The sequence below is a fragment of the Lolium perenne genome, chromosome 1 (genome assembly GCF_019359855.2).
Source record: "Lolium perenne isolate Kyuss_39 chromosome 1, Kyuss_2.0, whole genome shotgun sequence".
Taxonomy (NCBI): Eukaryota; Viridiplantae; Streptophyta; class Magnoliopsida; order Poales; family Poaceae; genus Lolium; species Lolium perenne.
The window spans coordinates 151,536,470-151,608,092 of NC_067244.2; the positions used below are offsets into that span (position 1 = coordinate 151,536,470).

Below are 71,623 nucleotides of genomic sequence, written 5' to 3' on the forward strand. Positions count from 1 at the left end.
GAACCCTAGACGGATTCTAGGCCTTTGTGGCGATTTGTTGGGAGCCTCCAATTAAGTTGTGGATGTGTGCCCCAATCTTTGTGTAAGGCCCGGTTTCCGCCTCGAAGGAAATCCCTTAGTGGAACCGTGACCTAGGCCTTTGTGGCGAGGGTCACCGGAGATTTAGGTGAGGCGCCTTCGTGGCGTTCGGTGTGTGGTGTGAGTACCGCATCTTGGGGTGAGGCCTTTGTGGCGTTGGTGTGCATCGAGCAACCACACCTCAAGGTGAGCCTCTTGTGGCGTTCGGGAGCACTAAGCAACCGCACCTCTCCACCGGAGATTAGCACTCGCAAGAGTGTGAACTCCGGGATAAATCATCGTCTCCCGCGTGCCTCGGTTATCTCTATTCCCGAGCTCTTTACTTATGCACCTTACCTTGTGATAGCCATCGTGCTTGAAGTTATATATATCTTGCTATCACATACTTGCTTGTATTGCTTAGCATAAGTTGTTGGTGCACATAGGTGAACTCTTGCCTAGAATAAGTTGTTGGTGCACATAGGTGAACCATAGTATATATGCTTTGGGCTTGACAAAGTAAACGCTAGTTTTATTCCGCATTAGTTAAGCCCATCTCGTAAAAGTTTTAAATCGCCTATTCACCCCCCCTCTAGGCGACATCCGTGTCCTTTCACCTACGACCACACCGTCACATATCCGGGTGCTTCTTCTAGCACATACCCGAAATACGACCCATCTTCATATTACGGAGACACTACCTCATGGGATCGATGGGATTAAACTCCACTTAGGCCAAAAGCCTAAGCTTGGGGGGAGGTATACCGGCATCACTCATTCTTTGCATATTATGGTTGCTGGATACTTGTACATACTTGTTTTGTTCGTTTGAGTGGTTTTCTAATGAGAGGAGGATGATATTTGGGGAAATGCTGCCTGAAAACAGATTCTGCAACGTTACTGTAAAAATCGTCAAAAATAGCCAGAGCGTCATTTTAAGCTGCAAATTTTTGTGCAGGTTCCCCAGGTTGTTATCTAACTTTTATTAGTTGAACACTTTTCGATCTGAGCAACGTAAGATTTTTGTTAAAATCGATTTCTGTACTGCTGTCAGGTTTTGGCAGATTTCTGCCATCTCGCTTTTCTGTGTTTCTTTTAGTTTGCTATTTCTTGTTTTGCTTTGTTTTCCTTCCCAAAACACAAAAAGACCAAAAATATTTCTGTTGTTTCTCTTCACCATTTGTTTGCTTTGGTTTCTTGCATTTGTTTCACTTTATTTGCTATTGCTAGTTTGCTATAAGAAAACCCAAAAAGATTTTGCTTTGTTTGTTTGTTTCTTTTTGTTCTTATTTGCAATTCGAAAACACCAAAAATATTTGCTGTTCTTCTCTGGTTTGTAAAGTTCTTTATGAATTCAATGGTCTTCGGTGGCTGGAGCGTGGTTTTCATTTCATATTATCCAAGCTGCACAAGTGAAAAGGCAATAATGACGATCTACGACAACCTGATTGTGGTGAGAGGCTGGTATGAACTCTATTTGCTTTCATTTTTGTACATATACTCATCCATGTGAGCATGCTTAGTTGGTTCATGTGAGGTATATGTTATTTGAGAAAGTCTAGTAGTTCATGATCTCTCATGTTTAGCTCCGATTTATTAATATGAGTAGCATGTCATGTATGTTTGTTTGCATTGTTTTATTCATAAGTAAGTATGGCATTGTGGTATCCTCCTCTGAATAATTCATTTATATCGACTTGGCACATGCTCACGCATGCATATGACTGAACAAAAAGTCAATTAAGCCTCGATGATTTATATTGCTTCAGAGTTCTTGTATCACTTTTATGCCCCCGTTAATTTATTTTGCCGCAAGCATGATTATGACAGTTACTGCTCTCTTGATTTGTCGCTCCCTAGTCTTTTGCTAGCCTTCACTTGTACTGAGCGGGAACGCTGCTCGTGCTTCCAAACACATGAAAACCAAGTTATTCCAGAGTGTCCACCATAAATACCTATGCATGGCATTTCAAACCATTCCAAGTAAATTCTCGTGCGCTACCTTTAAAACCTTCAAAATGCTTCTCAATTTGTGTTTATGTTTCATAGCTCATGAGGAAGTATGTGGTGTTTAGCTTTCAACCTTGTCATTTACTTTTGACGGACTCTCATATGGACTAGTGGCACATCCGCTTATCCAATAATTTTGCAAAAAGAGCTGGCAATGGGATCCCCAGTCCCAAATTAATTAACTTAAATAGACACTCCTCCATGGTTTGTGATTGTTGGACGGCACCCGAAGGATTCGGTTAGCCATGGCTTGTGTAAGCAAAGGTTGGGGGGAGTGTCATCATCATAATAAAACTAAAATAAAAGGGCACTCCTTCATGGTATGAGATTGTTGGCAGGCACCCGAGGATTCGGTTAGCCATGGTTTGTGCAAGAAAGATTGGAAGGAGTGCCAAATAAATATGCAATAATCCATGGGAGCCGCTCTTGAAAGTCCGGTTGGCAAGGTAGTTAGTGTACCCATTACCATTCGTTGACAACAACAAACACCTCTCAAAATAATTTTACTCCTGTCTTTATAAAAATGAAAAGCTCTAGCGCAAGTTAATCCTCGCTTCCCTCTGTGAAGGGTCAATCTTTTACTTTTATGTCGTGTCTCCATTATTTCTTTGAGCACTATCTTGAGAGCACAACTGTCATTCTTAGTACAATATGCTTGTCTCAAAATATGATTGATTGTGGTATAACTTTGATGCATTTATCTTTTGACAATCACTACTTCTAGTCTTTCTATGAACTCCAGAGGTGCCCGGGCATTTATGTTTTGCCAATCAAATACAGGCAAGCGAGATACCACTTTATCATACTCTCTTATGAACATTGCAATCTTGCTTATATACATGATTCATGATGCTTCTTATTAATTGTTGGTACCTCTCCATGATTGACATAGCTGTTAGATGATCTTATTTGCATGTATCTCATTATGAACTGCTTAAGTATTAGCTATTGCATGAGAATATATACATCATATGAGCAAATGTGTTCGTGAAAGTTCTTTTATCGCTCAGTTGTTAACTGAATTGCTTGAGGACAAGCAATAAGCTAAGCTTGGGGGGAGTTGATACGTCCAAAACGTATCTACTTTCCCGAACACTTTTGCTATTGTTTTGCCTCTAATTTGTGTATTTTGGATACAACTAACACGGACTAACGCTGTTTTCAGCAGAACTGCTCAGTGTCTCGTTTTTGTGCGAGAAATCCAACTTTCGGGAAAAACTTCGGAATTTATGCAGAAGGCCCTATTTTCCCAGGAAACTAACGGAGCCAGAAGGGCAATTGAAGTGGAGGCCCGAGGGCCCCACACCATAGGGCGGCGCGGCCCAGGGGGGCCGCGCGGCCCTATGGTGTGGCCCCCTCGGCCGGCCTCCGACGCCCTCCTTCGGACTACTTATTCGCCTCGACCTAAAAACACAAGGAGAAAAGTCGAAGTCGCCAGAAACCCTCCAGAACGCCGCCACATCGCGAAACTCCGTCGCGGGAGCCAGAAGTCTCCGTTCTGGCACTCCGCCGGGACGGGGAATCGGAGGAGATCATCGCCACCATCACCGCCAACGCCTCTACATCAACCAGCCATGTTTCCCCCATCCATGTGTGAGTAATTCCCCCGCTGTAGGCCGAAGGGGATGGTAGGGATTGGATGAGATTGGTCATGTAATAGCATAAGATTGTTAGGGCATAGTGCCTAGTGTCCGTTATTGGTACTTTGATGATATTGTTGCAACTTGTTATGCTTAATGCTTGTCACTAGGGCCCGAGTGCCATGATCTCAGATCTGAACATGTTATTGTTTCATGAAGATAATCATTGTTTATGGTCTTACCTATAAGTTGTATACACATGTCGCTGTCCGGAACCAATGGCCCCGAAGTGACAAGAATTGGAACAACCGGAGGGGATGGTAGCGATGTGAGGATCACATGTGTTCACGGAGTGTTAATGCTTTGCTCCGGTACTTTATTAAAAGGAGTACCTTAATATCCAGTAGTTTCCCTTGAGGCCCGGCTGCCACCGGCTGGTAGGACAAAAGATGTTGTGCAAGTTTCTCATTGCGAGCACGCACGACTATATATGGAACACATGCCTATTGATTGCTTTGTACTTGGACACCGTTTTATTATTATCTGCAAATGCCCTGCTATGATTGTTACATGAGTTTCTCTCATCCATGCAACGCCCGTCATCCGTCCCCGTGCCTACAGTATTTTAATCTTGCTGTTTACTATAATCACTACTGCTGTCTCTGTTACTCTGCTGCTGTTATTTCACTACTGCTACTGCTATAAAACTGTTACTACTGATAAACTCTTGCGAGCAAGTCTGTTTCCAGGTGCAACTGAATTGACAACTCCGTTGTTAAGGCTTCCAAGTGTTCTTTGTCTCCCCTTGTGTCGAATCAATAAATTGGGTTTTACTTCCCTCGAAGACTGTTGCGATCCCCTATACTTGTGGGTCATCAAGGTTCTCTCCACAATATCATGCAATTCACTAATAGCTTGAGAATTTTCCATTAGATGATTCTCCACTCTCATATTAAAGTTATCTTGCTTAACAACATAATTATCAAACTCATCTAAACATTGATCAGGAGGTTTTGAATAAGGAATGTCTCCTTTATCAAAGCGTTGAAGAGAATATACCTCAATCGTGGATGAAGGGGGAATTATCTTACATAAATCTTCTATGGGGGGTAAATTCTTCACATCTTCAGATTTAATACGTTTCTCTTTAAGAGATTTCTTGGCTTCCCTCATATCTTCATCATTTAATTCAATCATACCCCTCTTCTTCAATATTGGTGTTGGGGTTGGTTCAGGTGTAGTCCAATCATCATGATTTTGGCCTATATGTGCATTATCATTAAATTTATTACACAAAATTCAAGGATGATGTCACTTGTTTACCATCGAATGGACTATTCTACGGAGCTCTTGTTCGTGCCTCCTTAGGGTGGTACCGTTCGGTAGACCACCAACAACGTACCATCCTGTGGCAAGTAGGCTTCTCCTAATCGTTCAGCTCCAGGTTAAGATTCCTGCGATTACGTGCGCCGGCAGCACATTGCGCTGTTTAAGGACGTATTGCCACATAATAGTAAGAGTGGCAGCCAAAACCTACCGTCTTGCGGATTAATCTGTTGTAATTAAATGGAATTCAGCATGATTTGATGGTGCCAATGCCAATGGGAAAAAGTACGAAACCGAGGAAAAGCCAAGTTATATATCCTGAACTCGTCTCAATATACTTGCTTGGAGAAGTGCCCACATCAGACTTGCAGGTCGTTCTCTCTAGTACAACTGCATTCACGAGCATCAACACAGTTCGTTGTATAGTGAAGCATGAAACTTCTTGTTGCTTCACATAATCTATAGGAATAATTGATTTAACATAAATAACTTAGTGGCAGAGCTTTGGGGCTATGGAAGGGGGGGGGGGGGGGGGTAGCTGCCCCCACAACGGTAGCTGAAAGATTTTTTATATTCTACACAACTATTATGGGCCAAAAATACCAATGAGATGATGGGCCTTTTGATCATTCTTTTTTTCAGCATTTATAACTTCTCATGATTCAAATTTGGATAGCTAATTTCTCACATTTTCCTCGACGACGATGACCTACAGCAAGTGGTAATGTACTAAGCCATGGCTCACGGGAATAGCCTACCTCTTCATCAACACTCACTTGTTATGTCAATTGTTTGTGGGGGGTAGCTGCCCCCACAACGGTAGCTGAAAGATTTTTTATATTCTACACAACTATTATGGGCCAAAAATACCAATGAGATGATGGGCCTTTTGATCATTCTTTTTTTCAGCATTTATAACTTCTCATGATTCAAATTTGGATAGCTAATTTCTCACATTTTCCTCGACGACGATGACCTACAGCAAGTGGTAATGTACTAAGCCATGGCTCACGGGAATAGCCTACCTCTTCATCAACACTCACTTGTTATGTCAATTGTTTGTCCAAGCCGGCAACAAATACCATATTTCTTTCACCGCTATATTAGATTTGGTCTATCATTGAAATAGATTGAAGGCTGCAGCCAAGTAAGCATGTCTTGATAAACTATTCAAGTTTAATACATTTTTATTCATTCAGTGTATTATGTCATTTCGATTAGTTTAGGTCTGTGATAAACGAAAATTAAAAGCATGCAACCCAGACATCACACAAGAACCAAATTTCATTTTAATATCTAAATATTTCTCGCTCACTAGATCGCATGCCTTGTGTCCATCTTCTAGCAATGAGTTTTTTAGCTGCACAACAAGAGCATAATATTTACGACCTACACACAAAAATTATTAAGACCGCTCTTTGAAAACTAATGCACCTCTGTTGCGGCTAGTATTAACTAATTGAATAGCATAAAACTATTTGCATACATGTGGTACATTTGCATACATCCACTGATGTACCCTAACTTTACAAGTTATCACACTGTCCAAACTCCAAACACACAAAACACTTGCGCGGCCTCAAAAGATGGTCCAAGTCAGGAAACAGCCCTCACCACGAATAGTAACTTTTGGTCTACTATATGTGCCTATGTGTCGGTAGTGTAGCTAGGCAGAGTAGCTTCTCCCACAAGTTGGCTGGTTTTGCAAGCATGATTCTTCGGCATCAAGCCAACGAACTCTCTTCCTCGCGCGCGCAGTCAAGCTGTTCCACATCGGCATCACTTCATTGGCCAGCGCACACCACACCACCCGTGCGGGCTCCAGTCCACACTCACTCCACGTCACATCACTCCCCGTGCCGACGAGCTAGTATAAAACACCACCACCTCCCCCATCGCCAGCAGCACACCCACACCAAGTCGCCACCACCGCAGCATCAAGGCGATCAGCCCAACAGGGGACGACGACGACGCCGACGACGCCGACTCCGTGTAGCAGCGAGCAGAGGCGGCGAGGAGCGATAATGGCAGTAGGATTCCGCCGGACGCTGCACGCGCTCACGTCGCCCAAGCCCAAGGCGCCGTCGTTCCTCCTGGACTGCGCGCGCCCCAAGAAGCTCTCCTACGCGCGCGTCCGCTCCATCAGCCTCCCGGTGCGCCTCCACCCGCTGGTGGCGGAGCTGCACGACACGGCGCGCGCGCTGCTGCGGTGGGCGGACGAGCCCGCGCAGACGGGGCCCGCCTGGGTCGCCGACGGGTCCGGCCGCGCCGGGCGCGTCCTGGCCGGGCTGGCGGGCCTCCTCCACCACCCGCAGGCCCGGGACGCGCTGCGCCGGCCCTGGACGGAGCAGCTCCTCGACGACCTGCTCCTCCTCGCCGACCTCCACGGCTGCTTCCGCGAGTCCCTCGTCGCGCTCCGCCAGCTCCTCAACGAGACGCACTCGGCGCTGCGTCGCCGCGACGGCGTCCGCCTCGCCGCCGCGCTGCGCGCGCAGCGCCGCGCGGCGCGGGAGGTGTCCCGCCTGGCGTCCTCCGCGCGGGACCTCGCCCACCGCGCGTCCCCCGGGGACGACCTGGACGAGGTCACGCTCGCCGACGCCTTCGCGGCGGCCACGGCCGCAGTGGCCGCCGCCTCCGCCGCCATCTTCTCCGGCCTCTCGTCCGCGTCCGCCGAGTCCGCCGCCAGCGCCGCGCCGTCCCCGCGCACCCCGACGCCCTACTCCCCGTCCCCCGCCCGCGCCCCCACCAGCCCGATGTGGCTGGTCACGGACCTCCTCTGGCGGCGCCGGTCCGTGTCGTTCTCGTTCGAGGACTGCTGCAACGAGGAGGAGGAGGAGCGGAAGGCGGCCATGGGCCGCGTGCGCGCGCTGGACGAGTGCGTCGGCGCCGCCGAGGCCAGCGTCGAGCAGGTCTACCGCGCGCTCGTCAACGCCAGGGTGTCGCTGCTCAACCTGCTCACGCCCACATTCTGACGCCACGCCGCCTCTGATTTCTTTCTTTCTTTCCGGCGCGTCATCGTCTTCTTCGATCTCCGGCAGTTGAGCAGGGACCCTCAGACTGATCATTGTTTTTTTCTCCATCGAGAGCAAGGCTGCATGTGTGAAGCCTGTGAGATTGATTAGTGCTAGCGATTCCATTTTGATTCGTTTGTTGACTCCTGTAGTCTTGTGTGTACATGATTGTAGATACTCTCTGATGAGCTTGCAATGAAAAATAGTAGTTCAAATTAACCAATGGAAAATATTGTGATTCTTTTGCCTGCCTACTAATCTCTTCCCGCCAATAATACTCTCTGCATTCGATTCGATGCTTCTCTGTACTACTGATACATCTCTGAAGCAACTCTTTGCATTGCTGTGCATGACTACAGACTACACAGAGTATCCCAAGGCTGCAATCAACCGATTCAATAGATCATCTTGCTAACATGGATAATGCATGGATGCATGGAACATTGGCACATTGCCGTCAGAGCTGCATGCATTCATTGGCAGAGACATGCATCTTTCTGTTGCGTGGGCGCTTTCGATGGGTGGTCTGGCATGGGCTCTCGTGGTACTACTATCTTCTTCTACAGAGTTATTAATGTGCCAAGCTGGAGCGGCCGATCAGTGACCAAACCCTAGCTAGCTTTCCTGGCCAGGTCGGGGACGATTGATCGCTAGCTTCTCTCCGCAGCTAAGCTGAGGCTGACGTTCATCCGCACGCCACCATTAAAGGCCTAACTAACCAACTGGAGTAGCTTCGCATTCTGATTAACTAGCCAGGTTCGCGTTTCGGCACACCGTGTCAATGGCACCAGCCAGAATTGCCGTTTGAACTCGAGAATTTACAATGGCACCGGTAATGGCATATCATAATCATACCTATTGCAACTTCCCTTTGGAAATAAGTGACTCGTCTTTATTCCAGATACACATATGTATCTACATAATAAAATGCATGTAGATCGACAGAATCATCCGTATATTGACAAAATTCCCACTTCGAGTCGAGTGTATACGTCGAGAAGATTGCAGTAGGCCAAGCTAAAAGGCGAAAGCTGCCCGTCACCAGGCTCGATCGATCGCTCGTTCCATCGTCTGAACTCCAACGTACTTGACAAGAAAAGTGGCTGTTCACTTTTGGCACCGGCCAACCCTAAACCCTATGTTCCTACTAATCCAGTACAGTCACTATTAAATTAGCAGGTCGATCGATCGCGTCGGCGTGCTTTGTTTGTTTCGCTCGCATTGCATTGCATTGCATCGCATGCATGCATTCCCACAACACATGGCCGAAATGAATGTAGTCTGCAAATAATTGGGAGGGAGGCAGCGACCTAATAATCTGGATTGGAGGGGATCGATCCATGCATGATGCATGCTGCATGGACCCCTAGCGCGCGGGTTATGAAATATCTGAACCCGAATGGAGCCCGCGCGCCGTTAATAATGCTGAAACTAATCCGATTCGGCGACCTAATGCGTGGCATAATTTTTGGTGGTTGGATGGTAGACCATTGTTTGGCGTTTTGGCCATGTGGACGCGACCCGACGCCACATGCGTGCGTGGATGCGGCTTATCAGTTATCATCGATCACATGATGGATTAGAGAAGAGGCTTAATTAGTTTTATTCTTCTGCGTGCCCGAACGCTAGCTCGTGCGGATATAGGTATGGGCTCAGGGAAGTGAAAGTTTTGATTAAGATGCTCATGAGGAACGCACGAGGGGAAGATAACAGCGTCTGCAAAAGTTGGATAGAATCTTGCTCATTTGCCACGCACAATCTCGGTCACTTGTTTTCGAGTGCTTCGTGAGCTTTTCGAGGGGTGGAAGTGAAGCTTTTTTTTCGAGAACCCGTAGGAGATTTGCGCATCGTTATATTAAGCTTGAAAGAGTTTATGTTGCATAAGAGAACCACACCACGCCGATCTCAAACACCAAACGGGTTGAAACCAAGCTGAAAGGGGAGGACAAGCTAGTCTACTTCCCTCACCGTCCCACTTCTACAAGCGACCCAAGAAAGCCATTGGCAGTTGATAAACTCAAGGAGCGAGTACGTGGGAAGGACGTCGCCATCAAAAACCCTAACGTTCCACTCGAACTAGATGGAGTGCATGGTGAGGAGCGCCCAAAAGCTGAAAACACTGTGCGACGACGCCGGTATCCTGTCCACCGACTCGGGCAACCCCGTGCCCAGCGTGCTCCCCTCCGTTGAAGCGACGGTCACCCATCCCCGGCTCTAGGATACACTGGTGGAAAAACAGGCTTCGGGTGAGCCCCATAAGTCGCGATGCTGCAGGATCCGCGACAAATGGCACCTTTAGTCGCGGTTCGGGAGGAGAACCGCGACCAAAGGCTGGCCTGTGGCGCTCGGTGGCCGGCCGGTGCACGTGGGGGTCTTTAGTGGCGGTTGGCCAGGCCAACCGCGACTAAAGGTGCCCGAAGGCCTTTAGTCGCGGTTGGCCGAGCCAACCGGGACTAAAGCCCTCCCCTATATATACCCATCCAGCAGCCAACACTTAGCCATTTGGTGCCATTCTCTTCACAAGCTCACAAGTGGGTGTTAGGTTTGCTTTTGGTTCCTCTTATGCACATAAGGTGTTTGATGAAATGCCCCAAGAGCATGAAACAAACATGATATGAAGTGTTGGAGCCACACTTGAGCTTTCTCATTTATTTTTTCCTCCTCGATCGCGGTTAGCAACTTGAACCTTTGATGTGTCGTTGATAAAATGTGCATGTGTGTGTAGTTCATTGTTTAATTTATATTGTTTGTAGCTAGTTAGTTTAACAAATGCATGATGGTTAATTATATATTTTATATTATAATAATGCAGATGAATCGACAATGGATGTACGGTAACCGACTCTCCGGCGAGTTCAGTGCGGGTTTGAAAGATTTCCTCGTAGTGGCTAATGCGAACAAGCGGGGAGGGTTTTGTTATCTGTCCATGTGTTAAATGTAAGAATCGAAGGGTTACTCTTCCTCAAGAGATGTTCACATGCACCTGCTTCGGCACGGTTTCATGCCAAGCTATAATTGTTGGACCAAGCATGGAGAAAGAGGGGTTATAATGGAAGAAGATGAAGAAGGGGATGATTTCATCGATGAAAGCTATCTTGCTCATTTCGGTGATACTTTCATGGAGGATCTGAAGGTGAAGGGGAAGGTGAAGGGGAAGGTGAAGAAGAGGCACGTGATGATCCCGTTGATGATCTTGGTCGGACCATTGCCGATGCACGGAGACGACTGCGAAACCGAAAAAGAGAGGGAGAATTTGGATCGCATGTTAGAGGATCACGGGAAGGCGCCGTACCCCGGATGCGATGATGGTCCTGAAAAAGCTGGGCTGCACACGGATTTGCTGAGATGGAAGGCACAGGCGGTGTAGCCGACTCGGCATTTGAAAACTTGCTGAAAATGTTGAAGAATATGTTTCCAAAGAATAACGAGTTGCCCGCCACTACGTACGAAGCAAAGAAGGTTGTCTGCCCTCTAGGTTTAGAGGTTACGAAGATACATGCATGCATCAACGATCGCATCCTCTACCGCGGTGAATACGAGAATTTGAATGAATGCCCGGTATGCACCGCATTGCGTTATAAGATCGAGGCGATGACCCTGGTGACGATGTTGAGGGCCGTAAACCCAGAAGAGGGTTCCCGCCAAGGTGATGTGGTATGCTCCTATAATACCACGGTTGAAACGTCTGTTCAGGAACAAAGAGCATGCCAAGTTGTTGCGATGGCACAAAGAGGACCGTAAGTCGGACGGGGAGTTGAGACACCCGCAGATGGAACGCAATGGAGAAAGATCGACAGAGAGTTCAAAGATTTTGCAATTGACGCAAGGAACATAAGATTTGGTCTAAGTACGGATGGCATGAATCCTTTTGGCGAGCGAGCTCCAGCCATAGTACTGGCCCGTGACTCTATGCATCGACAACCTTCCTCCTTGGTTGTGCATGAAGCGGAAGTGCCTTATGCTGCCCGTGCACATCCAAGGTCCGAAGCAACCCGGCAACGACATCGATGTGTCCCTAAGGCCATTAGTTGATGAACTTTAACAGCTGTGGGGCAGACCTGGTGTCCGTGTGTGGGATGAGCACAAAGAAGAGGAATTTGACCTACGAGCGTTGCTTTTCGTAACCATCAACGATTGGCCTGCTCTTAGTAACCATTCGGGACTGTCAAATAAGGGATACAATGCATGCACGCACCGCTTACATGAGACCGAAAGTGTACATTTGCCAAATTGTAAGAAGAACGTGTACCTTGGGCATCGTCGATTTCTTCCGAAAGGTCATCCAAGAAGAAAGAAAGGCAAGCATTACAACGGCAAGGCAGATCACCGGCCGAAGCACTGCGAACACACCGGTGTTTGAGGTATTTGATATGGTCAAGGGTTTGAAAGTCATCTTTGGAAAGGGTCTGGCGGACAATCAGTTCCGAAGGAGGTGACGGGCACGTAGCCATGTGGAAGAAGAAATCTATATTGCGGGAGCTAGAATATTGGAAAGTCCTAGAAGTCCGCTCTGCAATCGACGTGATGCACGTTACGAAGAATATTTGCGTGAACATCCTAAGCTTCTTGGGCGTGTATGGGAAGTCAAATGATACAAAGGAAGCACGGCAGGACCAGCAAAGTTTGAAAGACCACGATGACCGGCATCGGAACGGTTTCAAGGTCGTGCCGCCTACGCTCCGACCAAAGAAGAGAAGGTCATCTTTTTTGAATGCCCGAGCGGTATGAAGGTCCCGTCGGGATTCTCGTCCAATATAAAGGGACTAATAAACCGGGCGGCGAACAAGTTCCAAACCCTGAAGTCTCACGCCTGCCCCGTGATTATGACGCAATTGCTTCCGATTGCTTTGAGGGGCTCTATAGGAAAATGTTCGATCGCCCATTGTGAAGCTATGTGCATTCCTCAATGCAATCTCTCGAAGGTAATCAATCCGGAAGTTCTACCACGATTCTGAACGATGTGATCCAATGTCTTGTCGGTTTCGAGTTGGTGTTCCCGCCATCCTTCTTCAATATTATGACGCACCTCCTGGTTCACCTAGTCGATGAGATTTCCATTCTCGGTCTGTATTTCTACACAATATGTTCCCCTTCGAGAGGTTCATGGGAGTATTAAAGAAATATGTTCGTAACCGTGCTAGGCCAGAAGGAAGCATCGCCAAGGGCTATGGAAATGAGGAGGTAATTGAGTTTTGTGTTGACTTTGTTCCTGACCTTAAGCCGATTGGTCTTCCTCAATCGCGGCACGAGGGGAGACTAAGTGGAAAAGGCACGATCGGAAGGAAATCAATGATATGTATGGACGGCCATTCTCTCGATCAAGCACACCACACGGTTCGACCAATTCCAGCTTGGTTGCTCCGTACTTTGAGAAACACAAGAATATTTTACGCTCGGACAACCACAGGGAAGCCCGAATCCTGGATTAGGAAGGCCCACATGGAGACTTTCGGCGGTTGGTTGAGAAAACATTTAATGAGTGACAATAAGGTTGTAGATCAGCTGTACATGTTGGCCAAGACACCATCTTCGACTATAACGACTTTCCAAGGGTACGAGATAAATGGGAATACATTTTACACGATCGCCCAAGATAAAAAGAGCACCAACCAAAACAGTGGTGTCCGCTTTGATGCAGCAACCGAGAATGGGCAAAAGGTCACATATTATGGTTACATAGAGGAGATATGGGAACTTGACTATGGACCCTCCTTTAGGGTCCCTTTGTTCCGGTGCAAATGGTTCAAGCTACCCGGAGGTGGGGTAAAGGTGGACCAGCAATACGGAATGACAATGGTGGATTTCAACAATCTTGGTTATCTTGACGAACCATTCGTCCTAGCGAAAGATGTCGCTCAGGTTTTCTATGTGAAGGACATGAGTAGCAAATCGAGGAAACGGAAAGATAAGAAAACGATCGGTACATCATGCGATGATCCAAAGCGCCACATTGTTCTTTCGGGGAAAAGAAACATCGTGGGAGTGGAGGACAAGACAGGACATGTCGAAGATTATAATATGTTTGCTGAAATTCCGCCCTTCAAAGTGAACACCGACCCAAGCATTAAGTTAAATGATGAGGATGCTCCATGGATACGGCACAATCGTAAGCAAGCAGGGACACAAGGGAAGAAATGATGTGTAATAATTTATTGTACCAAACTTTGTTGAATGAATCATGTGAATTATATTACCCGTGATGTGTTTGGTGTCCATTTTCGAATGATTCAATTGACTCGAGATAGCACTGATGATACATGAAATTTGGAGTGACTAAGTCATACTCCCCGCATACATGAAATTTGGAGTGACTAAGTCATACTCCCGCATACAGGAAATTTGGAGTGACTAAGTCATACTCACGCATACATGAAATTTGGAGTGATTTAGTCATACTCCTGCCTAGGCGTATAATATGCATACTCGTAGTCTTCATAGCCACCGCCGTTGTGCTGGTAGTCGTCGCCTTCTAAGTTGCGGCGTCGTCGTCATTCTTCTTTGTCGTCGGTTGTCGTCGGGCGGCGCTCGTGGCTCGAACTGAGGGTAGCGCAGGCGGGGGATATCGCCGGCCGTGATGTAGTCCATGACGCTCTGCAGAGTCCGGCCGTACCACCATAGCCGACGGCCGGCCTCGTGGAAGTTTCCAGGAGGCAGACCGTCCTCCTCATACCTGGCGAGCGCCCTCTCACGCCGATTGATGAAGAAGGCGTCCCAAGTATCCTGGTTATCGGGATGCCAGCGGGGATTCATCCGCTGCTCCGGCGTGAGGTCGAGGTAGTAGTGGTTCGTGATGGCCGCCCGGCGCGCAGTACCCTGAGGGACGGGAGGGACCGGCACGCCGCCGGCGCTTAGGCTCCAGCCGGCAGGGACGCGGTAGCCCGGAGGGCAAGGGTAGTTCGAGGCGCAAAGCTCCTCCACCTGCTGGTAGGTTAGAGTGGGTGCGGTGGAAGCCATGAGAGAGTGATGAGAGATTGTAGAGATGTGATAATGCTGGCCAAGCCGGGCTACCTATATGTAGTGACAAATGGCGGGAAAAATGGGAGCGGGAAGACAGGAGGCGGGAAGAAAGAGGCGGGAAGAAAGTGGCGGGAAGAAAGAGGCGGGAAGAAAGTGGCGGGAAGAAAGTGGCGGGAAGAAAGTGGCGCGAAGAAAGAGGCGGGAAGAAAGTGGCGGGAAGAAAGTGGCGGGAAGAAAGAGGCGGGAAGACAAGGAAGAAATGGCGGGAAGACGACGCGGGAAGAGGGGGTCGGCGGAAAGACAGAGGCGGGAAGAGGGATTTTTAAATGAATTAGTTTTTTTTCCTGAATTTATTGATATATTACTTGTATTTTTAAGATTTTTAAATGAATTAGTTTTTTTTTTCTGAATTTTTTGATATATTACTTGTATTTTTAAGATTTTTAAATGAATTAGTTTTTTTTTCTGAATTTATTGATATATTACTTGTATTTTTAAGATTTTTAAATGAATTAGTTATATTTTACTGAATTTTTTGATATATTACTTGTATTTTTAAGATTTTTAAATGAATTAGTTTTTTTTTCTGAATTTATTGATATATTACTTGTATTTTTAAGATTTTTAAATGAATTAGTTATATTTTACTGAATTTTTTAATATATTATTTGTATTTTTAAGATTTTTAAATGAATTAGTTTTATTTTTCTGAATTTTTTGATATATTATTTGTATTTTTAGGATTTTTAAATGAATTAGTTTTATTTTCTGAATTTATTGATATATTATATGTATTTTTCAGATTTTAAATGAAAACTAATTTGAAAAATAGCCTTTGGTCGCGGTTGGGGTCACCAACCGCGACTAAAGGGTATTTTCCGCGGGAAACGAAAAACCCGCCGAAAATACCCTTTGGTCGCGGTTGGGGTCACCAACCGCGACTAAAGGTACCCCTTTAGTCGCGGTTGGTGACCCTAACCGCGACCAAAGGTCGATTTCTATAAATAGGCGCGCGCCGCCTCGGCGGTTTCCACTTCATCTTCTTCGACTTCACCGCCGAGCTGCCTCGACGCCCGGCCGCTGCCGCGCCTCGACGCCGCCGCCGCGCAGCCCCTCCTCCTCTCGCTGACCGCGCCCGCGGGCTGCGCCGCGCCGACCGCCGCGCCGGCCTCCTCCTCTCCCCGACCGCCGCCGCGCGCAGACACGCCCGATCGACGCCGTCGCCGCCAACAAAGCCCGGCCGCCGCGGAGTACGTGTGCCGCCCCGCCCCCTACTCCTCGCCGCGCCGCGCCGCCGTTGTTTCCTCGCCGGCATGCGCCAGATACCGGCCGGCGGCCGCGCCGCGCGTGGGAGAGAGAGGCAGGGGTCGCGCCAGTACACGGCGCCCCTGCCTCGATCTCTCTTTTTTTTTGTTTTTTTTAACTTAGCAAAAAAATAACTTAGCAAAAAAATAACTTAACATGAATATATGATATAAACAAAAATTTAAACTTAACAAAAATTTAAACTTAACAAAAAATTTAACTTAGTTAACTGTTTAACAAAAACGGCAAAATAACTTAACATGAAAGGGGCGTCGGCCGCCGGAATTTTTTCTTTTTTTACTTTTTTTTGTTCTTTTTAATTTTAACTAGTTAATTAGTTTAACAAAAATGGCAAAATAACTTAAAACTTGATAATTTGACTTAAAATTTGAAAATTTGACTTAACAAAATTTAACAAATATGTAATATATATTGTATAATGTATATAATTTTGGATACTTAACAAAAAATTTACTTAACAAAATTTTGACTTAAGAAAATTTAACAAATATGTAATATATATAGTATATTAATGTATATAATATTGTATACTTAACAAAAATTTTACTTAACAAAATTTTGACTTAAGAAAATTTAACAAATATGTAATATATATAGTATATTAATGTATATAATATTGTATACTTAACAAAAAATTTACTTAACAAAATTTTGACTTAATGATCAAAATTTTAACTTAAGAAAAATTAGACTTAATGATCAAAATTTTACTTAACAAAATTTAGACTCTCGGTCACCGCCACCGCTCTCTCGGCACCGCCACCGCTCTCTCGGTCACCGCCACACCGGTCTCTCGGTCACGCGGTTGCGTCCCCGCTTTCAATTCGCCACCGCCACCGGTCTCTCGGTCCACGCGGTCAGCTGCGATCTAGGGGAGACGGAGGCGAAGGCCGGCCGGTGGCGCGCGCCACACACACGCATTAGGACGGCGTGCCACACACACGCACTAGGGCGCCGAGGACACATAACTTAACCACCGCGCGAGGGTTATGTGTCCTCGGCACCGCCACCGCCCTTTCGCCACCGCCCTTTCACCACCGCCACCGCGCGCGTATACTGAGGGGGGAGCGAGCCCCTCGTCGCCCCCTCCGCATACGCCTCCCTCTCCGTGACGCCGTCGTCTACCGCCCCGTCTCGCGCTCTTCCGCGACACCCTCTCCCAACCCCTTCCAGCTCGCCGGCCCCCTCCTTTTGCCACCGCCCTTTTGCCACCGCCACCACCCCTTCTTCACTTAATTAATTTGTTTTGACTACATGTTTTCAGGATCGACATATGGCGGACGATAGAGCTGACCCGATTCTCGGACAACTATGATCCGGACGCTGAAGACCATATGTTCGGCATCATAAAAGGCGATATTCCATATGTGCCGACCGGAGAAGAAGAAGATGATATCTCTTCTTATCTGAACCTTGAGTGTGAAGATGAAGGGCGCCGTCAGCAAGCAGATGATGCCGAAGAAACGTCGATAAACGACGATCTTCAATTGGAAGTAGCAACCACCTCCGGCGCCGAGGTAGATAGATATATATACATATTGAGCGTACGGTGATACAACTAATCGATTTGAATAAATGTGTGTGTACTAACGCGCGCGACTCTCTTTCTTATTTTAGCCCTCGGCCGGATCGTCAAAAAATCGAGTACGTCGTCAAAGCGTGGCGCAACCAAGACGATGAAAGCAGGAGAAACATGCACCATCGATGTTGTCGACGAAGAAACCGCAGGCCGCTGGAGCCCAGCAAGAACGCCACCAAGTTTGTCAGCCAATGCGGAGCCGTTGTTAGAGACAACGTCTCGATCACCCGCCAGGAGTGGAATGAGCCAAAGAAGGCACGTGTTGGTTTCACTTTTGTCGATAAGAGAGAAAAAAAAGATTGCTTCAACAAGCTTATGGAACATTTCGTTCTACCTCCGGAATACCGCAAATACGATGAGGAGGGTAACAAGATTGCGGAAAACAAGAAGAGGCGCAAGCTAGTCAAACAGTTCGCTCTTTCTAGGATGGCCAACGCATTCGGAAATACAAGCAAAATCTAGCCCATGACTTTGTCAACCAGGGCAAGACTCGGATTTCAAAGGACAATATGAGAAACTGCAACATGATTGGCCAGAATTTGTGAAGCAAAAGAAATCGGAGCAGTTCCTTGAACTATCGAAAAAAAATAAGGAAAATGCGGCCAAGAAGGAGTACAATCATAAAATGGGGCCAGGAGGGTATCGCTTTTGGCAGCCTAAGTGGGAGAAGATGGAGAACGAGCCGAGGGCGCGAGGAATCCGTCCGGAGTACGGAGGGATGGGACCCAAGGGCCAAAAGCTGGTGGTACGGGCATGGGGGATCGCTGAACCCGGAGACAGGGGAGTGTGTTTATCGGGGCAAAATAATTACACCCACCCAAAAGCTTATTGAGGCAATGAGGGAGGCTCAAGAGGGGAGGATCAGGTTCAACAGAGAGAACGACGCCCTGACAAAAGCCCTCGGGAATCCTGAACACGGAGGACGTATACGAGGCATGGGGCCCATTCCGTGGAAAATAGGGTTCCCCCGGAACGATGACCCGTACGGTTACAGAAGCCGTAAGAGAAAGATGGATCGGGATGCAGATGTTGTGGCGAAGTTGGTAACGGAAATGGATGTGATGAAGAAAACCGTGAGTGTACTAGTCGCCGAAAGAGATGCAGCTCGGGCGCAAGATGTCGAAGATCATCCAATGGATCTCGGAAGCCAGAGAGAAGAAGCAGCGTGGCTTCCACGGAGGCCTCACCGGCTGGTGCACCGACGATAGAAATTACGGCACCGGAGCCTCTGGTGGTCGAAATTACTGCACCGGAGCCTCCTCGCTACCCCGTGGACGATATAAAGGAGATGAAAGCATGTCATCTGTATTATCCTATCGGGAACATGTCCATGAAGGTAGCCATCGGCAGTGCTTTACCACTGGAGCACTCCACCACAACAACCCCATTCAAGATGGCTATGCTCGTGTGACGGTGGAGGAGATAGTCCAAGGGTTTGAGAACCCGGACATTGACATTGCTACACCTGAAGGGGTGAAAAGACTTGGAGATGTCAAGCGCCGGTTCATTCTATGGCGAAGAAATTTATCAAGTTTCCAGGGCGAGGCGCCAACAAGTCCACCCCCGTACGGTGGTGGTGGTGGCGGTGGCGGTGACGGTGGCGGTGGCGGTGGCGGTGACGGTGGCGGTGGCGGTGACGGTGGCGGTGGTGCTTCACCTAATACACCTCATTCACGTCAGCCCACGCCGCCGCCCCCGGTCCTCGTCCGGCGGGTGATCAGACACCGTACCGCCCCCAATCCACCTCCGGCGAAGAAGCGAAGCAGTCTGGGTTATTAACCCGACCCTTACGTACCTAAGAAAACAAAGGTACCGGAGGTATCATCGAAGCCTCTCCCCACGAGGCCTTGGGAAAGTAGTGCCGAGGAAGTCGAGGCGGGCGCGGCTGCTGATTTAGAGAAATGGAAGGCGAGCGTCAAGAGGAAAATAGAGGCGAGCCCAAGCGTATATTCGACAAGGAAAAGCAGTGGGCTAAGTCATTTTTGAACACACCGTCCCAAGCCGCGAAGAATCTGCTGACGACTATTTACGTGAACTTCGTAGGCAAGCACTCGCGTTCAAGAACAGGAAAGAGTTGGCGGAGAAGAAAGCCGTGAAGGACGAGGCCGAGTCAAAATTAGAAAGGGGGAAAGAAGTTGCCCAGCTCGGGGAACAAAGTAAACAATCGATCGCCCGCTCATAGTGCAAGCCGCCGATCCGGATGCCCCCGATATCGTAGCAGCTGCGGCAACACATGGATTGACCGTAACGAGTGCCGAGAGAACAAGCGGCCGAGTTAGGTATCACTCTTCGTGCCTTTGCTAGGCCTTGATGAGGCGCCAATGAAGGACGTAGTATTTACATATGTGAAGAATGGCCCTCTCGTCGAGCTGCGCAGAAGGGGATCTACCTCGACAAATGCTAGGTCTGCTAAATTGGTACAAGGGTTACATAAAACATAAAAACGCCAAAGACTATATCTATGCGGAAGTTAGATATGAGCATCACTTCAAACATTACTGGGTACAAATTCCTCTGAGTGAATTGTTCCAGCTGTTCAATCTGCGCGACCTCGACAAATCTATCATCGGTTGCTACGTTACGTAAGTGATTTATTAATTTCTACCCCATCTCGTTCATTGCCTCGCACCGTCCTAACTATCTTGTTGTGTACGCTATTATGCGAGAATGAAGAAGCGGGAAATGCGAATAAGGAACATCCATGATGTTGGGTTCATTGACCCACACATCGTTAATTCACATGTGTTAGAACACCACCCGCCGACGTGGAGGATGACCTGTGGCGGTTTATTAGAAAACAGCAACAGAAAAGTGATATTCTATTTCCTTACCATTTTGGGTGAGTGTTTCTGTCTTGAGCACATTCTCTTTTGTTTACTCCATGCATGGTATGTGGCTAATCGATGAGTTATGCATGACTGTGCATGTATCGTGTCCGCAGGTTCCACCGGATTCTTATGGTAATTAAAGTTCAGACCTCCTCGGTTCTCGTCCACGACTCTACGAATATGGATCCGGCGCTTTGGGGCGACATGAGAAAAATGTTGCAAAAGTAATTATTTTCATTCATTTGCGCTCTATATCGATCGGCCTATTTCGTTCATCATTTCCTAATATCAAGTAACTAATTAATAACTCTCTTGTTTATTTAATTTTCTTTGCCTCGTAGGGTTTGGAGACGGTTCGTAGATACCAAGGTCGGTGAATTCAAAAAGAGCTATCTTTTAAAATGGCGGTGCGGACGATTGGGGATACTCAGCCACCGGGGACCAATCTATGTGGATACTATGTTTGTGAGAGGATCCGAGATACCGCAATGAGCGGGACCAGACGTGTGAGAACAACATCCTGAGGAATAACCTCCGGAAGACGCTTAGTCCAGAAGCTCGCTTCCGACCACTTCAAGAGGAACTAGCTGGATGGTTGGCGAGGGAAGTCATCGATCCTAGAGGAGAACACTATTACGATGACGTAGAACTTTATATGCACCAGAATTTGTAACTAACTTGTTCAAAATTGTATATGGTCATCCGATATTGAATATATATTGTATATGGTGATCCGATATTGAATATATATTGTATATTCCTCTTGAATTCTTTTTGGTTCTAATTTCAAATTTGTTTGAAATTGTACATTCATATGCATGTATGTATACAGTACCGTAGAATATGTGAAACTCCTTCAAAATTAAAACCCAAAAGAAATAAAATAATACAAATTAAAAAGAAACCAGATTTAGGGGGAGGGGGGCTAAAACCCTAAACCCTGCGGAGGCCTTTAGTCGCGGTTGGCCTAAATATGTGAAACTCCTTCAGAATTAAAACCCAAAAGAAATAAAATAATACAAATTAAAAAGAAACCAGATTTAGGGGAGGGGGCTAAAACCCTAAACCTCGGAGGCCTTTAGTCGCGGCTGGCCGGAAGAACCGCGACTAAAGGTCCTCCGCCCGGCGCCGCTGCGGCCCACGTGGACGGGCCTTTAGTCGCGGTTCGTAAGGAACCGCGACTAAAGGGGGGGGCCTTTAGTCGCGCAGCTTTGGTCGCGGTTGCGCCACCGCGACTAATGGCAGTTGCCAACCGCGACCAAAGCCCTTTTTTCCACCAGTGATAGTCCCACATTGCTCTGGAGAAAGGGCATCGGAGCATGATATGATCCAGCGTCTCGTCGTAGATGTCACATAGTGGGCAGTCCGAGTGCGAGGCCATACCATGACGATGCATCCTATCAGCCGTCCAGCACCTTCCATGCATGGAGCGCGAGCCAACCAAAGAACTTGTACCGCAACGGCGCGGAAGACTTCCAAAGCTGGCGGGTGCCATCGAGCGGGAGCAAACCGCTCTGGAAGAAGGCCGAGTAGGCACCGCCATTGGTCCACCATAGTACCGGTGATAGTGTGGGCCACGACTGTCCAAAGCTTGATGTATTGAACCGCAGCGTCGACCATCAGCACGCCGGAGATGCCACGAGCGCAAGCTTTGGTTCTAGCCAATCAGAGTTCCAATGACGGGAGCTGATTTAAGGGATCGGAAAAAAACTAGCAGAAAATACTTAGAGCATCTTCAACAATTATCTTATAAGATTCCTCCTTACTTGTTGAAGATAATTGTTGTGCCCGTGCGCATATATATGTATTGGATCAAGGCGATAACAAAGTGTGCAAAAGTCAGATGTAATCTTGCTCGTTTGCCACGCACGATCATAGCGATTTGTTGCTAAGTGCTTGGTGAACTTTTCGAGATCGGGGTGGAAAGTAAGCTAATCCTGAGAACAGAGAAAGCTTTTGTCAAAGCCAATCGCGGCGAGGCGATAAAATAGGATCAGGCAGGAAAGAGCACCATAAGAGACTTAAAGTGAAACCACTTGTGACCGGTGTAGCTCTTTTTGTGACGAAAACAACCACTTGCACAAATGACAAATTCAATAATTCATAAGTACCTTTTGCGGTTGCTTTTGGGCCCTCCTGGGAGCCTGACGGGCCCAGAACGCAAGTCCCCATCGAGCTTTTATCTTCTACTAGTACAATGCCCGCGCGTTGCGGCGGAATAGCAATAAATGTTGACTTTTAAGAGAGAAAATACTCATCAGCAATAGCGATCTACAAACGCCACACTGTGAAGCGGCACTCCCTCCTCCGTTACTGTTTGCCATCGCTGGACATCCTTCCGCCTGGGTGCCGATTGTTTCTTGCATCAATTCTTTGACATAGTTGTGTAGGCAACGGCGGAGGGCCTCATCGCACCCGCTCGTTGCCAGAGGGCCTCGTGGGACACGATCACATCCATGTCGGTCAATAGCCAATTGTCGAAGCCCGTCGTTTTCTCAGGCCGCACACAACAGACCCTCTCCTTAGTTTACATACATATACCTCACCCTCTCCTTGCATGTCAAGGAATCCTGTTTTCTCTTTTGGGCCATACATAATCATATAGGCTTCTTTGTCTTCTATCTCCCATGGACCAAAGCATATGAGATTCTGCTATCATTATTCTCACCGCTTAACGGCACAACATTAAGTGAAGTGTGTTTCATATATTTAAATCCATACATAAGTCAAATCCAAATGGCATGGAGTCGTTGATCGATATGTCTTTTTGTACTGCTAATTGTGAAAATCATAAAACATAATTTTAAAATGTTAATTGTGAAAATTATATCTCGCCCAAGAGGTCGGGACTCTATACTGCCATCGTTGGTGAGTAAAACGCGTGGATGAACTCTTCAGCCACATCTGATTCCTATGGATCCCATGATATTTCAAAATCAATGTTGTCACAGATGCGGAGAAATAAATTCGGATAATCGTCTTAGTCTTGCGCACCCAACCAATCTGACAATCTAAAATATCTCACATGAATAACATAAACTGTAGAGCTTATCATATTTTAAATCAAGCGCATAGGGCTACAAATAATCATCACATAATTTGTTGATTCCGTTCTCACAGCCATTTAGGAGCACAGAAAGAAGTATCTAAAAAAATATACGAGATTTCTTTTATTAAAGGCTCACTTTCATTTTTAAGTGGAAAACGAAAAGTTATACTGAGAGGCAGTTCGGCCCGGATTGAGCTTCAGTGACTTTGTCAGCCCACAAAGTCACTGACTTTGTGTCACTTACAAGTGGGGTCAAGTGAAACCCTTCATTATGTGGACACCACGTGGCCCCACTTGTAAGTGACACAAAGTCAGTGACTTTGTGGGCTGACAAAGTCACTGAAGCTCAATCCGTTCGGCCCAGCCTTAGCAAGCGCCCTGTAGCTGGCCCACGTAACTCAGAGCAGCCCTAGGAGCAGGCACGCCGCAACGCACGCGACCCCCACCCCAATCCCTGTCGCTAGCGCGCCGCCGCAAGCGCCCAATTTTCTCGCCTCTCTCTCTCTCTCGCATGCTCCGGCCTCTTCTCCTTATAGAAGCTCAAACGCGGTGCAGCTCCGTCGGAGCTGGCCGGCGCTCGCCACGCCGCCGCCCAATCTACTATCGCAGGCGGCGACCTCGCCTCTGCTTGGCCTCCTTACACAGAGGTCTGAATCCACACAATTTGGGGGCAAATTTCGGAATAGCTCTGACATCCTTTGGGGTATTTATTTTCTTCCCATCCCTCGCCATCCTTCGCTCCACTTATCGAATCTTTGTGAGAAGGCTTGTTGATTAGAGGAAACTTAAGCTATATAAACGGACCGAACTCGTTTCGGTGGAGCGAGGTGGGACTATCTAGCACAAAATATTCATGTCAGGTGGCTAATTTACTGCAGCCTTTGAACAGACGAAGGCCCACCAACGCAACTACCTCGCAGCGCAGGACGGAACGCACGGCCTGCGCGATCCATCAAATACAGGGTGGGTTCCTTTGGGAAGGGGAAAATATAACACGAACCGGTAAGTAATGGCATGATGAAGTATTATGCGTTTTGGTGGGAGGGCAAATCCGTCCAACTTTTCGTTGGACGAAAATTTTGGCAGAAAACTTAGCTCCTTTATTATTAGGTATAGATTAGGAAAAATGCCTGTGCGTTGCACCAGGAAAACATAAAATAAAATTTTGGATGAAAAATTGTAACGAACTAAATTTTTCTTTCTTGAATTCTGGAGGAGTAAAGTTAGAAATAATGGTGGGAATATTTTTTAATGATGTGACATTTAAGCTAAAGCCCTATGAAAATTGTTGTTCTACTTTTTTTTGAGGATAAACAGTAGGGAAAATCCACAAGCTCCTCTAAGGTGTTTATTTGGTTCCATATCAAGACATTCAAATGGCTATTTGTGGCGATTTCCTGGATTCTGCAAATGTCTGGGAGAAAGCAATTTTGGCAATGGCACGTACTTCTTCAGACAAGCAATTGACACACTACTGAATATGACAATATGAAAGAATCAATTGATATGTCTGATTATAATTATTTCAAGTTTTACACTGTAGAAACACGGCAATGTAATTTTAGGATAACCATGAACTAACGCTATACAAAGGCTGTATTACCAGCAACGGAAAACTACATTGGAATTGGAGATCGCAACACCAATGCTTTTCAGAAATTACTAACATCACTTACATATACTAAGAAATCAGCACCTAGGCAATGTCATCTATGATTTTAAGTACAAATCCTGAGGCATACAACAAAAATTCTTCAGTCTTCTTCATTGTAAGATTCAGTGTGGTAGGAGACAATTCAGTATCATAAGCTAATGCAGATTAATCCAAAGGCACGCTCCAGTGTAAAATCTTGCGAAGAAGAACATGGCCATGGTAGCACAACAACGTGACCATGGCACGGAGTGAGATAGCTGAAGTTCCGGTCTGTATGCATCTTCTGTGACGAAATTCAAAGGTCTCTAAGGAAACAATTAATCCAAAAGTAGAGTAGAAGTATAAATGACTGAAAAAGATCTGTCCGGATCCAGAAATTGTAGTTTACACTCACAGTACAAGCACACGCAAAATTCAGTTCTTCATGCAGCCATCCCTTATATCTTCTCTTTTCAGTTTTGAAAGGATGAGAATCCATGACCAATCCACGAAGAAACAAATCGAAAGAAACATCCAAATCCATGAGCCATGCTAGTGTCGGTAGACCAGGAACTTGGGCAACCTGACGGCTCTGTTACGCTGCCACCGCCTACACGCGGGGCCTTGACGCCGGAGGGCTTGAGCACACATCGCCTCCGGAGGCAGCCACGGGGCAATGGCAATATGACCAACCCTGTTGTGGCCTTCCTTCCAGCATCAGCTATCGCTAAAATACGAACAAGATTTTCACGGAAATTGTTCGTCATGTCGCTGGATGGCTCGATGCAGTGAACGTTGTAGGAAGAATAACATGGACGGAGATGTCCGTACGAAGAAAAGTCAGTCGGCTTTTTCCCTCAACCTATCCAATCTTCCATCACGCGACGCTGCTCTGAAAAAAAATCCCAATTGCTTCCTCAAATCCCTACTACTCCCGAACAAACTGAATCGATATCTCGATTTCGCCGGATTTGGAGCCATCGGCGTCGCTACGGACGGCGGCGGTGTCGATTCGTTTCCGCTGCTACGGCGTCTTGCACATCGCTCCTGGGCGAGGTCGTCCTCCTCACCTTTCGTGTTGTTGCTGCTGCTTATATGTACGCAAATCGATCTGAATCTTTGACGAAGTCCTCTCCCATTTGAATAGATGGAAATCTTCCTTCTGGCGGTAGATCTACTCCCGTGAGTCAACGGGTTGGCCTACTCTGCCTCCCATCTCCATCGTAGATGAGCTCGCTTGTCTCATCCGTGATTCTCCATATTCCTTGAGCTTGCAGACAAATCGAGGACAAAGCTAGAACCTGTAGAGACGGCGCCCTTCTTGAGTTCTACGACCAAGATCTCCTCGTCAACTCGGTTCCCGTTCTGAAGGCAGGGGAATCAGGAGGCGGAGGAAGATACACGGATTTAAAGGCAGGGGAATCAGGAGGCAGAGGAAAATACGGCTTAGTTTGACCAGCGAATCGGTACGATGGCAATGGTGCGTTGTATGTGTTTTGGTGGGAGGGCAAAACGGTCCAATAAAAAGTTGGACGAAATTTTTGGCAGAAACCTTAGCTCCTTTATTATTAGGTATAGATACACCGACCAGGTCGGTGCCGATGCGGTTGCCGCACACCCTGGTCGGGTATTGGGCCTGGCCCATTTAGCGTTTTTCCGATTTCGCTTTCGTTTTCTCTTTTTTTTTTCTGTTTTTTGTTTTATTTTCTTTTCTTTCTGTTTATTTTTTTTGTTTAAATTGAAAAAGTCTATATACGAAAAATGTTTAAATTTGAAAAACGTTCAAATTTGAGAATTAATAAAATTTGAAATTTGTTCGAATATGAAAACTGTTCAAATTCAAAAATTGTTCAAATATGAAAATCGTTCATATTCGAAAATTGTTCTAATATAAAAATCGTTCAAATTCGAAAATTGTTGAAATATAAAATTTGTTCAAATTCAGAAATTTTCAAATTTTGAAATTGTTCATAGAAAAAAATATTTTTTTTCAAATTAACAAAATTTCAAATCTGAAAAATGTTCAGATTTTTAAAAAGTGATTTCTTCTTAATTTGAAAAATATTAAAATTTGAAAATGTTCAGATTTTAAAAAAATGTCTTTTAAAAAAGAAAACAAACAGCCGAAAATAAAAAGAAACAAAAAAAAACAGCTTACCTGTTGTTGGGCTGCGGCCCATTTGGTAACGTGGGGCGCGCGGGGTGTGCGGTAACCCGATCGGCACCGACCAGCTCGGTGGGTAGCACCTCCCCACTCACTTCATCGCGACAAGTGAACACAACCCCTCCGGTCGGTCATCGTGCTCGTCGATCGTCTTCTTCCTCGCGCGTTGCTCCGTCCCATCGTGCTCGTCGATCTTCTTCCTAAGGTAACGTTGATCACCATCTCAAAAAAAAGCTCACGTGCGCGGTGGTGGATCGTACGCAGGCACAGCGGGCTCCAACTCAAGCGCGAAAAGACGGGTGGTGCTATACACCGACCTGATCGGCACGAAAGAGTTGCCGCACACCCTCCACCTTCCCGGCAGTTAACTGGGCCGCGGCCTAGCAGGTAAACCTCTTTTTCTTTTTTCGTTTTCGTTTTCTTATTTTTTTTCTGTTTAGAGTTTTTTTTAAACTAACATTTTACATGCCTTTTTATGTTTTCAAAATTTGTTCAAAATTTTCTGTCTACATATTTCAAAACTGTTCTATTTTAATTTCGTTCAAATTTTGAAAATTGCCAAAATTAAAAAATTGTTCGAAATTAAAATTTTGTTCAAATTTTAAAAATCGTTCAAAATTTAAATTTTTTCAAAATTCTTCTAAATTTGAAATTCGTTCAAGATAATTTTTTTTGTTCCAGCTTCGAAATTCGTTCAAAATTAAAAAATCGTTCCAAAATAAAAAATTGTTCAAATTTCAAAATTTGTTCAAGATTCAAAAAAAATTAAATTTCGAAATTCATTCAAATTTGAACATTTTTCAAGATTTGAAAGTTTTCGAAAATTATTTAAAAAATAATAAAATGAGAGAACAAAAAAAGAAACACTGAAAAAGAAAACAGAAAATAGAAAAGAAAAAAAGAAAAGAAAAGGGAGAAAAAACAGTGAAAAGTCGCCTAACCGGGCCGGCCCACACCGCGCGCGAGGGGTGTGCGGCGCGCTGCAGGTGCCGACCTGGTCGGCATATAGGAATCGCAGTTATATGCCACGCAATGCGGCCCGCGATCGGTGCCGCAAACCCCTCGTTTCTCTTTTGGGCCAGGCCCATCCAATGTAGCCGGTTTTCTGCCAGGTTTTAACGGGGTTTTCAACTTGTCTTCCTGGTTTTCTGTACGGGTTTTCCAGCTTTCGAAAGGTGTCCCAATATATTAAAATTTTAAACAATTTTGAAATTTGGTCATTTTTAAAATCTATTTTTTCCGAAAAAATTAAAATTTGAGCGGTTTTGAAAAGTGGACATTTTAAAAGTGTCTGTTTTTTAGAATCTAAACATATTTTAAAATATGAGCAATTTTTTATCTGTTTTTTTTCAAATTTGGAACTTTTTTCAAATCTTTTTGTTTTATAAAATCCAAAAACTTTGAAAATCTAAACAAATTCCAAAAATAAACAAAATAGAAAAAAAAAGAAAAAAAGAAAAAGAAACGAAAAATGAAACGTGTTACCTAAGTCAGGAGTAATGCTATAGCTATGGGCTGTTTTGTTATGGAATTGAGTTACGGATAGACAAGGAGGAAAAGCAGAGGGATTAGGTCTAGAAATCCACATCAATCCGTAAGGTCCTTTCGTAAACAACCTTTCGTAGGTCCAACATTTTCGCCTAGCCCCTGTGTGGGGGTTGTGAGATGGTTGGTAACCACCGATTTGGTCGGCATATAACATCTACTAGCTCCGTGGGAGGGCATTTACACCGATCTGGTCGGTATATAGCATTTACCGACGTCGTGGGAGGGCATATACGCCGACCTGGTCGGTGGGTGCAATGCGCAGCACACCCTCGGCCAGATGTGGGCTCACCCATAGTCTTAGTCTTCGTTCGGGTTTCGTTCCCTCGTTCCGCTCGGTCTTCATTCCCTTGGCAAGAACAATTTTCAAACTTTGCATAGTCTATAAAAAGTTCAAATTTGGAAAAATTCAAATTTTTTTCAAAACCTACTTTTTAGTGAACATTTTTCATATCTAGACAATTTTTAGATTTGGAAAATTTCGAGAATTTTAAAAAATAAAAAAATTGAACATTATTGAACTCGGAGATTATGGTCGCACATACAAACTACATGTACTGCCACTACAACATATGTGACATTCTATGACGCTCATTCCATGACGTTTCAGTCAAAAAACGTCACAGTTTCTGAAATTTTGACTATTCCCTGACGTTTTTTCACTGTATCGTCACGGAATGAGCGTCATAGAATGTCACATTTGTTGTAGTGTGCCCTGGAGATGGCATCTACCCAAGGTGGCGAACATTTGTGAAACTGGTGAAAAAAATCTAAGAAAATACTTGGTTTTCATAGTACTAATCGGCGGCTAGGAAGGATGTGGAGAGAGTATTTGGGATTTTACAAGATAATAGTTTCTATTATGAGAGGACCGACTAGATTTTAAAATCAAACAATCCTTTGGTATATATATCATGACCGCTGGTGTGATCATGCATAACATAGTCATCGAGGATGAACGTGGGTAGAAGACTACTTCTACTATGACTTGATGGGACAACCCGTCCAAGTGGATAGGTGAGAAGAGAGGATTTGCCCGATTTGTTGCCTCTTACTATTCGATTCGGCAGCCCGAGGTGCACGATGAGCTTCAACTTAATCTCATCAAGGAGTGGTGGCGATGGATGGACCGGCAACAATAAATTAATTTTTGTATTGTTGGTGAATACGTTGTGGTATTTGTTGTATTGTTGATGGACTATTTGCTTGTGTTGTAATAATAATTAGATAATTTATTGTAGATTTATTTTATGTGTTTGATCTTATTGATCCTATGTGTGTTTGTAGGTTGTTTGTGCTGCGCCCGGTGTGCTGTATTTTGTAACGCCCGATAAAACGCCACAGGCTGCAAAAAAAAAAAAAAAAAACTCCAACGAAAGCTGCCACCAACATCACGCGCCTACTTTTAACGCGCCGCATTTTGGAGTGTCAGTTAGAGTTGCTCTGGGGGGAGGAATAATGCTTTACCGCGCATCATTCTCGAAACAAAAAGTTTTACCGCATAGAGAATCCACATTCCTGGCGGAGATACACAAGTCAGCGTCGCCGTCGCCTTCGCCGGAACCATCTTTTGTGGAAGCTGCCGTCTCAGGTGTGGCGTTGAAACGGAGTTGAGTACCGGCTGCCCCAAGCTGCACGTGATACGTCAGCTACGAAAGCAGGCTTCTTTAATTCTTCCTCCTGTCCGTCTACACCGATGAACACGAATTACAACGAGAAGTCAATTTTGGAGAAAAGGACATTCAGCCAAGGCAAGCAGTTTGCTCAACGATGATACTAGTTTGTTATTTGCTTCAACGCATGTCCGCACGTCCACACGGCAGCCGCCGGGAACGCGGCTCTGCACCTACCTCGCGCATCCATTGGGCATGAAGCTTCTTTCCTGGATCTTGCTAAGTTTTTTTTCTCTTTTTGAGTGAATCTCGGTTCATGTTGCTTGCGTTGATTGTGAAAAACTGAAAAAAGCAAGTTGCCAATGTTTCATGCTACAAATTATCAGAAATACTATATATGTCCATTAAAAGAGCAAGTTGCAAATTTGCCTGCGTTGAGAGTCAAAAGCACTATTTAACTTAGGACAAAGATTTGGTGCACATATGCACCAGTGGTCTTGTTTTTAAAAAAAAATCAAAAATCATATTTTTAAGTTTTAAATTTTTTTGAAAAAATCCGAATATAGTTGATGTAACCCACAAACATGTAAAAATTCAATTTCAAATACTTTATACTCTGAGATACACAAAAATGACAAAATCGTAGATCTGAGTAGTTATTTTCAAATCTCCAAAACATATCAGATTTTGTCATTTGTTTTTCTACCACAAAATAAAAATAATTTCGGGTTGAGATTTGCACAAAATAAAAGTTTTTTAGAGGGAATCTCGGTTCATGTAGCTTACGTTGTTGGTGAAAAACTGAAAAACCCAATTGTAAACAAATAGTCTAATCGATTGCTTCATGTTGACCTAAAATGTAAGTCCCATGGCATGGATGTGGGAGTGGGACAAGTGAGATATGTGAGATAGTGGCACTGCCTTTCGTTTGACTTTTATCTAGACTTGAGACTCCGGACGAGATGTTTTTGCACCCAGGAGCATATACTCCTAGTTTTTGGAATGAGTTTTAAACACTGTTTAAGATGTTAAAAATTTCGAAGAAAAAATTGACACTACGGGAAAAACAGGCGCTGCCGTGCAGCGTTTCAATGCCGTGAGCCGCCGCACGGCAAAGAAATCATTGCCGTGCGCAGCAAGCAGCACGCACGGCAACGACAATCCGCACGGCAACATCTGAGAGCCTATTTAGCACGGCAACGAGGCGCACGCACGGCAACGATGCCTCGCACGGCAAAGCGGCTGCCGCACGGCAACGTAACGCGCGCACGGAAAAGGCCTTTGCCGTGCATGTTGGTCATGCGCACGGCAATGTCGTCTTTGCCGTCGGAGTCTATGCCGTGCAGACGTTGTCGTGCGTCGACGCACGGCAAAGCCTTTGCCGTGCAAAATAGGCTCTTTGCCGTGCGATCGGTCGCACGGCAACGACGAGTTCTCCCGTAGTGTGAAATGTATATCTTCACGTTCTATATGCTCATAAAGTTGTTATGCGGGAAGCCAACATTTTGTGTGCCCTATGTAAGAAAGACAAAATTTGGTGCTTAAAAAAACTTTGGCGAGACTTTTCTTTATCTTCTTCATTAAGGACACAAAAGTGTTAGTTTTATGTGAAACTTGGTGTTGTGGGTATACTTCATGGGTGTACCATCGACAGTGCCTAGATCCGGCAAGTCCGGGTGGCCCACAGACGGTGATGAGGCATGTGGCCCATCGGGCGGCCCAGTTGCTGTAGATCATGAAGAAAGAAGTCCAGCCCAGGATCAGCAGGCCGGATCCGTACCGACCTTAGGAGTAACCCGGATCCATGGAGGCCCATGAGGAACCCGGATCCGGTACGACGTGTAAGGAAGGCGGATCCGTGACGTGCACGGCAAGATATTGTACCGTAGCTAGGCTATCTGTAATCCGGCTAGGACTCTCCATGTAAACCCTAGATCCGTGCGCCTTTATAAGCCGGATCCCGGGAGCCCTAGAGGCAACAACCACAACTCATTGTAACAACGCGAAAGCGCCGGATAATTCCGGACAAGCAGCAGTAGGCCCCGTCATCGTGCAGGTGTTCCGGCCGGGTAACTCGCGTACCACCGTCCCGAGAGCACTCCGCCCTATGGCCCCTACTTCTTCTCCCCCTCGTGAGGATCCCTCCTCCGGGTACCGTCGATTAGGGCAACGACGCTTGGCGCCCACCGTGGGGCCTCGTGGCGTACGGAGGCCGGAACCGGGAGGGTTCCGCCATGGGAAGCTACGGCGACACCATCGCTGTGGGACGCGTCCTTTACGCCGGGAATCTGCCGATCGTCCCTCCGGATGAGTGCTGGATTCCGGCTAGGACAAACCCCGTCAAGCTCTCCATCGTCCCAATTGGCGGTATACACATCTTCATCGGGGAAACCGTCGATTCCGACGGAAACCCGCTGGTAAGTAACGCAGACGCGACCGCCACAGAGCTGGACGCTGTCGCGAAGATCCGATCTAAGACGCAGGAGCTTCCCAAGGAAGATTCCGCCTTGGATCTAGAAATTTCAAAGCCCACCCAATCCGCCCCTGAGCAGGAAACAAAGGTGGAAGACCAATGCAGATCCGCCTGGGTTTCCCAGGTGTTAGAAAAGCAGAGGTGCCACTTCGTACACTTCTTGGCCCATACCGCCGGAACCGCCTCTCAAGAAGACGGAGCTGGTCCCGAGCAGAAGAGGCACCGGAACACAACGCGGATCCGGATCGGGGCCGAGCTTGTCGGAGAGAGCGAGACTCCGGTTGAAGAGTCAATTTTGGGCAACTTTGAGCCCAATTTCCGGAGATACCCCCTCCATGGAATCTGATGACTTCGTTCGCAAGATAAGGGAATACGGATACGATGATCAGCCCGAAGTCGACTCCGCCCAGCCTAAGCGAGGTTCTCGCAACGGTAGCAGCTACTGGGACAACCGGATCTGGAGACCAAGTCAGCCAATCCGACCCTCAACCATCCCAACAAGGATCTCCAATGTCTCGGTGCGACCCCAAAGGGATTCTTCCCGGAGGAAATCCCGTCAGCGAGAGGAGGTGGCCGCGCGAGCAGTTCTTAACACACCTATAACCCCGGCGACGCCGCAGATCTGGAGGCTCTAGAGACCGCCAGAAAGGAAATGCTGGCCACAGCCAAGAGGCTCGCCGATACCGAAGCTGCGTTAAAGGTAGGAAGGGCAGATCATGCAGCCTGGCTGGAAAACTTCGACAGGCAGGACCGCGAGATTACTGCCACACTCGAGCAGGTCAAGAGCATGAGGGCTGAGTGGGAAGTAAAGATGATCTATGCACAGGCGGAGGCCGATCGAATTGTTAGAGAAGCAATTCCGCCTCGCAGGATACCCTTCAACACGCCCGCAGAGCACCAGCCGCTCGAAACCCCAAAGGACAACATGCTAAAAGCTGCGGAACTACTGCAGAAGAAGGACGAAGAGGTTGATATCAACTATCTTCGCACTCTCGTCGCTTCAGCAATGCAGCAGCAAAGCAAGGCGGATACTTCGCGCAGGTTGGAATCCAATCCGGATATCTGTTTATCTACCGCGCAGAAGGACGCCCGCGCTGATCGGCGACCCGATGATGAATCACACACCGGATCCTCGGAGCGCAGAAGGAAAGCCAGGGAACACCCAAATCCAATCCCCGTACCATCAAAGACGCCACCGTCAGATCCAAGAAAGGGAAAGGATGCGATGTACTCTGGACGAGACAAATACCGCAACCCCTCTCCTCCGCCCAACGGTTACCCGCGACCCCCTCGCCGCCGTAGTCCAGCCGGAAACACCAGGCCCCCAGGGCATGGTGGGATTGTTATCCGCGACAACGTGCTACCAAGAAACAGAAACAGGGAGCGCTCGCCGGAACCTCGCCGGAACCAGAACATTGTTCATGAGCCCGAGCCCAGGAGGAGTCGGAATGAGGACCGCGGTCCAGAACCTCGCCGGAGCCGGGACCCAGAGCCTCGCCGGATCCGTGATCCGGAGCCTCGCCGGAACGACCAGGGCAGCCAGCGCCAAGGCGAAGGCAGCCACAGGAGCCGGAGCCAGCACCAGGAAGGTCGAGGAGATTCAGATGGCGGAAGCAAGAGGTCAGACCGCCCACCTCGCAGGTCTCCCTCACCACCACCTAGTGGTGGCGGCGGAGGTGGAGGCGGAGGCAATGGCCGGAGATCTCGCTCTCGCTCAAAATCTCCTCGCCACGGCTCGCGCGACGCGCGGGACCGCCTTAACGAGTACAGAACCGACTACATTGGTCCGAAGTGCTTTGGCAGAATGATTCGAGAGGAACCAAAGCCAAGGATGAACCTCAAGCTACCCGGAAATCTGAAGCATTATGATGGCACCGAAAGGCCGGATACCGGGATAGAGGATTACTATAATGCTGTAACCTTCGCCGGAGGAACCCCTAACATCGCCTGCCGCATGCTTCAGTTGTACCTTGTAGGTCCAGCCCGGATCTGGCTCAGCGACCTTGAGAAGAACTCCATCTTTTGCTGGTTCGACCTGAAGAACGCTTTTGAGAAACACTTCAGGGGCACCTACAAGAGACCTGCCACAACAAGCGACCTGCAGGCATGCATCCAGAAGAAGGGCGAAACATCGAGGAACTTCCTCACCCGATGGTTGGCATGCAGAAACGAGTGCGAGAACGTCGACAACCGCACAGCAATGCACGCTTTCATTGGGGGCTTGCAGCGAGGAGGATTGCTGCGACACAAGCTAACTTGCATGGTCAATGCAAATCAACTGACGTTGGACGACATGATCACCATCGCCAGCGACCACACTGCCGCCGATGACGACGCAGGCGGTGACCTCGCAGCCACAGCAATCCCCCTGCATCAACAAAAGAAGAACCGCGACAACGGCGGTAGCAGCAGCCATAAGCGCAAGAACCCTGATGACCAGAAGAGTGGCGGATCCGAGATGGTCGCCATGGCGTTTCAACGCGGAGGTCCAGGAGGCGGAAGAGGACGCGGACGCGGAGGCGGAGCCGGCAGGGGTCGCAAAGATACCTCCGAGGTCACTGCAGCCGGATCCCGCGCCCCGCAAACCTATGAGGAGTACAGAGACATGCCCTGCCTGGCCCATCTGGATCCGGTTACAGGGAAGTCCACTCATACCAACCGCAACTGCAAGTGGGTCAATGATCTAAAGAACGACCCGGAGGCCGGATACAAGCGCGCCCGGAAGCACCGCCCTCGCGGAAAAGGTGGCAAGGGCAAGAACAAAGACAAGGAGGACGATAGTTCCGAGGCGATGGATGAGGACGATAACTCGCCGGATCCCAAGGCAGGAGCCGCAGGTAAATCCAATCCATTCGACAAAAAGAGCGTGGGGGCTTACCACACTTTCCTCGGAACCCCAACAGTACGTGCCTCCAAGTCAGCTACCCGGATCCTGAACGCCATAGTTCCGGCTGTGCCGCAGTACGTCAGGTGGTCGGAAATTCCATGCACATTTGATCGGAAGGATCATCCCGCAATTGTGCCAAAGGAATGCTACGCCTTGGTTGTAAGTCCCCGCATAGACGGGTATGACTTCTCCAAGTGCCTCATGGATGGCGGAGCCAGCTTGAACATCATGTACCTGGAGACTCTAGAGCGGATGAACCTCACCAAGGAACAGCTCAAGCACAGCACCACTGAGTTTCATGGTGTGGTTCCGGGTAAGAAGGCAAACTCCCTCGGCAGCATCACACTTCCCGTGGCTTTTGGCGATGTTCATAATTTCCGCGAAGAGAAGATCACGTTTGAAGTTGTGCCCTTCAAGAGCTCCTACCACGTCATCTTCGGCAGGCCCACCTACCACAAGTTCCACGCAAGAGCGTGCTACATTTACAACAAGCTCAAGATTCCGGGTCCTAAAGGTATGATTACCGTATCCGGAGACTACAAAAAGGCTCATGAGTGCGAGTTAGGCGAAGCCGCCTTCGCAGAGTCTGTGATATCCGGAGAAGAGCTGAAAGGCTACAGAGCCGCGGTGGATCCGATCGAGATGCAAACCACCAAGAAGCAGATCTCCGAGCGTAAAACCTCCTTCAAGCCCGCGATAGAAACCAAGAAGCATGACCTCATTCCAGGTGACTCTTCCAAGCAGGTTTCATCGGAGCCAACATGGACCCCAAATAGGAAAGCGCGCTCGTCGAGTTCCTCCGCGCTAACATGGATATCTTCGCATGGCAACCTTCTCCGACATGTCCGGAGTACCTAGGGAACTCGCCGAGCACTACCTCAACATAAATCCGGGGCCAAACCAGTGAAGCAAGCTATGCGACGCTTTGGAGATAAGAAGCGCCGCGCCATAGGAATGGAACTAGCAAAGTTACTAGAAGCAGGTTTTGTAATGGAAGTTATCCATACCGATTGGGTCGCGAATCCCGTCCTTGTACCCAAAAAGAACACTGAAATACTAAGAATGTGCATCGATTACTCTGGCTTGAACAAACATTGCCCGAAGGATCCGTTCCCCTTGCCGCGCATTGACCAAGTCATTGATTCGACGGCGGGGGCGGAACTTCTGTGTTTTCTTGATGCGTATTCCGGTATCATCAGATCCGGATGAAGGAATCCGACCAAAAGGCGACTTCATTCATTACCCCGTTCGGTACTTACTCGCTATGTTACTATGCCCTTTGGTTTGAAAATGCAGGTGCTACCTACCAACGTACGATGCAGCGGTGCCTGAAGGACCAAATTGGCCGGAACGTGCACGCTTACGTCGACGACATCGCGGTCATGACCCGGAAAGGATCCGACTTGATCAGCGACCTCACAGAAACCTTTGACAACCTCCGTAGGTACAAGATGATGTTGAATCCGCTGAAGTGCGTCTTTGGCGTGCCAGCCGGAAAACTCCTTGGCTTCATAGTCTCTCACAGAGGCATTGAGGTTAACCCGGAAAAGATCAAGGCAATCCTGTGCATCAAAATGCCAACTTGTCTCAAAGATGTGCAACGACTAATCGGTTGTGTTGCAGCAATCGAGGTTTGTTAGCCGTCTTGGCGAGAAGGCGCTACCTCTGTACAAATTGCTGAAGAAAACAGACAAATTTGTCTGGGACGACGCAGCTGACGCAGCTCTTCGAGGGTTGAAGGAAATTCTCACCTCCCCTCCTATCTTGGCAGCTCCAGCAGAGTCAGAGCCAATGCTCCTTTATCTGGCAGCTACCAACAAAGTCATCAGCCTCGTCATCGTGGTGGAGCGAAAGGAAGAAGGTCATGAATATGACGTCCAAAGACCTGTCTACTACATTAGCGAGGTGCTGACGGAGTCAAAACAAAGGTACCCTCACTTTCAGAAGCTAGCCTATGGAGTGTTCCTGGGTAGCCGGAAGTTGAGGCACTATTTCCAAGAGCATACAAGAATGATCGTGAGCAAGGCTCCGCTGTCTACAATTCTCAACAACGCTGACGCAACAGGACGTACGGCTAAATGGGGCATCGAATTATCCGCCTTCGACATCGCTTACAAGCCCAGGACTGCGGTTAAATCCCAAGTCTTGGCAGATTTCGTCGCAGATTGGACAGAAGCTCCGGATGCAAGTCTGGAGCCGGAACCGTAAACATGGGTCATGCACTTCGACGGATCCAAGCAGCATCAAGGCTCGTGGAGCCGGAGTCACCCTGAAGTCCCCTACCGGAGAAGAACTGCAGTATGTTCTGCAGATCCACTTCGAAGCTACTAACAACATGGCGGAATATGAGGCCCTACTACACGGTCTGCGCATCGCTAAGGAAATTGGGATCAAGCACATCATATGCTGTGGAGATTCCGACCTGGTGGCACAACAAGTAGCCGGAACCTGGAACGCCAGAAATTCCGTCATGGCGGCCTACAGAGACGAAGTTGATGAGCTCGCCAAGTGCTTCCTCGGATACGAAGTCAAGTACGTCAGAAGAGACGACAACACAGCGGCAGACATGCTATCCAAGCTCGGATCCAGCAGGAAACAAATTCCGCCTGGCATTTTCCTGGAGCATCTCCGGATACCCTCAGTTAAGGGCGCTAACCCGGAAAACCCAGAGGTGGCTGTGTCTCCGGCTAGGGAAGTGATGGCTATCATTCCGGCTTGGACACAGCCTTTCCTGGATTACCTCATCGATCAAAAGTTGCCAGAGGACGAGGTCCTCGCACGACAGATCGTCAGACGAGCAAGAACCTACACAATAGTTGATGGACAGCTCTACAAACGAATTGCAGCAGGGGTATTTCTTAAATGCGTCTCCAATCAAGATGGCATTGAAATCCTCAGAGAGATCCACGCAGGGGATTGCGGGCATCATGCCGCTCCCAGATCACTCATTGCAAAAGCTTTTCGGTTAGGTTTCTATTGGCTTACAGCTAAAGAAGACGCTGATAAAATAGTCAAGACCTGCCGAGGTTGTCAGTACTACGCTACTCAACCAAATGCTCCAGCCCAAGAGCTGAAGACCATACCTATCACCTGGCCGTTTGCGGTTTGGGGGCTCGATATGGTTGGTAAGTTAAAAAGATCATCTCCTGGCGGTTTTGAGTACCTCCTGGTCGCTGTTGACAAGTTCAGCAAATGGATCGAGGCTAAGCCAGTGAGAAAAGCCGACGGTGCTACGGCACTAAAATTCGTCTGCAGCCTCGTGATGAGATTCGGCATCCCACACAACATAATCACAGATAATGGCACAAACTTCGCTCAGGGAGAGTTAAGGGATTATTGTGACACAATGGGGATCCGACTGGACCTTGCATCGGTGGCTCATCCACAATCTAACGGTCAGGTTGAACGGGCTAACGGTCTAATTTTATCAGGAATTAAGCCGCGCCTTGAAGAACCGCTGCGACGAGCAGCCGGAGCTTGGGCTGACGAGTTGGAAGCTGTTTTGTGGAGTTTACGAACTACCCCTAACAGATCAACAGGGTTTACCCCATTTTTCCTGGTATACGGATCCGAAGCCGTGCTTCCCTCCGACATCATCCACGACTCACCGTGAGTTTCCGCCTACAATGAAGAAACAGCTGACGAGGCCAGACAGCTATCTGTGGACCTGATCGAGGAAGCTCGGAACTTAGCTGACCAGCGTTCCGCCATCTACCAGCAGAAGCTCCGACGCTATCACGCCGTCGAGTTCGGAAACGCTCCTTTATGGCAGGAGACCTGGTCCTCCGCCTTCGACAGGTGAAAGACCATAAGCTGCAATCTCCATGGGAAGGACCCTTCGTCGTTAGCAAAGTGCTTCATAACGGGTCGTACTACCTTGTTGATTTCCGCGAGCTAAGGGATAGACCTGCTAACTGGCACCGGAAACGCAAGCGTGAGGATCCGGATGACATCTACGATGAAACAGATCGCCCTTGGAATATCGCACAGCTACGTCCTTTCTACACTTAGCATATTTTTTCCGAGTTATAAACTCTGTAATAGTTATACATGATCAATGAAATAAAGCTTATGGTTCACTCTTTGAGTCTTTTACCTCCTTTACTTGTTCATTTTAGATCGTGTATGTTTTTCCGACTAAAACCGCAGAGCTGGATATTTCCGCCTAGGCGTGTATGAAAGTTGTGTTTTTCAAAATCGTCCTTTAGGACGTAAGCTTAAGTTTTCTGATTAAGTTGTTATCTGTTGCGAACTCGTGGATTCCTAGTAGCGATTTCCGGCACCTATGCTTGGGGGCTTGTTTCCGCGGTTATGGACGGACTGCCATTGGGCTTCGCTGCCGGCAGCGAGCGTTTCCGGCTAAGGTTTTCCGGCTCGTGGAAGGTCAAGCGGGCAAGCCGGAAAATAACGAAGTCAGCACTTGCTTTCCGACACAAAACGAAACATGCACATAATATTTAACGGATAGCAGGATAAGTGTTTCCGCCCCATGCATAATCGTTTCGTTCCTAGCTACTTAAGAATTTAAAGTCTTATTACAAACCCTCGCTGGGGCCAAAATGATGCATTGTTTTTCCCGCAGGAATAAAAGTTTTCACTCCCCTTAGCCGGAGAAGTCTTGCCCTTTGGATCCTGTTCCTTGGCGCCTTCGGCCGGAGAAGACACGTCTTCTTCATTTTCTTTCTCTTCAGAAGCAGCGGTGCTGGTCTTGGGTTCCTCTTGGGGAGCATCCTTAGAGCTGGTCCAGGTAAACTGGGTTCCGGATTCCGCAGGTCGCGCCTTGGCCTCGAGTTCCTCTTGAAGTTCCGCTTCTAAGGGCTCGTCCGCAGGGAGGACGACCTTGTCGTAGAATTCCTCGTGCCGGATCCTGCGCGCGATATGGGTGTCGTAGCCGCTCACTGCATCAAGCAGCGCGCCGACATCCGCATCCGGAGGAACGCCCGTGGTCACTTCATCAAGTTCAAGACCCGGAGTATGTGCTAGGCACATGGTCAAGGCCATTGCAGCTGCGCCTCGGGCTGAAGATGCTTGCAGATCTGTCACCAGCTCCGGCAGAACATCCATCTTACCAATAAGCTTGCGCACGTCGCAAGTGCGGCTCCTCTTGATGTTCAAGTTATAGCATATCTTGCGGGAGGCGGAGATGAGATCTTTGCAGTCATCGCCCGCGAGTTGCAGAAGGTCGTCCCGCGGGAACAAATTCCGGCGCTGTTCCGGGTACCCAAGCGGCTCTGCATAAAAGATAATCAGGATATAAGCACGCAATTTGAGCGCAAAGTAAAAAAAAAAAATCGGAGCAAATATCTTGACAAGGTTCCGATATCATACCCAAGATGTTCTCATTGAGCAAGTCCCAGTGATGCTCCGCCGTCTCCATATATTTCCGGAGTCCATTGAGCTCTTTTTGCTGCCTCCTGATGGTCTCGCTATCAGTATTCTTTTTCAGCTCCAGCTCGCCCTTTTCCCTGATATGCTCGGAGTTTCTCTCCGCCAGCTGCTTTTCGGCCTGCTCCCTTTTAAGTTCCGCCTCCTTTAGTTTTGTCTCCAGCTCTTGGTACGAGGAGCGCAGGTTCTCAAGTTCAGACGAAGCTGTTGCAAGGGAGGAGGATGCGCCTATAATAACATAAGTTAACAGCAAATTTAAAGTCGGAATTTGGTTAATGACGAAGAAGGCGGAAACCAACCTTGGGCGTCCGCCAGTTGTTTAGCCAGTTCTGCATTTTCATCTTTCAGGGTCCGAATATTTTCCGCCCGACTCGCAGTAACGCGGCTACAGTGGCAATGTTCTTGTGCAGCTCGTAGTGCAGCGCCTGCTGTTCTGTAAAATTTAAACAGTGCAGGAGTAAAAATTCCGCCTGTGGCAGTGGTTTCTTTTAAAGCATCATTGTCGGAACTTTTCCGCCATAATGCTTGGGGGCTACTGGTCCATTCTAAAAAACTTTCCCGGAAGTAATCTTTCTCTAAGCATATAAGCGCTAACTACTTTTTGAGTTTCCGCCTACATGCTTGGGGGCTACTGGGGAGTACCTTTTGCTTGCAGATAAGTTGATCGCAGAACTGGCCAACGTTTTTCTTGAAGTCCTGGATTTCCGATGTCCTGGAATCAGGCTTCCCTGTGCGTTGTTCAGCATGGCGTTGAGCAGGTCTTGTTCAAGCTCCCACTTCTCCGCTTCAGTCAGCTTGTTGAAAAACTTAGTGGCATACGCCTTGGGGGTGGAAGTGGTGTCAGCCGGATCTCCAAAGTTCTTCGGAAAAACGACCATGTCGCCAGCGCCCTCTCCAGCTTTCTCGGAAGAAGTTACTTCAACCTCTCCTTGGCCTTGTTTTTCCGCCTCTTCTTGGGCAGGGCCTTTGGCCTTAGGATCTTCTTCACCCGCATGCCCGCTGCTAACCGGAATTATTTCCGGTGGAGTGTTTGCGGCAGGTGGGGGAGATGGATCAGCCTGAGGGGGCGACGGTTGGGGAGTTGGGTGGGAGACGCTTGGTGGAACTGGAGTAGAGGGACCAACAGCCGGAGATTTCTTCATGTATTTTGTGATGGGCTCCTGGCTGGTGGTCCGCGTGGCAGCGGTTTTCGGATTCCTGCAAACAAGTGAAAGGGTTTAGACAAGAGATAATTTCGCTAAGTTAAAATTGCATCATGCTCGGAAACTTACGGGGCGCCGGGGATGATGGGGCGTGTGCCCTGGCCAGCTGTCGAGAGCATTCTTAGACGCGCACGCTCCGCTTTCCTTGAGTCTAGCGGAGGTGGTTTTGTCGTCTTCGGCTTCTTGGCGGAGGCCTCGCCGCTAGCTCCGGCTTCGGAGCCGGAAGCTTTGGCGCGGGGACGCTTTGTAGGTCGAGGGGCTGCCTTGCGGGGTGCCTGGTCCTCTTCTTCCTCGTCGTCCTCCGGAGCCTCCTCCGCCGTGTCGCCGGTGACGGGGACGCGAATGATGGTGCGGAAGTTTTCCTCCGCCAAAGTGTTGAGCTGGAAGGAAAATGAACAAGGGTTAGAGTTAAACATCAAAAAACTTGGGAAGTTTGGAGCAACGGAAAGAACAAAGCTTACCGGAGGACACTGATCGTTCGTGTAAATATCCTTGAACAGTTCCGGGACCTGTTGGCCCCTTGGAATCTTCACCAGCGTCTTGATCCTTCTCTTCAGAGAGTCGGCCGGAAGATCGTGGCGGGTAACCCGGAGAAGATCATCCGCCCCAGTATAAGCGCACATCAGGCGCGCGTTGTAGCGTAGAGGCTGGATTCTCCGGGAAAACCAGCTAAGTGTGAGCTGGGCTCCGGTCAGTCCGTCGTGGACTAGCCAGGAGATTCTCCGCGCGGCCTTCTCCAAGATCGGAGTCAGGGCGAGTGAAGGGACGAAGCTCCAGCTTGCAAGTTCTTCCGGAGGTTCGTTGACGAACTGGGGCAGGCCTTCGTGGACTTCCGAGACTGAAGCATTCTTCTCATAGAACCATCCGGCATTCCAGTACCGGACGGATTCATGCGAGTCGTGGGGAGGATACATGCGGTTAGGGCGGAGCATAAATGTCATGCTTCCGCAGTTCACCATTGCTTTGTCCTTGGTTTCTTTCTTCACCCGGAAAAAGAATTGCCACAACTTGACATCTGGCCGGATCCCAAGATGTCCTTCACAGAGAGTCACGAAGTTGGACAAGAGAAGGTATGAATTTGGGCAAATGTTGTGGGGCTGGAGCCTGTAGGTGTTGAGGATGGAGAGAAAAATTTCCGAACAAGGGAGTGAAAGTCCGCGTTCCACCCAAGCCTTGGTCATGACAATTTCTCCGGCTTCTGGCTTGGGGACGTCGGAGTCACGAGTGAAACTCCAGTGTTTGGAGATCATGCCTTCGTTCTGGAGCTCTCTAAGCTCCACGTCGGTGGTCGCGCAAGGCCACCATTGACCCCGTTCTCCTTCGCGGATCCGGGCCTTGGACGCCCTCTTGTTTTCCGCTTCCTGCACCTTTGCTGCCATCCGAGCTTGTCCCTCGAGTTCTTCTTGGAGCTCTTGGAGGGTAGGGATCCGGCCTGGAGCGGTGCTGGAAGATGCGGAAAAAGGTTGAGCTAGTCTGATGTCGGAAACATATGGTGGCAGGAATGATATGGGATCCGGGCATATGGGTTCTATTTGGTTGGGATCCGGGCTACTCGAAGAGCTACCAGTACATAGTGACGATTCGAGTGGCATGCTTCCGGCTGCACCCATACAAAGTGTTTGAGTACCCGGATCACTAAGTCTATCTTCTACACTAGGTTGTCTTCTACAAGGCCGGCGTACTTACCGCTAATGGCGCGGTGGCTCGACGGAACTCCGGCGAAGATGAGGTCGCCGAACTTGAAGGAAATCGTCCCGCGTGACCACGAATCGGCGGCGGAGCGAATTTCTCGTTCAAACGTGGGAATCTTGGCGCGAGGGGAGCTTTGGTTTGGCGGCGCGCGAAGCTCACCGTGGCAAAGCTCGTCGGAATCAAGATCTGGCGGGCGGCGCGGCGCGAGGAGGAAGACGATGTGGTGCGAAGGGGTGAAAAGAATGGATTTTTACCGGGCCGCGGAGTATTTATAGGCCGCGCTCGGAGATTCGGGATCCGGATCCAACGGTGGAAACTGAACGGTCACGCCGTTGGATGGATGACACGTGTTTAGGTCAACTGCGGTAAAATGACGTGGAGGTAACTTAACCCTGCACTCCCGAAAATTCCGGCTGAAGATTTGCATCTGCGAAAATTTAGCGCGGGAAATGAGGAAGTTGTGCGCGGGAAATGTGGAACTTCCGTTGTTAAGTATGATCTGAAGATGAAGGATTTCCGGAACCGTTTGAGTCTTTTAAGATTCCGGGTAATTCCGTAAAGATAAGTTGTCTCTCATTCGAGCAGGGAGTAACCCGGAAATGTTCTTTGGAACGTCGATGGATGAAGTCCCGCGGGATGGGAGCATTTTCCGGCTATAAGTTGGAAAAAGAAGAAAATGCAAAGTTGGAGCTCTTCAAGTTTCTCCGCGTTACCAACGTTTGCCGAGGATCATGATGGACCAGCAAGGCGGAAACTGCAGGCGAAACTCGGAGAACTCTGGGGGCTACTGTTGTGGGTATACTTCATGGGTGTACCATCGACAGTGCCTAGATCCGGCAAGCCCGGTGGCCTGACGGTGATGAGGCATGTGGCCCATCGGGCGGCCCGATTCTTGTAGATCATGAAGAAAGAAGTCCACCAGGATCGAGCCGGATCCGTACCGACCTTAGGAGTAACCCGGATCCATGGAGGCCCATGAGGAACCCGGATCCGGTACGACGTGTAAGGAAGGCGGATCCGTGACGTGCACGGCAAGATATTGTACCGTAGCTAGGCTATCTGTAATCCGGCTAGGACTCTCCATGAAAACCCTAGATCCGTGCGCCTTTATAAGCCGGATCCCGGGAGCCCTAGAGGCAACAACCACAACTCATTGTAACAACGCGAAGCGCCAGATAATTCAGGACAAGCGCAGGTAGGCCCTGTCATCGTGCGGGTGTTCGAAGGCTTTGGGTAACTCGCGTACCACCGTCCCGAGAGCACTCCGCCCTATGGCCCCTACTTCTTCTCCCCCTCGTGAGGATCCCTCCTCCGGGGTACCGTCGATTAGGCAACGACACTTGGCGTGCACACATATAGTATCGACATATACGTGCCAAACTTATAACAACCATATAAATCGCAACCGCGAAATAAGGTAACAATGCTCCACCAAACAACACAACAATAGGGGACAAAATGGTTCCTAACTCCCGGCCACAATCATCGTTGGCTCACCGGTTAAAGCTAGAGAGGGTGTCTCATGCGCACTGCTCCGAAGCCGCCTCCACCATGTCCAAGTGTTGGAGCCAAGCCAAGGTACATGATTTGACATGTCTAATTTGAAATCTTCATACTGTAGTTGTATATATTTATTATTTACACAATACATGCTCTCGCGTTCACAGAATCTTTGCGAGACTACCGAAATTGTTTTTGGTCGCCATCAGCTGCTGTGTACGGGGCACGCTTGAGACTTGGCGCGTGTACGTGCCATAATGATACGTGCGTACACATTAGTGACATCGAAATGGACCCAAGTTGCACAAAGTCTGCCTTCCTCCAACCCACGGTGGTTGCAGTCGCAGTGCAAGTGTGCAACGCCCAAGAGCACGAGGAGGAAACCTCTGAAAGAAAAGACCCCAGAATCCGCGGCAAGCAACGCAGCAACCGTCCCCGTCTGGCGTCTCCTCCGCCCGAACAGCCCCGGCACCGGCACCGGCAGGCGAGCGAGCTTCCCTCCTCACGCTCCATGGGCTGCTGCGGCTCCTCGCTGCGGGAGCTGGTCCACGCGGAGAAGCCGGCCAGGCCGCGGCGGCCTCCTCCTTCCCCTACGCCGCCGCAGCCGTCCTTCTCCCTCAGCGCGCAGAAGGCCGCGCCGCCGCCGCCGCCGGGGGCGCGCGGCGGGGACCAGGAGGCCCCGGCGCTCGCGGAGTTCTCGCTGGCGGACCTCCGCGCGGCCACGGACGGCTTCGCGGCGGGGAACATCGTGTCCGAGAGCGGCGAGAAGGCCCCCAACCTCGTCTACCGGGGCCGCCTCAAGCGCGGCGCCGCGCGACGCTCCATCGCCGTCAAGAAGTTCTCCAAGATGGCCTGGCCCGACCCCAAGCAGTTCGAGGTACGCTGGACTAGAGAAGACCCGCCCGTGGACTGGGTGCATGGCGGGCAAAATTGGGAGCTTCGCGGAGACGCGGTTTCTTGACGAATTGCTGGTTTGGATTGCAGGAGGAGGCGAGGGGGGTGGGCAAGCTGCGGCACCGGAGGCTGGCCAACCTTATCGGCTACTGCTGCGACGGCGACGAGCGGCTGCTCGTCGCCGAGTTCATGCCCAACGATACCCTCGCAAAGCACCTGTTCCACTGTGAGTTCCCCCCACTGCCCAACTATATCCCTGAGCAGAGAGTCTCTAGCTACCCGTGCCATTTGATGATTCTTCATAGCTTGGAAATCTTTTGCTCAATTGTCTGATGTGGTGAGCGAGTGCGGAATTCGTCCAATTTGGTTCTGTCTGCGCTGCACTACTCCAAGTGCAGTTGCTTGCAGCATTTTAATGTCCACATTAAGCTACTGATAATTGAGAAAGAGTGATGCTATACACACGAAAAATTTCATCCGATTTCTGTACGATCCAACTCATCACACGCAGGCAAAGAGCGGTTTGGCTTTGGGCTGAAACTCTGACTTGGGATCGGGAAGAAAAGACCTGGTCTATTCTCCCATCAAAATAGGTGTAAACGTACCTGTTTATTTAAATTTTAAAAATTGTTATTTAAAGTTCTTTTAAAATACAAAATAAATATTTACATGTATCTTACATGTGCCAATTCCCCAGAAAACATATGATTGTATCTGACTTATATAAAACTGAAAAAATATACAAATGACACTATAAGGATTGGATTTACACTTGAGAACTGGCACGAGTAAGTATTACAGGCAAACAAATTAATTCAATTTTTTTCGAAACTTATAATATGTAAACGAACCGTGGCAGAGTGTCATCCTGCTTTTGCCTCGGTCCCGCCGGTCATTGATTAAAAAAACTAGTTAGGGTGGATGTCCAAGTGTCGCATCGAGCGGCCTCCTGTGTCGGCGTGGAAAGAGGGCCCGATATTGTCAAGGATCCGACGCGAGTCCCAAACCTCGAGCTCCTGATGCGCGTGCGGCGCTGGAAACTGGCCGTGTACTCGTCCTCATCCAACTCTTCCTCATCAGGGTCGGCGCGATCGGCGCCTTCTTCGTCGCACCGCGCCGCGCCCTGCACCGTGCCTAAGCGCGAGGTGAAGGAGGAGCCGGAGTTTGCGACGCCGCCCGTCAATCCGAGGCGCGACGGCAACATCGTTAGCCGGCAGTAGCACAGGCGCGCCGGCGGCGCCCTCCTCATCCCAAAGCCGGAGGTGAAGGAGGAGCAGGACAACGAGGCAGCCGGGAAGGTTGCGCTGTTGGCGGAGTACGAGCGGCAGCAGCGTCTCATCGCCAACAGCGATGACCCCGAGGACTGCCCTGGCTTGCGAGCGGCGTGCTTGGCGTCGTTGAACGACAAGGACGCCTGGAGGGGCGACCTCGACGCTGCGATCACCATGTCCATCTGCGACTCGTGGAAGCCACTCGTGGACCTCACCGACGACGGCGAGGCTGGGCCAAGTGGTGTGGTGAAGGACGAGCCCGTCGACGAGCCTGACAAGCGCGGCAAGCAGGACGTCGTTGTCGATGACACGTACAACTTCCACCAGTACTACGACGCCTCTAGCCGCCGCAAGTACTACTAGATTAGGGTTTAGTTTAAATTTTATCGAATTTTGTTCAAATCTATGTAATATATATCAAATTTGAATAAATTCACTTAAGTTTTAAATATTTAAAATTTTATTTGGGGGATGCGGCTGGGGAGCGACGTGCCCCAAACACAACACGAATGAAACACGTCCATCCGACGCCGGACGCGGTTGGAGATATATGTTTCGGAGCCAATGGTATTTTTACTAGGCTCGGCAGTACTGCGGTTTGGATGAACTTGTGCACTGGGAAGAGAAATAATTAACACCAAGAGAAACGAGTATCGTACACAGATCGGACAAGATTTGTCGTGTGTGAAGCACTTTCGATTGAGAAATGACCTTCCTCTAGGTGCTCAGCTCCCCTGTTCCCTGGTTATTTTGATTTTCACCCTGGATGCAAGGGAGGATGTTCGAGTTTATTATATTATACGCCGATGATAACTTGTTCCTATATTACACACCCATCACTGCTTGTGATCGCTAGTTTAATACTTTCCGATTTAGATTTTTTTCGATAAAGGAGCATAGCCCCAGCCTCTGCATCAATAGATGCACACGGCTTTTTTTTATTAAAAACTTAGTTTAAAGTCACCGCAGGTCCATCATCACTTATTACAATCATGGAAAAGCTAAGGTCGATTCATCACTTATTAGATGCTGACAAGTCACTGCATTTACCATCTCTGCTTAATGACAAGTACGGTTGTGGAAACAGAGATCAAATTCATTTTGCTCTTCGCCATGCTTTTTGTTCCTGTGCAGGGGAGAACCAAACTATTGAATGGGCTATGCGTCTGAGAGTTGCATACTACATTGCTGAAGCATTGGGGTATTGCAGCAATGAGGAGCGATCTTTATATCATGACCTAAATGCATACAGAGTCCTCTTTGATGAGGTAAATGATCAGCAAGTCATGCCAGTCTGAGTATACAGAAATACTCCGTCAAATCAAACTATTACTCTCCCGTTCTGATGGACATATATATGCTGTTCAGTAGGGTTTGAGGCTTGGATTTTTCGTGTTTATTAATAATGCGCAATGGGGTTGGGGGATAATTCGGTTATTTACAGCCTATAGGCAAATTGTTTACGAGAACTTAAATAGGCATTTGGAGGTTGTCATGCATCCAAGTTATTTTGTTTTGTTAACTACTTCATCAGGTAGGCTTGTGTGATGTTGTAAGCCTCAAACAATTGAACATGTCATTTTATAACAACTAGCAAGGTGGCCCTCGCAAATGCGAGGGCACTATCTTAAATGTGTCAAAAATGCTGGATGATTTTTTGTGCAATTTTAGTTAATTGTGCTGAGTACGTGATCATATATAATAGGCACTTAATCTAAGAAAAATAGAACTTTGGTAGGTAATGATTTATTTTTTGTAACATTTCAGTTTCTAAGGGCTTAATATTCGAATCTACTACCATACTTACAGTGTCAAAAATAAAGATAGAGTCATATAAATAGATTCGATCTCTGCGGTTTCTTTCAACTTCTATTACACGTTGACAGGTGAATTTATGCTTTCATCAATTTATATTAACCAAACAACCAACAGAATTTGAACTAGTAAATCACATATTTGACTTCAAGCTTTGAATTGGCAATACTCACATGAAAATATAGTTGAACACATGAAGTACAGATCTAACAGCTAAAATAATTACGATGATGTGGATTAGTGTGGTGTCTCTATTACCATAAATTACAGATCTAACAGCTAAAACAATTACAATGATGCGGATTAGTGTGGTGTCTCTATTTTAGACCCTCGTATTGTGCTTTAATTATATAATATATAACACTCCTGTTATTCAAATTTTCTAATAAACCTTTCTGGTTGCAGAATGGCGATGCTCGTCTCTCATGCTTTGGCCTGATGAAAAACAGCAGAGATGGGAAAAGTTATAGCACAAATCTAGCATACACACCTCCAGAATATCTGAGAAATGGTATTTGAAAAAATTGTTGCATTCCAATTGCTCAATGCTTTTATTTATCCCCAGTATGAATATCATCATTTCTCAAAGTGGCAAGAAAAATGCAGTGCCACTGTTAAGACATTGATCAATTGTTTGGATAGTAGTTATATGGACTCTTCTGCTTTATTTATGTTGTGACCGTAGCAAAGACACACCGATGATTACTTATTCTAGTTACTGTTCTTTCAGGCAGGGTGACAGCAGAAAGCGTCATATTCAGTTTCGGCACTGTACTACTTGATCTTGTCAGTGGAAAGCGCATACCTCCTACCCATGTAGGTTACTTGTTAAATGCTAAGCATGCTTTCTTAGCTTCCATTTCAGCTGTAGATCTGATAAAGAAAATATAGAAATATAATGCCAAGAGATTTTTTTTTTTTTTGCTTTTTCTCAGCACAAATGCCATTTCTCGTACATAATTAGCTTTACAAGTTAAGCAATGTTGAAATATCTTGCGCATCGTTGCATCTGGAAGCTACAGCCTGTACCATTATTTACCAAAGCTTTTGACAAGTTAGCAAGGCAACTATTTGTATGCACACTGATAATGATGGGTATATGCATCGCTGTATACAGGCACTTGATATGATAAGAAACAGAAACATCCAAGCACTAATGGATTCACATTTGGAGGGGAACTACTCAACAGAAGAGGCTACTACTTTGGTGAATTTCGCTTCTCAATGTTTGCAGTACGAACCAAGAGACCGACCTGATATAAAAAAGCTGGTTTCCATTCTTCAGCCCTTGCAAACAAAATCAGAGGTAATCACATATATTCTGCTATTCCTTACTCTCTGTCTCTTTGCCTATTAATGAAGATGCCTTAGCGTTACTAAAGAACTCTTTCACCCCGTACTAATGCTAGTGTTAATAGTGTAACTTCCACATTCAGTTGCTGTTTCTTGACATTTCAGTTGTGTACATGAGAGTTTATCACGTAAACCTATATTAATGTAGTAATTGGTTGTCAGCTCCCTGTCTTACCAATCAACAATCAAATCCCCTATATATATCCAGACAGAGGGAGTAGTGACTCAGGATGGGAATGGGCCGGGTCGACCCGTCGGGTCACTGGCCCGACCCAAAATATCGAGGCCAATGGGTCACGTGGGTCGGCTCTGAACAAGATTTGGGTCCTTGGGGCCGGCATCGATTGACCCATTGGGTCGGCAGGGCCGGCCCAGCTCTAGCAGCAAATAAGGTGTGGAGACTTAGCTCGTCCGTTAATGTTCCATCATTTTCTACAAAATATTTCCTAGCGAAATGGATGATAATTAATGCATGCATCGGTTCGTCAGCTTGAGTACAAGCAGATTCAAGGAATACTACTCGTCTCGTCTACTCGACGCACATGTGTGTGATACTCGTGTGAAGCCAGCTTAGAGCATCTCCAGTCGCGTCCCTCAAAAAACGTCCGGTACAAATGGTTTGGGGCACGTTTAGGATCGCGCCGGACAAAAAAAGACTAAAAATCTGTACAAAAAAGAGACCCTTTCCAGCCGCGTCGCTCAAACAGCGTCCGGATGCATGCATTTTAATAGAAGGGACCACCCCATGTGGGAAAAGTAGGTGAGAGAAAGTGTGGGAAAAGAGAATGACATGTGGGGAGTAGGGACTGCATGCATGCGTTCGAACGCTATTTTTGTGTCCGGCGTCCCCGGTAGAGACTCTGTACACTCTACCGGGGACACCGGACATAAAATGAAGCGCTATTTAGCTTTGGGGGACGCGACTGGAACGCGTTTTTCTCCATTTGGGAGATGCTCTTAGTTAAGATCAGTCAGATCGGTAATTAGCGGTAATTAGCTTTGTAGTACGTAATTTTTGACCGATAGCTTTACTAAGTACTAACTAACTTAATTATCCAGCTAGCGAAACATGCTCGTTATTTGCTAGCCAGGACCAGAATCTGGGTCGGCCCCATTGAACCATCGGGCCAGTGAAGTCGCTGCATTTTTAGAACTGGGTCGGCCCATGGCCCATAAAATCGGCCTTGAGGCAATGGGGGCCAGGTCCAGGGCCAGGTCCGGGCCGGTCCATTCCCATCCTGTGTAGTGACCAATCATATAAGGGTCATGACGGTCGACTCGATGAAATGATAGTATTAAGTAGTCATAAACAATATAACCCTTACTAAACATATGGCCACTTTGGCACAAAGTATATAATTGTATGTTCTGTACTGTGCAAAGGTTCTATGCCCCGAGTTGTGTTCAGTATGTTATATTTGTAATATATTCAGGTCGAGCTTTGTAACATTTTTTGTTGTTACGTGTTATTAGGAATATCATAATTTGGCCAGATGAGTACCATAAAATATATCTCTGATGATTACCACTGTCCCCTTGTAAAATACAAAGCAGGTGCCATCCTATGTGATGCTTGGAGTTCCGAAGCCTGATGAACCATCGAAGGCGCCTCCTAGTCCTACTCCACAACACCCTCTTTCTCCTATGGGAGAAGCCTGTTCAAGGATGGACCTAACTGCCATCCATCAGATTCTAGTCTCGATGCATTACAGAGATGATGAAGGGAGTAATGAGGTAAAGAGCACCGTACTGTGTTTCCAACATGTACTTTCTATGGGGCTGTATGTTCATCAGTATCCACATTGCAGCTATCGTTCCAAGAATGGACACAGCAGATGAGAGATATGTTGGACGCCCGGAAACAGGGCGACTTTGCTTTCCGAGACAAGGATTTCAAAGCAGCCATTGATTGTTATACTCAGGTAGTGCCTTTTTTGGAAATGTTAGGGGTTCTCCGAGTCACTGTAATATTTCTGAACCATCCTTTGCTTGTTACTATTTCGCAGTTTGTTGATGTCGGGACAATGGTCTCACCAACGGTTTATGCCAGACGGAGCTTGTGCCACCTTATGACTGACCAGCCTGACGCTGCCCTCCGGGATGCGATGCAAGCACAGTGCGTCTATCCCGATTGGCCCACAGCTTTCTACATGCAGGCAGTCGCCCTGTCCAAGCTAAACATGCAGAGTGATGCCACCGACATGTTGAATGAGGCGTCACAGTTGGAAGAGAAGAGGCAAAAGAACGCACGAGGTCCATGAAGACCATCTTGAACTTGGAGAAGCTACATATCTTCTGTATACATATAGTCAGAGGCTTGCGCTGATCCAAGATGTACCGAGTGGTTAGGAGCTAGAAGATGTTTCACTGCACTGAGGAGTCTTGTGAATGCGATAAAAGGAACTTGTTTTGTTTATGGCATACCTGTGATAGGTAGTGCATTCTTGGGCCCATGTATATAACATCTGTTGACGCAGGCAGCAAACACTGTCGTTCACTAAGTGTAAGTGAGTGTTGCTGGTTGTTTAGAAGGGTCCCTGTAGCTAAAGCCAATAAACATATCCTGTCTGTACAGAAAACATGTGTTTGGAAGTATATCAGCTCCACGGTACATTCCAGGCTTCGAGCTCATCTTGCGGGCTTTGTAGAGTCCTATCAAGGTCTCGGCGGTACGGTCGTTAGATTCTGGTCAGTTATTTCTGTTTGTTTCATGAACCTTGCTGGGGATTCAGCGTTGTGAGCACACTTGCGATCCTCTTTTATTAATCATCGAAAAATACGATTCCTGAATAACAGAACCGTAACTGGTTCAGTACAAGACTGTTGCAACCGATAAATGGCCGGTCCTCACAACTCCAAACGTGTTGCTGTGGCACGGGTTACATTTTGTCCAGCGAGCCTGGAATAAGGTGCCAAGTATGATTCCACCAAAATTACAGATATACTTCATTTGAAGATTCTACTTTCTCTAAGGCCTTCTTTGATTCATAGGGTTTATATAGAAATTGTGTACGATTTAGATCCTATAGAAAATTTTCATACACAACTTGCTTGTTTGATTCATACGAATATATCCTACATGAATTAATTCTATAAAAATCTTGTAGTGCAAATCCTATAGAACAAAACATGAGATCATACCTTATGAAAAAATCCTTTGACATAATCAAAGAGAACTTATCTTCTGAGAACCAACCTGAGGTTGGATAGTTAGGAGGGTGGTTGTACCCCCGGCTCACCAGAGTTCAAATCCTAGATTTGACATATGTGTGTCTCATAAAAGCGGAATATTCATTCAGTGGGACCCGTCGACAGCGAGGCACCTGTGGTGACTTCGTCAATTTTAGGATCCAATACGCCGGTCCAGTCTTTCGGAGGTGCTCATAGGGGTAGGGTGTGCGTGTGTACGTTCATAGGGGTAAGTGTATGCGCGTGTATATGAGCGTCTACGTTTGTACTGTGTTTCTAAAAAAAACTTATCTTCCCATAAAATTCAACTAGTCATGACATTTCAATCATATGGGTTTCCTATTCCTATGTCTTTCCTATTCTATAAATAAAAGGAGCCTTAATTCAATAAGTGTTAGGATTTTAGTACAAAGTTAGTACAAATTTGCACTAAATCCCTGACACGTGTGGGTGGGGTTCATGCTGAACTAGTGGTGTGTGGGTTTGAGCCATTGGATCAGTCCAGATCGATAGTTTAGGTTGAGTTCGGTGGCCCTGAACCGCGAGGGACTTGTTTATGCAACATGATTTGCTGTCGATCAATGATATGATACATATCTTGGAATACACAAGTATTGGTGGAATTCCGACTCTAACAAGTGCGATTTCCGATGAAACCCTAGCACGTGAGCATGGTCTACTCTAAAATTCTCTGAGTGGCGGTTGACAATAGATTTTTATCTTTCTTTGTGTTTGGTTAATTCGTTGCAACATGGAAAATAAAGTTGGAACCCAAGTTCAGCAGGATTCCTCCATGTGGACCCGAAGTGGGAGTTTCTTCATATAAGTTGAGGACCTTCCTCATTGACAACGCATGTCTATGAAGCGGGTCACACATGTGAGTGAAATATTGGCGCTATCAACTCCAGCACACTTATATACATATATCAAGGCCACATGCAAGGTTTATTTTTTGGGGATGGGGGAGGGGGATTCAGACCCTCCAAAGCTTAGGATACACTTGACGTCGCTAGGCGATGGCTCACTAGCAACATGTGGCTGGAACCTTTACCGACGGCGCTAATTATGCTGACGATTGTCAAAGATTTGGGTAAACTTCATTTCTTTCTTGGTTTGGAGCTTACTCATCATGATTGCGGCTTGACACTGACACAGAAGAAGTACTTTTTGGAGACCGCTGGTCATATTTCCACTACGGATAGGATCACAGTTATTGATGGTGAGCTTCTGCCTTCGATGATGATACAAATTATCATTGTGTTGTTGGTGGTCTTCAATACCTCAAGATCACTAGCCCATATATGTCTTTTGTTGTCAAGAGAGTTTTCCGGTATCGACATGCGCCTCGTAACACACATTGGTGTGCCGTCAAACGCACCTTGCATTATCTGCACTTCACGGGGTCTTTGGTCTATACCCTTGACCCAATTCTTCATGAGTTCTTTTTGCATTATCTGATGCTGATTGGGCAAGTAGTCTAGATGATAGGCGATCCATGGGGGATATGCTTTATTTTTGGTTCCATTTTGATAGCGTCGAGCTGCTTGAAAACAAGGCACTGTCTCTCGCAGCACTGAGGTTGAATACAAGGTTGTTTACAATGCCACTATAGAGCTTATTTGGGTAGAGTCTTTACTTTAAGAATTGGGACTTTTCCAAGATCGCCCCTCAGTTCTTTGGTGTGACAATATTGGTGATACATGATTTTCATCCAATCCGGAATTCAGACCTGAAAAAAACAGATCAAAATTGATTATCAAAATACCTTAGGAAATACAAGATTGCTCGTTGTTCCAGGTCGTCAAAAGAGTTATGTAGGGCCAGAGGGAGTATTTTGAGCTAGAAGCAGGACTACATGAGCAATAAGGATGGGGCACATGCGTCCATCCTCCTGTCACCGTTTTTCTCCCTTGCAAAGATCGCCAGCGCAACATGGAAAAGTGAGCGTGACGGCTGACGAGAAGCGCGGAACTTGTCTGCATACTCACCGCCACTGCACCACCCGATCAAAGCAGCTATAAATACCACTGTAAACCAGCAGCTTCATCACACACCAGCATCGTACAAAGCCCTCGTACATTCATTTTATATACAGTACCAGGAGCTGAAAGGGAGTCGATTTCGCTAGCATGGCGAGGTTCGCTGCGTTCGCCGTGTGCGCGGCCGCGCTCCTTCTCGCCGTGGCTGCGGGAGGCGCCGCGGCGCAGGGCGTCGGTTCGGTCATCACGCAGTCGGTGTACGACACTATGCTGCCCAACCGCGACAACACGCTGTGCGCCAGCGGGTTCTACACCTACGACGCCTTTATCGCCGCCGCCGCCGCCTTCCCGTCGTTCGGCACCACAGGCAGCGCGGACGATGTGAAGCGCGAGCTCGCCGCCTTCTTCGGCCAGACCTCCCACGAGACCACCGGTACGTCGGTCAACCGGTTTATCTCGTTCTAATTTGGAGATATGAATATGATCATGTGAGTACTCATGTGCTTGGTTCATGTTCGTGATCGCGTACAAGGAGGGACGCAAGGCGCTGCCGACCAGTTCGAATGGGGCTACTGCTTCAAGGAAGAGATAACCCCAACGTCTCCGCCCTACCAAGGACGCGGACCCATCCAATTGACCGGGTAAGCCAAATCTGATCAAACTAAAGCACAAGAGGACGATTTTCTGAACTATCCATCTTCCATATACATGCAATGGTCAACTCAAATACCATAGCCTGAAATAAATACGTGGAAAAATCTCACTGAAAGGTACATCAGTGTTGACATTTTTAGATACTAGGCTCTAGCTAATCCATGCATCTCGACCTGATCCAAATTAACCTTTCGTTATCGCGTGTAATACGTAGTACTTAGTTAAGCATCCGCACGACCCGGCTGAATCATTCATGGCTGCTTTGACAATAGAAAAATATTGTTCTTGTTCTATTGACCAGGCAGTCCAACTACCAGCTCGCCGGGGACGCCATCGGAGAGGACCTCGTGGGCAACCCTGACCTGGTGGCGCAGGACCCGGTGGTGTCCTTTAAAACGGCCATATGGTTCTGGACGACGCCGCAGGGCAACAAGCCCTCTTGCCAGGACGTCGCCGTCAACCGCTGGACGCCGACGGCCGCCGATACCGCTGCGGGGCGGGTGCCCGGATACGGCGTGATCACCAACATCATCAACGGCGGGCTGGAGTGCGGCACGGGCCCGAACGTCGACAGGAACGTCGACCGTATCGGCTACTACACGCGCTACTGTGGCATCCTCGGCACGGACGCCGGGGACAACCTCGACTGTTATAACCAGCAGAACTTCGCCCAAGCCTAGAACTTGTTTGATTAATGTAGGCCCCACGGCAGTCACAATGTATGCATGTACGTCTATGATAGTATGCGCTATATATATGCGCCTTATGAATAAATGACATATAGTTATGCCACTGTGGAATAAAGAATTGAAGACGTGATCTGGTTGATGCTATTGCTATAGTATGTTAATACCTTGGGAAAGTTTTGATAGAACCCCATGACACCTGCACCCAACACTTTTCAAAAAAAAAATTCTTTTTTTTTACCTCCAAACAATATAGTGTTGCATATAGATTTGAAACCGCACAGGTCCGAAACATTACAACTAGAATGTGGCAAAACTAGTTCAATGTTTTTCAATTTTTGAATATTTAATATTCACAAGTTTTTGTGTTGTCATAAAATTCCCGATTTTTCCCACATTCCATCTCAAATGTTTCATCAACGAAATGCAAAATGCAAATCTTGAATGGGGTGGGTATCCCTACAAGGGCTAGGGAGCCACAGGCTACAGGACCCCTAAGGAAAGAGGGGGATGCCTTGTTGGCAGGCATGTTCATACCCTTGGCCACACCAAAGACTTGGGGGGCAAGTCCCCCCTCCTTTGGTCGGGCCGTGGTCTATATATAGAGAGGGGTGCAAGGGGCAGTAGAAAAACCATAGCCGCCACCCCCTGCTAGTCCTCTTCCTTCATCGCACAACACTTGCCAATGCCCTGCCCGTGTGAACCTCCACCATAACCACACCCATCATGCTCTTGGTTTAGATCACATCTACCTCTCCCTCTTATCCTTCTATATCAATAAGGAGACGCCACCAAGACGTATGTGTGCTAATATCAGAGGTGCATTTTGTTGGGTGATAGATCGGTTGGATCATGGAGAGGACTTCAACAACCAACGTTCCCAAATGTTTCTGCTTACGTTCATCAAGGGTATGACAATCTTACGTATCTTGCTACTTGCATATACCTTACATTGGATCTTGTTTTTGCGCCCTTGAGAGATTTTTTTCTATTGCATGTTCCCTTTCAGTGGTATCAGATCATGCTATGTGTAATTAATTTGTACGAGAAGACACAATTATGGGGTGTTGATTTTATTGTTGCTACCCACTTTTGTTTCGAAGATTTTGGCGGCATTTTGTAGATGCAGCGGCCTAGGCCAACTTTACAGTCCTTGCAGAGACTAGTTCTGCACTTGACATGCAACTTCTGCTGCATATGGAACCCGGCGCGGATGTCTATTGCTCTCCCTTTAATCAAAAACGTCTAGGAAACGGTCTAAGCAGCTTGATACAGAAATGCAATGGCATAAGTGGCTAGCAAAGAATGTGGTCACGATGCACATCTAGAATGAAATAAAATGATATTATGTTCACCGTTAGCATCTTACCTTGCCTTTGAGATTTATTATAAGAGCTAAGTAATTGTTACATAGTTCATGCTTTATGAGAACAATGGTTATTCAACTTACTATGCTCCATAATGGATCGATGGATCATTGATGATGTTGGGACTCCAAGTGCAGAGTGTTGTGTCAGCAGAGTATTTTCCCCACAAAGATGACTCGAGGGTTATATCGAACTCGCGGGGAATTGAGGAAAGAGTTATCTCTCTTCATCTTCTTCCAGCAATCCTGCAAAGCAAATTAAAGCCTTGTGTCCCCAACTCCACCGTGTGGTTGTCAAGCACACAGTTTCATATTAGTAATAGTAAATAATATAGTAATATAAGTAAAGTAAACTAGACAAGTAAAGTAAACTAAGTAAAAGTAGTAAATGAATGACTGTTTTTGGGTTTTGTGTGCAATTAAGATAACTAAATGATTTTGTATTTTCGGATTAAAATAATACTGCAAATAGAAAGTAAGATAAATGCAATGGGAAGGTGTTTCTTATGATTAAAATTGGTTCGGGGTTCATGGGTTCATTTGTCTACTCTCTCCTTGAAGTTGTAGTGGATAATAACTATTCATCAATGAGATATTAAGAATATAACTTTATCACGTCCTAACATAGAGATGACGCAACACATCTCTCTTGTACTCCTCAAAAAAAGGAAAACTCCATGCAATCTTGTATTAAGAATTAACAGAGCATAGCCATTAGTACTTTGACATGATGTAACCTTGACCAAACAAGATCATCAGTTTTGTCACGTGAAAAACATAGCACATTGATACGTCCCAAACGTATCTATAATTTCTTATGTTCCATGCTACTTTTATGATGATACTCACATGTTTTATACACATTATATGTTATTATTATGCATTTTCCGGCACTAACCTATTGACGAGATGCCGAAGAGCCAGTTGCTGTTTTCTGCTGTTTTTGGTTTCAGAAATCCTAGTAAGGAAATATTCTCGGAATTGGACGAAATCAACGCCCATGGTCCTATTTTTCCACGAAACTTCCAGAAGTCCGAGGGAGATACGAAGTGGGGCCACGAGGCGACGCCACACTAGGGCGGCGCGGCCCAGGTCCTGGCCGCGCGGCCCTGTTGTGTGGGTCCCTCGTGACGCCCCCTGACCTGCCCTTCCGCCTACTTAAAGCCTTCGTCGTGAAACCCCCAGTACCGAGAGCCACGGTAAGGAAAACCTTCCAGAGACGCCGCCGCCGCCAATCCCATCTCGGGATTCAGGAGATCGCCTTCGGCACCCTGCCGGAGAGGGGAATCATCTCCCGGAGGTCTCTTCATCGCCATGATCGCCTCCGGATCGATGTGTGAGTAGTCCACCCCTGGACTATGGGTCCATACCAGTATCTAGATGGTTGTCTTCTCCTCATTGTGCTATCATGTTAGATCTTGTGAGCTGCCTATCATGATCAAGATCATCTATTTGTAATGCTACATGTTGTGTTTGTTGGGATCCGATGAATATTGAATACTATGTCAAGTTGATTATCAATCTATCATATATGTTATTTATGTTCTTGCATGCTCTCCGTTGCTAGTAGAGGCTCTGGCCAAGTTGATACTTGTGACTCCAAGAGGGAGTATTTATGCTCGATAGTGGGTCATGCCTCCATTAAATCTGGGACAGTGACAGAAAGTTCTAAGGTTGTGGATGTGCTGTTGCTACTAGGGATAAAACATCGATGCTTTGTCTAAGGATATTTGTGTTGATTACATTACGCACCATACTTAATGCAATTGTCTGTTGTTTACAACTTAATACCGGAAGTGGTTCGGATGATAACCTGAAAGTGGACTTTTTAGGCATAGATGCATGCTGGATAGCGGTCTATGTACTTTGTCGTAATGCCCTGATTAAATCTCATAGTACTCATCATGATATATGTATGTGCATTGTTATGCCTTCTTTATTTGTCAATTGCCCAACTGTAATTTGTTCACCCAACATCTGTTTATCTTATGGGAGAGACACCACTAGTGAACTGTGGACCCCGGTCCTATTCTTTACATCTGAAATACAATCTACTGCAATTGTTCTTACTGTTCTTCGCAAACAATCATCATCATCCACACTATACATCTAATCCTTTGTTTACAGCAAGCCGGTGAGATTGATAACCTCACTGTTACGTTGGGGCAAAGTACTTTGATTGTGTTGTGCAGGTTCCACATTGGCGCCGGAATCCCTGGTGTTGCGCCGCACTACACTCCGCCGCCATCAACCTTCAACGTGCTTCTTGGCTCCTACTGGTTCGATAAACCTTGGTTTCTTTCTGAGGGAAAACTTGCTAGTGTACGCCTCACACCTTCCTCTTGGGGTTCCCAACGGACGTGTGTTAACTGCACGCATCAAGCATATTTTCTGGCGCCGTTGCCGGGGAGATCAAGACACGCTGCAAGGGGAGTCTCCCACTTCCAATCTCTTTACTTTGTTTTTGTCTTGCTTTATTTTATTTACTACTTTGTTTGCTGCACTAAAACAAAACACAAAAAAATTAGTTGCTAGTTTTACTTTATTTACTGTCTTGTTCTCCATATCAAAAACACAAAAAAATTAGTTACTTGCATTTACTTTATTTAGTTTGCTTTATTTACTATTGCTAAAATGGGTACTGTTGAGAATACTAAGTTGTGTGATTTCACTAGCACAAATAATAATGATTTCTTATGCACACCTATTGCTCCACCTGCTACTACAACAGAATTCTTTGAAATTAAACCTGCTTTACTGAATCTTGTTATGAGAGAGCAATTTTCTGGTGTTAGTTCTGACGATGCTGCTGCCCATCTTAATAATTTTGTTGAACTATGTGAAATGCAAAAGTATAAGGATGTAGATGGTGACATTATAAAATTGAAATTGTTTCCTTTCTCCTTAAGAGGAAGAGCTAAAGATTGGTTGCTATCTCTGCCTAGAAATAGTATTGATTCATGGGCTAAATGTAAGGATGCTTTTATTGGTAGATATTATCCTCCCGCTAAAATTATATCTTTGAGAAGTAGCATAATGAATTTTAAGCAATTGGATAATGAACATGTTGCTCAAGCATGGGAGAGAATGAAATCTTTGGTGAAGAATTGCCCTACCCATGGACTAACTACTTGGATGATCATCCAAACCTTTTATGCAGGACTGAATTTTTCTTCGCGAAACCTATTGGATTCAGCTGCTGGAGGTACCTTTATGTCCATCACTTTGGGAGCGGCAACAAAGCTTCTTGATAATATGATGATAAATTACTCTGAATGGCACACGGAAAGAGCTCCACCAGGTAAGAAGGTAAATTCTGTTGAAGAAACATCCTCCTTGAGTGATAAGATTGATGCTATTATGTATATGCTTGTGAATGGTAGATCTAATGTTGATCCTAATAATGTTCCTTTAGCTTCATTGGTTGCCCAAGAAGAACATGTTGATGTGAATTTCATTAAAAATAATAATTTCAACAACAATGCTTATAGGAATAATTCTGGTAACAACTATAGGCCATATCCTGCTAGTAGTAATGATTATGGTAATTCTTATGGTAGATATGAGGAAAAGATGCTAGAAATTGAAAGATCCACTAAGAGCTTTATGCAATCACAATATGAGCAAAATCAATTGTTTACTAAAACTATGAATGAACAATCTACCTTGTTGAAAAATATAGGAAATCAACTTGAAAATTTAAATATGGAGATTTCGGGTTTGCAAACTAAGATTTCAAATGCTGAAAACCGAATCTCATACATGTCTGCGTCACAATCCTCCTTAATTAATAAAATGGCTGCCAAACCTGAGGATATTGATAATAAAATTGTTACTATATCAAATGCCATCCAAGTTCGAATTAATGAGAATATAAGATTGATGGCTGAATTGCATGCTAGGTGGGAAAGAGAAGAAAATGAAAAACTAGCTAAAGAGAATAATGTAGCTAAAGTTTGGACTATTACCACCACTAGTAATGATAATGCTTCACATGTTGCTACACCCCCTACTATCAATGGTAAAATAATTGGTGTTGGCAATATTTCTACTCCTAGTGCAAAGCGTGCAAAATTGCCTGAAACTGCTAAAACTGCTGAAACTGCTTGTGATAAAACTGCTGAAATTTTTTCCAACATTGGGGACAATGATCCCATTGCTGTAGATCATAATGATTTAGATTTTGATAATTGTCACATCTCTGAAGTTATAAAGTTCTTACAAAAACTTGCTAAAAGTCCCAATGCTAGTGCTATAAATTTGGCCTTTACAAAACATATTACAAATGGTCTCATAAAAGCTAGAGAAGATAAACTAAAACTTGAAACTTCTATTCCTAGGAAGTTAGAAGATGGTTGGGAGCCCATTATTAAGATGAGGGTCAATGATTTTGATTTTAATGCTTTATGTGATCTTGGTGCAAGTATTTCTGTTATGCCTAAGAAAATCTATGATATGCTTGACTTGCCACCATTGAGAAATTGTTATTTGGATGTTAATATTGTTGATAATGCTATAAAGAAACCTTTGGGGAGGATTGATAATGTTCGCATTATGGTTAACAATAACCTTGTCCCCGTTGATTTTGTTGTCTTGGATATTGAATGCAATGCATCTTGTCCCATTATATTGGGAAGACCTTTTCTTCGAACTGTTGGTGCTACTATTGATATGAAGGAAGGTAATATTAAGTATCAATTTCCTCTCAAGAAAGGTATGGAACACTTCCCTAGAAAGAGAATGAAGTTACCTTATGATTCTATTATTAGAACAAATTATGATGTTGATGCTTCATCTCTTGATAATACTTGATTCACACTTTCTGCGCCTAGCTGAAAGGCGTTAAAGAAAAGCGCTTATGGGAGACAACCCATTATTTTACTTCTGCACTTTGTTTTATATTTGAGTCTTGGAAGTTGTTACTACTGTAGCAACCTCTCCTTATCTTTATTTTATTGCATTGTTGTGCCAAGTAAAGTCTTTGATAGTAAAGTCAATACTAGATTTGAATTACTGCACAGAAACAGATTTCTTGCTGTCACGAATTTGGGCATGGTTCTCTGTAGGTAACTCAGAAAAATCTTCCAATTTACATGCGTGATCCACAGATATGCACGCAACTTTCATTCAATTTGGGCATTTTCATCTGAGAAAATCTGATGCCTCTAAAAAATTCGTCTTTACGGACTGTTCTGTTTTGACAGATTCTGCCTTTTATTTCGCATTGCCTGTTTTGCTATGTTTGATGGATTTCTTTGTTCCATTAACTTTCAGTAGCTTTGTGCAATGTCCAGAAGTGTTAAGAATGATTATGTCACCTCTGAATATATGAATTATGCACTGACCCTCTAATGAGTTTGTTTTGAGTTTGGTGTGGAGGAAGTTTTCAAGGGTCAAGAGAGGAGGATGATACAATATGATTAAGAAGAGTGAAAAGTCAAAGCTTGGGGGTGCCCCCGTGGTTCATCCCTGCATATTTTAAGAAGACTCAAGCGTCTAAGCTTGGGGATGCCCAAGGCATCCCTTCTTCATCGACAACTTATCAGGCCACCTCTAGTGAAACTATATTTTTATTCCGTCACATCTTATGTGCTTTACTTGGAGCGTCTGTTTATTTTTGTTTTTGTTTTTGTTTGAATAAAATCGGATCCTAGCATTCTTTGTTTGGGAGAGAGACACGCTCCGCTGTTTCATATGAACACATGTGTTCTTAGCTTTATCTTTAATGTTCATTGCGAAAGTTGGACTATTTCATTCATTGCTATATGGTTGGAAACGGAAAATGCCGCATGTGGTAAATGGTATAATGTCTTGAATAATTTGATACTTGGCAATTGTTGTGCTCATATAGATCATTTTTAAGCTCTTGCATCATGTACTTTGCACCTATTAATGAAGAACTACATAGAGCTTGTTAAAATTTGGTTTGCATGATTGGTCTCTCTAAGTCTAGATATTTTCTGGTTGAGGTGTTTGAACAACAAGGAGACGATTGATACGTCTCAAACGTATCTATAATTTCTTATGTTCCATGCTTGTTTTATGACAATACCTACATGTTTTGTACACACTTTATGTCATATTTATGCATTTTCCGGAACTAACCTATTGACGAGATGCCGAAGTGCCAGTTCCTGTTTTCTGCTGTTTTTGGTTTCAGAAATCCTAGTAAGGAAATATTCTCGGAATCGGACGAAATCAATGCCCAGCGTCCTATTTTTCCACGAAGCTTCCAGAACACCCGAGAGCCGCCAGAGGGGAGCCCTGGGGTTGCCACACGCCAGGCCGACGCGGCCCAGGCCCTGGCCGCGCCGCCCTATTGTGTGGTGGCTCCGTACCCCCTCCGACTCCGCCTCTTCGCCTATTTAAAGGTCCCTGACCTAAATCTTCGAGACGAAAAAAAGCCACGGTACGAGAAACCTTCCAGAGCCGCCGCCATCGCGAAGCCAAGATCTGGGGGACAGGAGTCTCTGTTCCGGCACGCCGCCGGGACGGGGAAGTGCCCCCGGAAGGCTTCTCCATCGACACCACCGCCATCTTCATCAACGCTGCTGTCTCCCATGAGGAGGGAGTAGTTCTCCATCGAGGCTAAGGGCTGTACCGGTAGCTATGTGGTTAATCTCTCTCCTATGTACTTCAATACAATGATCTCATGAGCGGCCTTACATGATTGAGATTCATATGAGTTTTGTATCACTATTAGTCTATGTGCTACTCTTGTGATGTTATTAAAGTAGTCTATTCCTCCTCCGCGGTGTAATGGTGATAGTGTGTGCATCGTGTAGTACTTGGCGTAGGCTATGATCATAATCTCTTGTAGGTTATGGAGTTAATTATTACTATGATAGTATTGATGTGATTTATTCCCCCTTCATAGTGTAAAGGTGACAGTGTGTATGCTATGTTAGTACTCGGTTTAAATTGCAAAGATCTATTATGCTCTAAAGGTTACTTAAATATGAATGTCGAATGTTGTGGAGCTTGTTAACTCCGGCATTGAGGTGCTCTTGTAGCCCTACACAATGAATAGTGTTCATTATGAAACAAGAGTATATGTAGCACAAAGGAAGAGAACTTATTTATTTATGTGATCAATGTTGAGAGTGTCCACTAGTGAAAGTATGATCCCTAGGCCTTGTTTCCAAATACTGCAATCATCGCTTGTTTACTGTTTTACTGCATCTTTACTTCTTGCAATATTACTACCATCAACTGCACGCCAGCAAGCACTTTTCTGGCGCCGTTACTACTGCTCATATTCATTCATACCACCTGTATTTCACTATCTCTTCGCCGAACTAGTGCACCTATACATCTGACAAGTGTATTAGGTGTGTTGGGGACACAAGAGACTTCTTGTATCGTGATTGCAGGGTTGCTTGAGAGGGATATCTTTGACCTCTTCCTCCCTGAGTTCGATAAACCTTGGGTGATCCACTTAAGGGAAACTTGCTGCTGTTCTACAAACCTCTGCTCTTGGAGGCCCAACACTGTCTACAAGAATAGAAGCACCCGTAGACATCAAGCACTTTTCTGGCCCCGTTGCCGGGGAACTGAAGAAAAGCTACACCACGAAAATTGCCAACTCCCACGGCAACAACACTTTTCTGGCGCCGTTGCCGGGGAGGAAAGGTAAAAGGCACTCATACTCCGGTCCCAGGTAACTAAGTACTTTTCTGTTGCCGTTGTGTGTGTGCTCGAAGCTATTTCCTTTAGATCCTGCAATTGCATCTTTTTGTTTCTTGTTAAACACTAGTAAGGCTTAATGGAAAACAACAACACAATGAGAGATCTTTATGAACTTTATCTTGAATTAGGACATGATGTGTTTGAAGAGAGAATTAAAAAACCCATGGAACTTTATATGCATGCTAATGGGAATGTTATTAGTATGAATGCTTTGAACACCATTGTTGCTAATCCTATGGAAAATTCTAAGCTTGGGGAGGTCGGTTTTGATGAGCATGACATTTTTAGTCCCCCAAGCATTGAGGAGAAAATTTTCTTTGATGATACTTTGCCTCCTATTTATGATGATTATAATGATAGTGGTCTTTTGGTGCCGCCTACTATGGAGAGTAAATTTTATTATGATTATACTATGCCTCCTACACTTGATGAGAATAATAATGATAGCTGCTTTGTTGAATTTGCTCCCACTACAACTAATAAAATTGATTATGCTTGTGTTGGGAGTAGTAATAATTTTATGCATGAGACTCATGATAAGAATGCTTTATGTGATAGTTATATTGTTGAGTTTGTTCATGATTCCACTGAAAGTTATTATGAGAGAGGAAAATATGGTTGTAGAAATTTTCATGTTACTAAAACACCTCTCTATATGCTGAAATTTTTGAAGTTACTCTTGTTTTATCTTCCTATGCTTGTTACTTTGCTCTTCATGAACTTGTTTATTTACAAGATTCCTATGCATAGGAAGCATGTTAGACTTAAATGTGTTTTGAATTTGCTTTTTGATGCTCTCTTTTGCTTCAACTCTTATTTCTTGGGAGTGCATCATTAAAATTGCTGAGCCCATCTTAATGGCTATAAAGAAAGCACTTCTTGGGAGATAACCCATGTGTTTATTTTACTACAGTACTTTTGTTTTATATTTGAGTCTTGGAAGTTGTTACTACTGTAGCAACCTCTTCTTATCTTATTTTATTGCATTGTTGTGCCAAGTAAAGTCTTTGATAGTAGGGTTGATACTAGATTTGGATTACTGCGCAGAAACAGATTTCTTGCTGTCACGAATTTGGGCAGGGTTCTCTGTAGGTAACTCAGAAAAATCTGCCAATTTACGTGCGTGATCCTCAGATATGTACGCAACTTTCATTCAATTTGAGCATTTTCATCTGAGCAAGTCCAGTGCCTCTAAAAAATTCGTCTTTACGGACTTTTCTGTTTTGACAGATTGTGCCTTTTATTTCGCATTGCCTCTTTTGTTGTGTTGGATGGATTTGTTTGTTCCATTGACTTCCAGTAGCTTTGGGCAATGTCCAGAAGTGTTAAGAATGATTGTGTCACCTCTGAACATGTGAAATTTTGATTATGCACTAACTCTCTAATGAGTTTGTTTCGAGTTTGGTGTGGAGGAAGTTTTCAAGGGTCAAGAGAGGAGGATGATATACTATGATCAAGAAGAGTGAAAAGTCTAAGCTTGGGGATGCCCCCGTGGTTCATCCCTGCATATTTCAAGAAGACTCAAGCGTATAAGCTTGGGGATGCCCAAGGCATCCCCTTCTTCATCAACAATTTATCAGGTTTCTTCTCTTGAAACTATATTTTTATTCAGTCACATCTTATGTACTTTACTTGGAGCGTCTGTGTGCTTTTATTTTCGTTTTGTTATTTTCATTCTCTGAATAAATTCATGCTTGTGTGGGAGAGAGACACGCTCCGCTTTTTTCATATGAACACTGATGTTCTTAGTTCTATCTTTAATGTTCATGGCGGAGTTGAAAACCGCTTCGTTAATTGCTATATGGTTGGAAACAGAAAATGCTGCATGTGGTAATTGGTATAATTGTAGGGATTCGTTGCATAGAAAACAAAAAATTTCCTACCGCGAGAACGCAATCCAAGCCAAGATGCAATCTAGAAGACGGGAGCAACGAGGGGATGATCAAGACTCACCCTTGAAGATTTCCAAAGCCTACAAGAGTAGGCTCTTGTTGCTGCGGTAGACGATCACTTGCCGCTTGCAAAAGCGCGTAGAAGATCTTGATCACGGTGCCACAATCGGGCAGCACCTCCGTACTCGGTCACACGTTCGGTGTTGATGAAGACGACGTCCTTCTCCCCGTTCCAGCGGGCAGCGGAAGTAGTAGATCCTCCTCGGAATCCCGGCAGCACGACGGCGTGGTGGCGGTGATGGTGGAGAACTCCGGCAGGGCTTCGCCTAAGCGTATGCAGGAGTTGTATGTGGAGGAGAGGTAGCTAGGGTTTGGGGAGAGGGGGGTTTGGGTGCCGGCCAACTAAGGCTGCGGCCAAGTGTGGCAAGGTGTGGCCGGCCCCTCCCCTATGCCCCTCATTATATAGGTGGAAAACCCCAAGTGTTGGTATCCAAGTCTTCGAATAAGACCCGAAACCAAAACCTACCATAGGTATGAAACCTACCCAAGGGGGGAATCCCACTCAAGGTGGGACTCCCACCCCTTCCTTGGGGGGTTGGCCGGCCACCCATTGGGGAGTCCACCTAGGACTCCTCCCCCTTAGGGTTGGCCGGCCATGCAAGGTGGAGTCCCTTCGGGACTCCACTTTCCATGGTGATTTCTTCCGGACTTTTATAGAACCTTCTAGAACCTGCCATAAATGCACCGGATCATTTCCAAACTTGGAATATGACTTCCTATATATGAATCTTATTCTCCGGACCATTCCGGAACTCCTCGTGATGTCCTGGATCCCATCCGAGACTCCGAACAAAACTTCGAACTCCATTCCATATTCCATATCTACTTAAACGACATCAAACCTTAAGTGTGTCACCCTACGGTTCGCGAACTATGCAGACATGGTTGAGACCTCTCTCTGACCAATAACCAATAGCGGGATCTGGAGATCCATAATGGCTCCCACATATTCAACGATGACTTAGTGATCGAATGAACCATTCACATACGATACCAATTCCCTTTGTCACGCGATATTTTACTTGTCCGAGGTTTGATCATCGGTATCTCTATACCTTGTTCAACCTCGTCTCCTGACAAGTACTCTTTACTCGTACCGTGGTATGTGGTCTCTTATGAACCATTCATATGCTTGCAAGCTATTTAGACGACATTCCACCGAGAGGGCCCAGAGTATATCTATCCGTCATCGGGATGGACAAATCCCACTGTTGATCCATATGCCTCAACTCATACCTTCCGGATACTTAATCCCACCTTTATAACCACCCATTTACGCAGTGGCGTTTGATGTAATCAAAGTACCTTTCCAGCATAAGTGATTTACATGATCTCATGGTCGAAAGGACTAGGTAACTATGTATCGAAAAGCTTATAGCAAATAACTTAATGACGTGATCTTATGCTACGCTTAATTGGGTGTGTCCATTACATCATTCAGACAATGACATAACCTTGTTATTAATAACATCCAATGTTCATGATCATGAAACTATGATCATCTATTAATCAACTAGTTATACAAGAGGCTTACTAGGGACTCCTTGTTGTTCACATAACACACATGTATCAATGTTTCGGTTAATACAATTATAGCATGGTATGTAAACATTATCATAAACTCAAAGATATTATAATAACCATTTTATTATTGCCTCTTGGGCATATCTCCAACAGTCTCCCACTTGCACTAGAGTCAATAATCTAGTTTACATTTGTAAAGATATAACACCTTGGCCTTCTGGTGCTTTATCATGTTTTGCTCACGGGAGAAGTTTTAGTCAACGGATCTGACATGCTCAGAAACGTATGTATTTTGAAATTCATTTGCGTCTTCACGCATCACTCATTTTCTAAATGAGTCGGCATTAAATATGTTTGGTCTTCTGGTGGAACCTTAATTCCGCGGTCTGAAATATGTCACTAATATTGTCATACACAATATAGCTTCAAAGTTCTGACACTATCGGAACTACACCAAGTTCTCAAAAAACCTCTTGACTTAACATCCTCAGTCATTGTCAAAACAATGACATATTCTGCCTTCGTTTGTAGAAACCGTCACAACATTTAGAACTTATCTAAATCTAGCATAGACAACTTCTAGCTCATTGTGCTACCTTTTAAACAACACTTAGCCTAATTTGAGATTGAAATTTTATTTTTATATGTGACAAAACCAACATCGGTGCAACACCTTACAACGATTTGTTTGTCATTTCTCCATACAAAACTATTTATATATCATTGGTTCTTCTAAAGTACACAGGGATATTCTTACTGTTTGTCCAATGATCATCACATGAATCATTCTGGTATATGCTCCTAACATTTTAGAGCACAGGACATCTGATTGTGTACATATTAATTTTGATCTAAATCACTCATGTGTTTTTACTCATTGAGTGTCAGATACACTCAAGTCTTGTTAAAACTTCACATGACAAGAACATTTTCTTAATATTTCTATATTGAACTACTTCAATATCCTTTCTTTGTACTTTGACTTAAACTTATTATGTGTTTCAATCTATCTTCATAGATCTTGACACTAAATATGTTTCAGTCCATATTCTTTCATTGAAGTTAATTCTCAATGAAACCTTTTATAATCAAGTATATAATTACATTATTTATAACCAACTATATGTCATCTACATAAAGTATTATAAATATGTCTCAGCGCTCCCACTTAATTTCTTGCAAATGCAAGCCTTTTCATCATCTCTGATGAAATCATAACTCTTTGATTATTTCATCCGGTGAAGATTCCAACTCCGCGATACTCACTTCATCCAATTGAAGTTCGTTTACCTATCTAGTATTCCACGGACTAGCAAAACAATTGGTTGTATCTTGTATACACCTTTAATATACACTTCTGTTAAGTAATGTATTTTGCCATCCTACTATCATATCTCATGAAAGAAATATGTAGCGATTACTAGAATAATCCAC

At 46.1% G+C, this 71,623-nt stretch overlaps 4 protein-coding genes across 4 annotated transcripts; 3 read left to right on the forward strand and 1 right to left on the reverse strand.

The window, feature by feature from the left end:
- The first annotated feature begins 6,997 nt into the window (after window positions 1-6,997).
- Window positions 6,998-7,945, forward strand: LOC127334470 (uncharacterized). Its single transcript, XM_051360924.1, has one exon. It carries the CDS (start codon window positions 6,998-7,000, stop codon window positions 7,943-7,945), a length of 948 nt encoding a protein of 315 aa, XP_051216884.1.
- A 2,115-nt stretch (window positions 7,946-10,060) lies between these two features.
- On the reverse strand, window positions 10,061-41,617 carry LOC139833155 (uncharacterized). Its single transcript, XM_071823340.1, has 3 exons — window positions 41,367-41,617; window positions 40,818-41,269; window positions 10,061-10,198 (listed from the first exon to the last, which is right to left on the reverse strand). Exons 1-3 carry the CDS (start codon window positions 41,413-41,415, stop codon window positions 10,061-10,063), a joined length of 639 nt encoding a protein of 212 aa, XP_071679441.1. The 5' UTR covers window positions 41,416-41,617.
- Window positions 41,618-46,152: 4,535 nt separating this feature from the next.
- LOC127307611 (serine/threonine-protein kinase BSK1-2) lies at window positions 46,153-53,768 on the forward strand. Its single transcript, XM_051338348.2, has 9 exons — window positions 46,153-46,694; window positions 46,802-46,937; window positions 49,117-49,250; window positions 50,203-50,308; window positions 50,528-50,613; window positions 50,915-51,103; window positions 52,705-52,884; window positions 52,959-53,072; window positions 53,157-53,768. The coding sequence occupies exons 1-9, from the start codon at window positions 46,329-46,331 to the stop codon at window positions 53,409-53,411; spliced, it is 1,566 nt and encodes a 521-aa protein (XP_051194308.1). The 5' UTR covers window positions 46,153-46,328; the 3' UTR covers window positions 53,412-53,768.
- A 2,609-nt stretch (window positions 53,769-56,377) lies between these two features.
- LOC127307617 (chitinase 8) lies at window positions 56,378-57,795 on the forward strand. Its single transcript, XM_051338358.2, has 3 exons — window positions 56,378-56,751; window positions 56,851-56,959; window positions 57,274-57,795. Exons 1-3 carry the CDS (start codon window positions 56,469-56,471, stop codon window positions 57,650-57,652), a joined length of 771 nt encoding a protein of 256 aa, XP_051194318.1. The 5' UTR covers window positions 56,378-56,468; the 3' UTR covers window positions 57,653-57,795.
- Window positions 57,796-71,623: the final 13,828 nt, after the last annotated feature.

Coding starts and splice junctions, on each gene's coding strand:
- LOC127334470 (XM_051360924.1), top strand. CDS start 6,998: ATGGCAGTAGGATTCCGCCGGACGCTGCACGCGCTCACGTCGCCCAAG.
- LOC139833155 (XM_071823340.1), bottom strand. CDS start 41,415: ATGGAGACGGCGGAGCATCACTGGGACTTGCTCAATGAGAACATCTTG. Junction 41,270..41,366: donor GCTCAATGAGAACATCTTGG/GTATGATATCGG, acceptor TCTTTTATGCAG/AGCCGCTTGGGTACCCGGAA. Junction 10,199..40,817: donor AAGAGGAACTCGAGGCCAAG/GCGCGACCTGCG, acceptor AGTGTATCCTAG/AGCCGGGGATGGGTGACCGT.
- LOC127307611 (XM_051338348.2), top strand. CDS start 46,329: ATGGGCTGCTGCGGCTCCTCGCTGCGGGAGCTGGTCCACGCGGAGAAG. Junction 46,938..49,116: donor CGCAAAGCACCTGTTCCACT/GTGAGTTCCCCC, acceptor GTTCCTGTGCAG/GGGAGAACCAAACTATTGAA. Junction 50,614..50,914: donor AGCGCATACCTCCTACCCAT/GTAGGTTACTTG, acceptor CGCTGTATACAG/GCACTTGATATGATAAGAAA.
- LOC127307617 (XM_051338358.2), top strand. CDS start 56,469: ATGGCGAGGTTCGCTGCGTTCGCCGTGTGCGCGGCCGCGCTCCTTCTC. Junction 56,752..56,850: donor GACCTCCCACGAGACCACCG/GTACGTCGGTCA, acceptor ATCGCGTACAAG/GAGGGACGCAAGGCGCTGCC. Junction 56,960..57,273: donor GGACCCATCCAATTGACCGG/GTAAGCCAAATC, acceptor TCTATTGACCAG/GCAGTCCAACTACCAGCTCG.